General features: G+C 37.9%; 1 protein-coding gene across 1 annotated transcript; it reads right to left on the bottom strand.

Moving 5' to 3' along the window:
• Positions 1–2,705: 2,705 nt before the first annotated feature.
• cpeb2 (cytoplasmic polyadenylation element binding protein 2) lies at positions 2,706–21,958 on the bottom strand (the record flags this gene model as incomplete). Its single annotated transcript, XM_083887883.1, has 11 exons — positions 2,706–2,933; positions 4,680–4,861; positions 4,956–5,070; positions 6,324–6,442; positions 6,527–6,616; positions 8,915–9,088; positions 12,133–12,156; positions 14,120–14,210; positions 16,554–16,847; positions 21,359–21,505; positions 21,605–21,958. 11 exons carry the CDS (start codon positions 21,956–21,958, stop codon positions 2,706–2,708), a joined length of 1,818 nt encoding a protein of 605 aa, XP_083744009.1.
• Positions 21,959–63,288: the final 41,330 nt, after the last annotated feature.

Raw genomic sequence — 63,288 nt, 5'->3', positions numbered from 1 at the left:
TAGCTAGTAATGGCTACCGAATATCAGTACCATACGCGCTTCTTTGCGTTTTTTAATCTGGAATAGTACCGAAACAAACTGGCGCTAACCGTTCCATTCTTCGGCACCCTTCCCTTCCCTTTGGGCTACCAGAGTAAAACGGTACGGTATGGTCAGGGCGGAGCTACACCGGGCTCCGCCCCCACGATAATCAGCTGTTTGTGGCGACACTTCACTTCCTTGCGACTGGTGCTTCTTCTTCGGTCTATTCTCGTACAAAGTTTCGGCCACAAACCGATACAGGACAAAAAACGAGCTGCTGGACGTCCTCCTTTGTTGCCCGCTGCGTCGCGTTCGATGTCGTCACGGCGGTAACTTCGTCTTGTTTTCATTTTCCGGTTAAAAACCTTTGGATCGGTACAAAGACGCTGCAGGAGGCCGGACGGCCCGGTCATTTTGAGTTTGTTTTTCTTTTCTTTTTTAACCTTTTCCTCTGCTACAGGAAACTAAACTAGAGCCTCAGTCTACACAAACACCAGTCGCACAAAACAGCAACGACACACACACACACACACACCACTCTGCTTCTCTTTGCCGCGGCATCCACGACTGCAAGTCTACGGTAGAACCAATGTCACGTTTTGTATTTGTTAAGTATGTAAACGGATCGAACCACACACAAACATCAAAGCATGCAAGTTTAAATATGTGTTTGTTTGTTTTTTTTCTCAGTTTCTCTGATTTTTCTTCTTCTTCTTCCCCTCTGTAACAAGGTCAAAGGTCATGCTACCAACTCATGAACTTCATCTCGTCTTCTCTTCGTTTAATTCACGTTTGCCTTCGATCTCTTCTACGATGCTAGCTGTGTAGCTAAAACTATTGTCGTAACATGCACGTTTCCATGGCGCCGAGGGGGGGGGGGGGTGGGGGGGTGGCACGGCCATTTGAGTGTTTGAGTGCTTTTGTTTGACATGATTCCAATTAAATATAACACCTACACATCTATTCATATATATATATATGTGTATATGTATATAGCAGCAATAGCTTCTGAAGTAGCTTGTTAAGGTAAAAACGTTGAATACAGTTCGAAGAAACCAGATTTTCTATTTCGAGGTATCGCTCCACTGGGTGCGTTCACACTGAACACCAAACAACAGAGTCCAATTTGAAATTTTGCTCGAGTTGAAGTTGAGGAAATAACTAGCATGACGCAATGTTGGGGTTAGCTGTAGCATTAGCTCCAGGCAGCTAGCGTAAACATCAGTAAACACAAATGATTCAGCAAACCCCAAACAAACAAACAAACGGTTTGCTAGCATGAATACGTAAAAAAGAAGTGGCTATGTCATTTGCTCGAGCTAAATTGTTTAGATGTGTAGCAACAACAAAGAGGGTGGGGCAGAAAATAAGCTAGGACGCTGTGCAACCCGATAACTCTGGAAAATATGCATCTTTTTCCTCGATTCTAACAGTTTTAGCCTTTTTGTTGTTAGCTGTAGCGTAAGCTCCTTTCAGGTGAGCAGACACATTGGGTTGTGTTTCACTTGCTAACTAGCTAGCGCCAGTAAACACAAGCGCTGTGCGTTTGAAGCAGCGTCGCAAAAAAGATTGCGATTCTTTCAACGCGCTGACCGAGCAAGACCACGTAAAGACAACGAGGGCGGGGCAGAAAGTAAGCTAGGACGCTGTGCAACCCGATGACTGTGGAAAATATGCATCTTTTTCCTCGATTCAAGCAGTTTTAGCCTTGTTGTTGTTAGTTGTAGCATAAGCTCCTTTCAGGTGAGCAGACGCATAGGGTTGTATTTCACTTGCTAACTAGCTAGCGCCAGTAAACACAATGAGCAAGACTAGGTGAAGACAAAGAGGGCCTTGTTGTTGTTAGCTGTAGCATTACCTCCTTCCAGGCGAGCAGACACATGGGTTACACGTTGTACTTGCTGCGCTAGCTAGCGCAACTAGCGCCAGAAAACACAAACGGTGAGCGTTTGAAGCAACGTCGCAAAAGATTACAATTCTCATCACGTCTTGAGCGTACCAGACAAAGAGGGCGGGGCCCAAAGTGAGCTAGCATGATGCGCTAGCTGGTAACTCGTGAATATGTTAGCTTTTGCGCAAGAAACGGCTTCATGTTCAGTGTGAACGCACATTATGAGTTAGCACGAGTGCAGAAAGAACCCTAAACAAACAAAAAATACTTTTGAATGAATAAATAAACTCTGCCGTTGGCACGATTCGTTAAAAAGAGAGCGTTTGTTTTCTTGAAGCTTCCTACAAATGTTGCTACCTTTGGTTCGTGACCCGGGGCGAGCGTCGCGGGTTTTTCCGCACAAACAAGAGTGTGCGCGCGTTGTGGGATAAGCTAGCAGCAGCAAACTGCCCCCATGCAAAAACAACAACACATTCCCCGTATCTACTTTAAATCTCACGTACAAAAATAATAACGATTAAAAAAACCCCCTACAAAAATCAACCTCTTCGTTTCTTCTTCTTCTTTTTTTTTGTTTCGTTTAAATCTGTTAAAAAAGATGAACGTACCACAAAAGAGTGTTGTCCGAGCCTGAGATGCGAGGGGTGAAAACTGAGGCTTGTGGTGGTTTGGCTGCTACAAAAGATAGATATCGATACATAACGTGGTTTGGAGGTACGCGCTCGATCGCGCGGAACGTCTTCGGGAGAACGCGCTGGAACGGCAGAGTTAGCGCGCCGGTTTTTTTTTTCCGCTAGTTCCAGCGGAAGTGGATCTGGCGCGGGCGGTCGGCTCCTTCCTTCACCAGCGGTTTGTGGAACTCTCGGCCGGCGCGCGAGTGGATGTTGGCCCAGCAGAACTCGCAGTAGTACTGCAGGCAGGTGACGTTGGCGCAGAAGAAGGGCGCAAACTTGCCGCCGCAGCGGGCGCCCTGGCACTCGTCGCACAGCTGATCGTCCAGGACGTAGGGCTTCACCTCCACCTGTGCACACACACACACACAGATATGACAACAAAACACACTTCAGTTAGCCTAAGTGACGTCACGCTCCCAAACTGCTGCCTCGTGTGGTCACTTTGTGTCACTGCGGTCAATCAAAATTAAGAATTTTAAAAGCCGAATTTGACAAAATAAGACGTTTAAACTTAGCGATGGAGGCAGCAGTGGATCGACAACTCCGGTGTGCCGTTGTGTTTAAATCTTGTTAAAAATCACCGATTTTCTCTATGGGGTTTGGTGTGGGTTGTTTTGAGTGAAGAAAAACACATGTAAACAAATTTAAAATAAGACTCAGTTCATAAAATCTTAGTCGGTTTAAGTCTACGACGTCTCAAGAACGCGTTTGCGTCTTTATTTCACTGTTAGACGGACTTTAACAACAGGAAACTGACGTTTGTAAACCGCTCACTCTCCCCACACCAAACCCCATAGAGAAAATCAGTGATTTTTAGCTCGCGGTGGAAAACAGGAGCTGCTGATCTACTGCTGCCTCGTGTGGTCACTTTGTGTCACTGAGGTCAATCAAAATTAAGAATTTTAAAAGCCGAATTTGACAAAATAAGACATTTAAACTTAGCGATGGAGGCAGCAGTGGATCGACAACTCCGGTGTGCCGTTATGTTTAAATCTTGTAAAAAATCACCGATTTTCTCTATGGGGTTTGGTGTGGGTTGTTTTGAGTGAAGAAAAACACATGTAAACAAATAAAAAAAAAGTCTCAGTTCATAAAATTTACGTCGGTTTAAGTCTACGACGTCTCAAGAACGCGTTCGCGTCTTTATTTCACTGTGAGACAGACTTTAACAACAGGAAACTGACGTTTGTAAACCGCTCACTCTCCCCACACCAAACCCCATAGAGAAAATCAGTGATTTTTAGCTCGCGGTGGGACACAGGAGCTGCTGGTCTACTGCTGCCTCGTGTGGTCACTTTGTGTCACTGAGGTCAATCAAAATTAAGAATTTTAAAAGCCGAATTTGACAAAATAAGACATTTAAACTTAGCGATGGAGGCAGCAGTGGATCGACAACTCCGGTGTGCCGTTGTGTTTAAATCTTGTTAAAAATCACCGATTTTCTCTATGGGGTTTGGTGTGGGTTGTTTTGAGTGAAGAAAAACACATGTAAACAAATTAAAAAAAAGACTCAGTTCATAAAATCTACGTCGGTTTAAGTCTACGACGTCTCAAGAACGCGTTCGCGTCTTTATTTCACTGTGAGACAGACTTTAACAACAGGAAACTGACGTTTGTAAACCGCTCACTCTCCCCACACCAAACCCCATAGAGAAAATCAGTGATTTTAACATCACAGCGACACAGGAGTTCACAGGAGTTGTTGATCCACTGCTGCCTCCATCACTAAGTTCAAATGTCTTATTTTGTCAATTCGGCTTTAAAAAACCTTTGTTCAGATTGACCTCAGTGACACAAAGTGACCACACGAGGCAGCAGTGGACCAGCAGCTCCTGTGTCCACCGCGAGCTAAAATCACTGATTTTCTCTATGGACTTTGGTGTGGTGTGTTAAAAAAAAAACACATTTTAGCCACTTACGTCAGTTTAAGGCTACAATATCTTTAAGAACACCTCCATCACGTCTTTATCTCAGACTTTTCCAACAGGAAACTAAAGTTCGTAGACCTCAAACTCTCCCGATTGGATCAAACGCTCTCGATCGGCGACAGCAAGCGAAAGTCGCGCCGCGAAAAGGGGGGAGGAGCCACGTACCCGCTTGTCGATGTCACCGTGCTGCAGCTGCACGAATCGGGCGCTGATGGCGGCGATGTAACTCTGCTGATTGGAGAAGGCCACTCGCCCCGCCCCCTTGGGATACTTGAGCTCCGGATCGGTGTCGATCCCGGCGTAACACACTCCGCCGTAGAGACGGTCCATGATCATGGCCAGCTCGACTTGACAGGAAGCGAAGAAAAAAAAAAAATTAAACACTTATTTAGATTTAGACGAAATCCCATAATAACGTCGACGTCAATCGGCGCTTCTTACTCGCTCTCAGGGGACGAGGGACGCCGCCCACGAAGATGGTCTTGCGGGGATCGAGGGGCTGAGATCCGTCCATCACAAAGTCGCTGTCGCTCAGGTTCCACGGACGGATTTGCACCTTAAAGGTTAAAAAACATCAGTGAATTCTAAATTCCAAGTGAACGTTTGTGCCAAATTTGAAAGGATTTCCTCAAGATTTTCTCAAAATATTATGTTTTCTAGGCAAAAATCAGTGAATTCTCAAGTTCAAGTGAACATTTGTGTCTAATTTGAAAATATTTCCTCAAGATGTTCCGGAAATATCACATTTTCCCAGTAAAAATCAGTGAATTCTAAAGTCCAAGTGAACGTTTGTGCCTAATTTGAAAGGATTTCCTCAAGATTTTCTCAAAATATTATATTTTCTACGCAAAAATCAGTGAATTCTAAAGTCCAAGTGAACGTTTGTGCCAAATTTGAAAGGATTTCCTCAAGACGTTCCAGAAATATCAAATTTTCTCAGTAAAAATCAGTGAATTCTAAAGTCCAAGTGAACGTTTGTGTCAAATTTGAAAGGATTTCCTCAGGATTTTCTCAAAATATTATATTTTCTAGGCAAAAATCTATGAATTCTAAAGTCCAAGTGAACGTTTGTGCCTAATTTGAAAATATTTCCTCAAGATGTTCCAGAAATATCACATTTTCCCAGTAAAAATCAGTGAATTCTAAAGTCCAAGTGAACGTTTGTGCCTAATTTGAAAGGATTTCCTCAAGATTTTCTCAAAATATTATATTTTCTACGCAAAAATCAGTGAATTCTAAAGTCCAAGTGAACGTTTGTGCCAAATTTGAAAGGATTTCCTCAAGACGTTCCAGAAATATCAAATTTTCTCAGTAAAAATCAGTGAATTCTAAAGTCCAAGTGAACGTTTGTGTCAAATTTGAAAGGATTTCCTCAGGATTTTCTCAAAATATTATATTTTCTAGGCAAAAATCTATGAATTCTAAAGTCCAAGTGAACGTTTGTGCCTAATTTGAAAATATTTCCTCAAGATGTTCCAGAAATATCACATTTTCCCAGTAAAAATCAGTGAATTCTAAAGTCCAAGTGAACGTTTGTGCCTAATTTGAAAGGATTTCCTCAAGATTTTCTCAAAATATTATATTTTCTACGCAAAAATCAGTGAATTCTAAAGTCCAAGTGAACGTTTGTGACAAATTTGAAAGGATTTCCTCAAGATGTTCTCAAAATATTATGTTTTCTACGCAAAAATCAGTGAACTCTTAAGTCCAAGTGAACGTTTGTGCCTAATTTCTTTTACGACATTCTTGAAATATTCACATTCACAGGCAAAAAGGTATTTTCTGAGACGGATTTGCACCTGAACTCACCGGTTTGTCTTTGATGGTGGGACTGGAGACGCACAGGTAAAGCTTCCCGTCCTCCTCCATACAGGCTTCAATCAGAGCCTGGACCGAGGCCTCCTCCTGGAACAGCAGGAAGGCGTAACCTAGGAAACCACAAACAACCACAAGGTGTCATCACGTGTAGTTGCACACATCGTACGCGCACACATCACGCCTTCTGCACGTACCTTTAGGTGGGAAGTAGGATTTGCTCTCAGCTTTGTGCGGCCAGTCCACCACCAGGTGACCGAAACGACGGAAACTGGACGTGATTTCATCTGTGGGGAAAAGGACAATTCAAAATGATCTCCATCTTTGAACCCCAAGATCTCTGATTTCTAAAGTCCAAGTGAACGATTGTGCCAAATTTGGAAGGATTTCCTCAAGATGTTCTAGAAATATCATATTGTCGAAGAAGAAAATCAGTGAATTCGGGCAAAAAGGTTATTTCTGAGATCAAAATAATCTCGATCTTTGAACCACAAAATCTATTTAGTGAATTCCAAAGTTCAAGCGAACGTTTGTTCCAAATTTGAAAGGATTTCCTCAAGCTGTTCTTGAAGAATCATATTTTCTAAGCAAAAATCAGTGAATTCTAAAGTCCAAGCGAACGTTTGTGCCAAATTTGGACGGATTTCCTCAAGATGTTCTAGAAATATCATATTGTCGAAGAAGAAAATCTGTGAATTCTAAAGTTCAAGTGAACGTTTGTGCCAAATTTGAAAGGATTTCCTCAAGCTGTTCTTGAAGAATCATATTTTCTAAGCAAAAATCAGTGAATTCTAAAGTCCAAGCGAACGTTTGTGCCAAATTTGGACGGATTTCCTCAAGATGTTCTAGAAATATCATATTGTCGAAGAAGAAAATCTGTGAATTCTAAAGTTCAAGTGAACGTTTGTGCCAAATTTGAAAGGATTTCCTCAAGCTGTTCTTGAAGAATCATATTTTCTATGCAAAAATCAGTGAATTCTAAAGTCCAAGCGAACGTTTGTGCCAAATTTGGACGGATTTCCTCAAGATGTTCTAGAAATATCATATTGTCGAAGAAGAAAATCTGTGAATTCTAAAGTTCAAGTGAACGTTTGTGCCAAATTTGAAAGGATTTCCTCAAGATTTTCTCAAAATATTATATAGATGTTCTAGAAATATCATATTGTCGAAGAAGAAAATCAGTGAATTCAGGCAAAAAGGTTATTTCTGAGATCAAAATGATCTCGATCTTTGAACCACACTATCTAATCAGTGAACTCTTAAGTTCAAGTGAACAGTTGTGCCAAATTTGTAAGGATTTCCTCAAGATGTTCTTGAACTATCATGTTATGGAAGCACAATCAGTGAATTCTTAAGTCGAGTGAAAGTTTGTTCCAAATTTGAAAGGATTTCCTCAAGATGTTCCAGAAATATCATATTGTTGAAGAAGAAAATCCGTGAATTCAGGCAAATTCAAGCAAAGGTTATGTCGGAGATCAAAATGATCTCGATCTTTGAACCACAAAATCTAATCAGTGAATTCCAAAGTTCAAGCGAACGTTTGTTCCAAATTTGAAAGGATTTCCTCAAGCTGTTCTTGAAGAATCATATTTTCTAAGCAAAAATCAGTGAATTCTAAAGTTAAAAGGATTTCCTCAAGTTGTTCTAGAAAATATCATATTTTCTAAGCAAAAATCAGTGAATTCTAAAGTCCAAGCGAACGTTTGTGCCAAATTTGGACGGATTTCCTCAAGATGTTCTAGAAATATCATATTGTTGAAGAAGAAAATCCGTGAATTCAGGCAAATTCAAGCAAAGGTTATGTCGGAGATCAAAATGATCTCGATCTTTGAACCACAAAATCTAATCAGTGAATTCTAAAGTTCAAGTGAACATTTGTGCCAAATTTGAAAGAATTCTCTCAAGAAGTTCTTGAAGTATCATATTATGGAGACAAAATCTGTGAATTCTACAGTTAAAAGGATTTCCTCAAGATTTTCTCAAAATATTATATTTTCTAGGCAAAAATCAGTGAATTCTAAAGTCCAAGTGAACGTTTGTGCCCAATTTGGATGGATTTCCTCAAGATTTTCTCAAAATATTATATTTTCTAGGCAAAAATCTGTGAATTCTTAAGTCCAAGTGAACGTTTGTGTCCAATTTGGATGGATTTCCTCAAGATTTTCTCAAAATATTATATTTTCTAGGCAAAAATCTGTGAATTCTTAAGTCCAAGTGAACGTTTGTGCCCAATTTGGATGGATTTCCTAAAGATTTTCTCAAAATATTATATTTTCTAGGCAAAAATCTGTGAATTCTAAAGTCCAAGTGAACGTTTGTGCCCAATTTGGATGGATTTCCTCAAGATTTTCTCAAAATATTATATTTTCTAGGCAAAAATCAGTGAATTCTAAAGTCCAAGTGAACGTTTGTGCCCAATTTGGATGGATTTCCTCAAGATTTTCTCAAAATATTATATTTTCTAGGCAAAAATCTGTGAATTCTAAAGTCCAAGTGAACGTTTGTACCAAATTTGGACGGATTTCCTCAAGATGTTCTAGAAATATCATATATTTTCGAAGAAAAACCGTTTCCCGTGGTCTCACCTTCATCTATATCGGGGGGCAAACCGCCGACAAACACTTTCCGGGAGAAACGCTCGATACGCTCGCCATTTTGGTGAGGGAAACAGCCGGGGGAGCCCAGGACTCCTGGGACTCCCTGGTTACCGTGGCCGTCGTCAAGGAGATTGTCGTCGATCGGGAAGAGGGAGGAGCGACCTGGTGGAAAATGAAAGAATCATTTGAGTAAAGAAAAACCTGAATAGTTGTGAGACAAAGCAGGCGTCTGGAGATACATGTTGTTCAGTCTCTATTTCTAGTTCAAAGAATTCGACTTTATTAGCATCGTTAGCTAGAAAAACACACGTCTGTTAATACATACGTATGCTAACACACGTTATGAAACAACCATGGCCAACAATAAACTATATAAAAATAAGCATTTTTATATTATTTAGCTGTATTTGCATCCTAGCTAGTAGGCTAAGTTAGCTTGGTTTGTTATTAGCAAACGGCAGCGGCTGAAACTAGCTGCTAGTTCTCGTTAACCTTGCATCCTAGCTAGTAGGCCAAGTTAGCTTGGTTTGTTATTAGCAAATGGCAGCGGCTGAAACTAGCTGCTAGTTCTCGTTAACCTTGCATCCTAGCTAGTAGGCCAAGTTAGCTTGGTTTGTTATTAGCAAATGGCAGCGGCTGAAACTAGCTGCTAGTTCTCATTAACCTAAACAGTTAAGTGTTTTCTCTTACTTAAACGTCTTTTTTTAAATGCTTAAGTTTCTGCGGCCGTGTACTTTGTGTTCTTTAGCAGCCTCTTCTGGTTTAATACGGTGTCATTTTAGCAGCATTGTTACTCAAGCTAACATAATCTAACCGGTTAAATTTGCAGTTGAATGTAGCTGGTCGAGATAAAACTTACAGGGTTCAAAGAATTCGACTTTATTAGCATCGTTAGCTAGAAAAACACACGTTTGTTAATACATACGTATGCTAACACACGTTATGAAACAACCATGAACAATAAACTATAGAAAAATAAGCATTTTTATATTATTTAGCTGTATTTGCATCCTAGCTAGTAGGCTAAGTTAGCTTGGTTTGTTATTAGCAAACGGCAGCGGCTGAATCTAGCTGCTAGTTCTCGTTAACCTTGCATCCTAGCTAGTAGGCCAAGTTAGCTTGGTTTGTTATTAGCAAATGGCAGCGGCTGAAACTAGCTGCTAGTTCTCGTTAACCTTGCATCCTAGCTAGTAGGCCAAGTTAGCTTGGTTTGTTATTAGCAAATGGCAGCGGCTGAAACTAGCTGCTAGTTCTCATTAACCTAAACAGTTAAGTGTTTTCTCTTACTTAAACGTCTTTTTTTAAATGCTAAAGTTTCTGCGGCCGTGTACTTTGTGTTCTTTAGCAGCCTCTTCTGGTTTAATACGGTGTCATTTTAGCAGCATTGTTACTCAAGCTAACATAATCTAACCGGTTAAATTTGCAGTTGAATGTAGCTGGTCGAGATAAAACTTACAGGGTTCAAAGAATTCGACTTTATTAGCAACGTTAGCTAGAAAAACACACGTTTGTTAATACATACGTATGCTAACACACGTTATGAAACAACCATGGCCAACAATAAACTATAGAAAAATAAGCATTTTTATATTATTTAGCTGTATTTACAGCCGAGCTTGTAGGCCAAGTTAGCTTGGTTTGTTATTAGCAAACGGCAACGGCTGAAACTAGCTGCTAGTTCTCGTTAACCTTGCATCCTAGCTAGTAGTCCAAGGGTTCAAACAATTACTTTATTAGCAACGTTAGCTAGAAAAACACGTTATTATAGAAAAATAAACATTTTTATGTTATTTAGCTTCTCTAAGCTGCACTTGCATCCCAGCTAGCAGGCTAAGTTAGCTTGGTTTGTTATTAGCAAACGGCAGTGGCTGAAACTAGCTGCTAGCTAGCACGTAACCTTAACAGTTAAGTGCTTTCTCTTACTTATATGTCTTTTTTAAAAATGTATATCCTAAAATGCTAAAGTGTCTGTGGCCGTGTACTTTATGTACCTTAGAAGCCTCTTCTGGTTTAATACGGTGTCATTTTAGCAGCATTGTTACTCAAGCTAACATAAGCTAACCGGTTAAATTTGCAGTTGCATGAAGGTGATTGAGATAAAACTTAAAGGGTTCAAAGAATGAAACTTTATTAGCAACGTTAGCTAGAAAAACACGTTTGTTAACACATATGTTAACACACGTTATTATAGAAAAATATTTTTTTTAATGTTATTTAGCTTCTCTTAGCTGCACTTGCATCTCAACTAGTAACTAAGTTAGCTTGGTTTGTTATTAGCAAACGACAGCTGCTGAAACTAGCTGCTAGTTCTGGTTAACCTTAACAGTTGGTTAGTGCTTTTTCTTGTACGTCTTTTTAAAAAAATTTTTTTTAATGTAAAAGCTAAAGTGTCTGTGGCTGTGTACTTTAGTAGCCTCTTCTGGTTTCATACGGTGTCATTTTAGCAGCATTATTACTCAAGCTAACATAAGCTAACCAGTTAAATTTGCAGTTGAATGGAGTAGCTACAAAAACATGTGTTGGTTAACATGTATGTTAACACAGGTTATTATAGAAAAATAGGCATTTTTATTTTATGTAGCTTCTCTTAGCTGCACTTGCATCCTAGCTAGCAGGCTAAGTTAGCTTGGTTTGTTATTAGCAAAATCCAGCGGCTGAAACTAGCTGCTAGTTCTGGTTAACCTTAACAGTTGTTAAGTGCTTTTTCTTACTCTTACTTATGTTTCTTTAAATATAAAAGCTAAAGTGTCTCTGGCCATGTACTTTATGTACTTTAGGTACTTTATGTACTTTAGTAGTAGCCTCTTCTGGTTTAATACGGTGCCATTTAAGGAGCATTGCTACTTAAGCTAACCTAAGCTAACCGGTTAGATTTGCAGTTGCTAAATAGAAGCAGGGGTTGGATTGGAGAAGTGAAAACAGTGATTTAATAAAAAAATATGTATTTATATATTTTATTTACACAAATTATTCTTGTGATTATTGACAGTAATGTCTTTATTACTTACTGAAATATATTTACTGAATTTTGGAGCTCTGCAACACTTTTGTTGTTGTTGTTTTAGCATCTATTTTCCAGGCGTTGTTTTTAGTCTCTCCAGATTAAACGGCCTCAGCCAAAAACAACAACAACAACAACAACAACAACAACAACAACAACAACAACAACAACAACAACAACAACAACAACAAGCTGTAGAATTTACCTCGACGTCTGCCAAAGCTCCTGGCTGCGTGTAGAAAAGTGTAAACAGAGTGCAAGTTTAAGCTGTGCAGGTGTTTGGTGACCTCGAGATAACTTTAATCTGATTATCTGATCCATTAATCCCACTTTTCCAACAGGAAACTGAAGTTTGTAAACCACTCACTCTCCCACACCAAAGCCCATAGAGAAAACCAGTGATTTTAACATCACAGCACACAGGAGTTGTTGATCCACTGCTGCCTCCAACACTAATTTCAAATGCTTTATTTTGTATTATTCGGCTTTTGAAAATCTTTCTTTAGATTTACTGCAGTGACACAAAGTGACCACACGAGGCAGCAGTAGACCAGCAGCTCCTGTGTCCCCGTGATGTTAAAATCACCGGTTTTCTCTATGGGCTTTGGTGTGGGAGAGTGAGTGAGTGAGTTTACAAACGTCAGTTTCCTGTTGGAAAAGTATGTCTAACAGTGAAGATAAAGCTGCAGATTATCAAATGAGACTTAGGTTAAACTACTATAGAATCTGCAGGGGGCGCTCACGATGCAGTCAGCACGCTTCAAATAAACCTGAACCCTGTCATACCAGTTCTGAACAGGGTCAGGGAAAGTATCATGAGAACTGGACACAGACACACACACACACACACACACACACACACACACACACACACACACACACACACACACACACACACACACACACACATGGATGAGACACAGAGCAGATGGAGAGGGCAGGGTGAGGCCAGTGTGTGTGTGTGTGTGTGTGTGTGTGTGTGTGTGTGTGTGTGTGTGTGTGTGTGTGTGTGTGTGTGTGTGTGTGTGTGTGTGTGCGCGCGCTCCTAGCACAGCTTTACACAATTGTCAATTTTATTTAGGGAAACAATGAAGATTAAATCATGGATTTATTGATCACTGACAACAAAAAGGTTGTGTACAGCTTTGATTTAGCTCAATCCAATAATAATAATCTTTGTTTGTAGTATCTTTGTTTGTAATAATAGTCTATGTTCTCACATAGACCACAAGGTGGCAGCAGTCAGTTAAAAATCTGTTTGTTTTTAGCTTCATTACCATTACACTGAACGTCCATATGTAGTGCTAGAGTGTTGGAGTGTAACTTGTCGAACATTATCGTTATTATTAGAAGCTAGCTATAGCATTAGCCACAACTTGTCGAACATTATCATTAGAAGAAGCAGCTAGCTAGCAACTTTACATTATTATTATTATTAGAAGCTAGCTTTAGCATTTGCCACGACCTGTTGAACATTATTATGATTAGAATAAGAAGCTAGCTATAGCATTAGCCACATACTTGTTGAACATTATCATTAGAAGTTGTTTGCTATAGCATTAGCCACAACCTAATGAACATTGTTATTATTATTATAAGCTAGCTTTAGCATTTGCCACGACCTGTTGAACATCATGATTAGAATAAGAAGCCATCTATAGCATTAGCCACAACTTGTCAAACATTATCATTAGAAGAAGCAGCTAACTATAGCATTAGCCACAACATAGAGAACATTATCATTAGAAGAAGCAGCTAACTATAGCATTAGCCACAACCTAGTGAACATTATTATTATTATTATAAGCTAGCTTTAGCATTTGCCACGACCTGTTGAACATTATTATGATTAGAATAAGAAGCCATCTATAGCATTAGCCACAACTTGTTGAATATTACCATTAGAAGAAGCAGCTAGCTATAGCATTAGCCACAACCTATTCAATATTATCATTATTATTATTATTAGAAGCTAGCTATAGCATTAGCCACAACTTTCAAACGTCATTAGAAAAAGAAGAAGCTAGCTATAGCATGTGTTGTGTTATGAACGCACGTAAACACATGTGATCTAGTAGCACAGTCACGTGACTAACGCAAATGCAAGAATTTAGCTTGAGCATCGATATGTCATGCTTTAAGTGTTTGGAAGTATTATGAGTGTGTGTGTGTGTGTGTGTGTGTGTGTGTACCTTTCATGGGATCCTGCTCCGCTCTCATGATGTCGATCAGCGAGCTCTCCAGTGAGTGCATGTTCAGACTGTCGTACATTCTGGTGCGATCCTACAACAACAAGAACAAGAAGAAGAAGTTAAGACAAAAAAGAATGGTTTTAACATCATCATCATCATCATCATCATCATCACGTTCCAAACACACTTTTGTGACCCGGCTCACAGACGCTAAATCCTCGTGGGCCACGTCGCCGCGTGTTTGGCTCCACATGTGAGAGAATTAAGAGTTTGTGTGAGCGGCTTAACATTCTTTCCATATTTATTCACGTCAGGAGCGAGAGACGCTGGATTCTCCACGTTCCCAGAGGCCGAGGGCGGAAACAACACACACCAGGACCAGGACCAGGACCAGGACCAGGGCCAGGACCAGGACCAGGACCAGGACCAGGACCAGGCATCAGCTGCTGTGGAGGTCATGAGCTCACACTGACTATAGCGTTAGCCACAACCTATTGAACATTATTACTAGAAGTAGCTAACCATAGCACACATAGTTGAACATTATCATTCGAAGAAGCGGCTAGCTATAGCATTAGCCACAACTTGTCGAACATTATCATTAGAAGAATAGGCTAGTTATAGCATTAGCCACAACCTATTGGATGTTATTATTAGAAGTATCTAGCTATAGCATTTGTCCATCCATCCATCCATCCATTATCTACCAATTTATCCTCTACTGGAGGGTCGCAGGTATAGCATTTGTCAAACTTTATTATCATTTGAAGAAGCTAGCTATAGCATTAGCCACAACCTATTGAACGTTATTATTATTTGAAGAAGCTAGCTATAGCTATAGCCACAACCTATTGAACATTATTATTATTATTAGAAGCTAGCTATAGCATTAGCCACAACTTATTGAACATTATCTTTAGACAAATAAGCTAGCTATAGCATTAGCCACAACCTATTCAACATTATTATTATTATTAGAAGCTAGCTATAGCATTAGCAACAACTAGTTGAACATTATCATTAGACAAATAAGCTAGATATAGCATTAGCCACAACCTATTGAACTTTATTATCATTATTGGAAGAAGCTAGCTATAGCATTAGGCAAAAACTATTGAACATTATTATTATTAGAAGAAGAAGCTAGCTATAGCATTAGCCACAACCTATTGAACTTTACTATTATTAGCAGAAGCTAGCTATAGCATTAGCCACAACCTATTGAACTTTACTATTATTAGAATTAGCTAGCTATAGCAGTAGCCACAACCTATTGACCTGTATTATTATTAGAGGAAGCTAGCTATAGCATTAGGCACAACCTATTGAACATTATTATTAGACATATCTTGCTACAGCATTTGTCAATCTTTATTATTATTATTTGAAGAAGCTAGCTATAGCATTAGCCACAACCCTTTTAACTTTATTATTTGAAGAAGAAGCTAGCTATAGCATTAGCCACAATATATTGAACATTGTTATTATTATTAGAAGAAGAAGCTAGCGATAGCATTCACCACAACCTATTGAACTTTATTATTATTAGCAGAAGCTAGCTATAGCATTAGCCACAACCTATTGAACTATATTATTAGAAGATTTCGAGTTCCCACTAAAAATGAAAAATGAAACCCATCACAGTCTGTGTCTGTGTGATGTCAAAAACACGACAGCAGCAGTGATATCATATATAAACGCGAGCGAGGGCCAGGCTTTAAACACACAGGGAGGAAGGAAAAGGACTTGGAATGTGAAAAAAATTCCTGCTGTGACACTGTTTATGGAAATGAACGGGCGCCGTTTCCTGGAGAAGGAAGCCCGTGTTCTTCTTGGCTCCGACACCATTAATAATTTGAGCTCGTAGCAACAGTGGAACATACTTGGCGACGCGGTGATTGAGGTGATATCATCGCTTTAGTTTGAAGGAGTCACACTCGCACTAATAGTCGGCATCGCTCTGAACAAGGATCTGTTGAAAATATTTGCAAATCTCTTAAGGAATAATTTTAATGAGTTTTTGAAATTAAGGAAATTATCCATTTGCCCTGATGCACTTTGACAGTGAGCTGACTTTTGTCTCAAAAACAAAAAGTATCTCGGAATGACTCTCATGTCTCAACTTGGAAATTTCCGACTTCCAAGTACAACTGGAACGCACAATAATGGCAAAAAAAATAAAAATAATAATAATATATATCGTATAACTTGCCGGAATTTATTATTATTATAATTATTTAGTGCTGGGCACGTTAACGGCGTCAATGTTAACGCACATTAGCTGACAACTGACAGGAAAAAGACGCGCGTTTAATAAACAGACCGCTCCAGTTTGACTGTAGGGTCGCTAATGGTGCTAAAGGAGCTAATGCAGCTAATGGAGCTAACTAGTAAACGGTGCCACACACACACACACACACACACACACACGTACCTGCAGAGGCAACAAAGTGTTGCTGTTGCCGTCCGTGCGAAACACGTTTTCCTCGATCCAGGACTTGGGTCCCAGTGATCCGGCGGAGCGCGGGAACTTGGGAGGAGCGATGACGTTGCTGGAGAACGGCTTCTTCATCGGCGAGATGTGAGCCACGGAGCCGGGCACGCCCATGCCACCGCCGCCGCCGCCGCCGCCGCCGCCGCCCCTGCGGAGGTCACGACCCCAGGACATCCCACCTGAGCCCCAGCCGTTCCCCTGGTGACTGCTCCACGGAGACTGCTTCATCATGGGCTGTGATCACAGAGGAGGAGGAGAGGAGAGGTTAGAGAGCTTTTCATTGTCATTCTACTTAAAGTTCCAAAATCTAGTTAAAGTTCCAAAAATCTACTTAAAGTTCCAAATTCTACTTAAAGTTCCAAAAATCTACTTAAAATTCCAAAAATCTACTAAAAATTCCAAAAGTCTACTTAAAGTTCCAAAATCTACTAAAAATTCCAAAAATCTACTTAAAATTCCAAAATTCTACTTAAAGTTCCAAAATCTACTTTAAGTTCCAAAAATCTACTTAAAGTTCCAAAAATCTACTTAAAGTTCCAAATTCTACTTAAAGTTCCAAAAATCTACTTAAAATTCCAAAAATCTACTTAAAATTCCAAAAATCTACTAAAAATTCCAAAAATCTACTTAAAGTTCCAAAATCTACTAAAAATTCCAAAAATCTACTTAAAATTCCAAAATTCTACTTGAAGTTCCAAAATCTACTTAAAGTTCTAAAATCTACTTAAAGTTCCAAAACCTACCTATAGTTCTAAAATCAACTTAAGGTTCCAAAATCTACCTATAGTTCCAAAATCTACCTATAGTTCCAAAATCTACTTAAAGTTCCAAAATCTACTTAAAGTTCCAAAAATCTACTTGTAGTTCCAAAATCTACTTAAAGTTCCAGGATCTTCTTAAAGTTCTAAAATCTACTTAAAGTTCCAAAATCTACTTAAAGTTCCAAAAATCTACTTGTAGTTCCAAAATCTACTTAAAGTTTCAAAATCTACTTAAAGTTCCCAAAATCTACTTAAAGTTCCAAAAAATCTACTTGTAGTTCCAAAATCTACTTAAAGTTCCAAAACCTCTATAAAGAACTACTGGGTGCAGTACCATAAAATGTCTGCAGGTGGAGCCCCAGAGCAAAAAGGTCTGTAAAACGGGTTTTTGTACCAAATTAAAGTATAGCATGTTATAGCAACCTGAGGAAGTGATTTAAATGAAAACAAAGTGAGGACCGGGCAAAAATGTCCTCACTTGGTAAAAATGACCTCACTTTGTTGTTTAAAAACCCCTCAATGGTCCTCAGTATGCTGCAAGTACAAGAACACAAACACACACACACACTAAGAAGACACCACATGTCTTGGTTTGACCCACTGAGGACATCAAACCCTTTGTCTTCACACAGACTGAACCACAAGACGGGGGACGGTCCACGGTCATGTGACCTCGTCCCACTGACAGACAACAACAGACGGATTCACTGATGCTGCCTTGTTTCCTTCCCTTCCTTCCTTCCCTTCTTCCCTCCCTTCCTTGTCGCCTGAAGCCGTGTAAAGAGTGACTTCAGTTGTTGACACACACACACACACACACACACAAGTACGATATTGTACTGATAAATAAACAAGGTTGCGATATCAGCACATAATAAAGTAATTCTGATCAAAATATCAATATGATTTCAGTATCGATAGATAATCAAGTTATTAAGGCTGTGATATTGGTTCTGATAGATAAAGTCGTGATATTGGTATATATCGGCAGATAATCAAGGTACTCTGGTAGAAATACCAGAATCGACAGATAATCCAAATAGTGATATCAGTATCGACAGATAAAAGAAAAAGGTATTATGGTTGTGATATATGTACGATATTGTACTGATAAATAAACATGGTCGTGATTTAAATATCAGCAGAAAATCAGGTTATTCTGCCTATAATATCAGTATTTTAGTATCGATAGATAATCAAGATATTAAGACGGTGATATTGGTAAAAATATAGGTATGATACTGGTATATATATATTATATATTGATATCAGCAGATATTCAAGGTATCAAGATTGTCATATTGGTATCAGTAGATCGTCAAGGTTGTCATATTGGCAGGAAAATTAATGATATCGGGGGTCAGTATCGGCAGAAAATCGTGAAATTAAGGTTGTGATATCGGTACGTAATCATGGTATCAAGGCTGTGATATGGTACCGATAGATAAAGTGATATTGTATTGGTAGAAAATCAAGGTGTTCTGGTTACAGTATCGGCATGATTTCGGCATTGATAAATAAACAAGGTTGTGATATCCGTATCAGAAGGATATTCTGGTGTAATATAGGTATGATATTGGTATTTAGAGATAACGAAGATTACAATATATTGATTTTGGCAGATATCCAAGGTCTTCCTCAAGGTTGTGATATTGATATAGCAGATAATCAAAATTATAGGTATGATATTGGTATTGATAGATAATGAAGATTGCAGTATCGATATTGGCAGATATCCAAGGTATCATGGTTGCGATATTGGTATCAGTATCAGCAAATCGTCAAGATCGGCAGAAAATCATGAAATGAAGGTGATATTGGTCTGTTATCCGTCTCAATGGATAATCAAAGTTGTGATATCGGCACAAAATCAAGGTATTCTGGTCATATTTTCGGCATGGTTTTGATATCAATGAACAATCAAGGTTGTGATATCGGTACCAGCAGGATATCAAAATTGTGATATCAATAATGGGCAGATAATCGACATATTCTGGTGTAATATAGATGTGATATCGGTATCGATAAATAACAAAGATTGCGATACATCAGATATCAAAGGTCTTCTGGTTATATTATCGGCATGATTTTGATATTAATGGATAAACAAGATTGTAATATCGAAATCAGCGGATATTAACAATTATAGATAAAAATATAGGTATGAAATTGATATAAATAGATAACGGAGATTGTGATATCGATAGTAGCAGATACTCAAGGTATCGTGGTAGTGATATTGGCAGGAAAATTAATGATAACCGGGTCGGTATCAGCAGAATATTATAAAATGAGGGCGACATTGGTCTGTTATCCGTATCGATGGGTAATCAAGGTTGTGATATCGGTATAGATATTCAAGATATCATGGTTGTGATATCGGTATCAGCAGGATATCAAAATTGTGATATCGATATTTGTAATATAGATATGATATTGGTATCGATAAATAACTTAGATTGCGATATATATCAGATATCCAAGGTCTTCTGGTTATATTATCGGCATGATTTTGATATTAATGGATAAACAAGATTGTAATTTCGATATCAGCGGATATTAAAAATCAGAGGTATAAATATAGGTATGATATTGATATCGATAGATAACAGAGATTATGATATTGATAGTAGCAGATACTCAAGGTATCGTGGTAGTCATATTGGCAGGAAAATTTCTGCTAACGGGGTCGGTATCAGCAGAATATTATAAAATCAGGGCGATATTGGTCTGTTATCCGTATCGATGGGTAATCAAGGTTGTGATATCGATATATAATCAAGATATTATGTTTGTGATATCGGTATCAGCAGGATATCAAAATTGTGATATCGATATTTGTAATATAGATATGATATTGGTATCGATAAATAACAAAGATTGCGATATATCAGATATCCAAGGTCTTCTGGTTATATTATCGGCATGATTTTGATATTAATGGATAAACAAGATTGTAATATCGATATCAGCGGATATTAAAAATTAGAGGTAAAAATATAGGTATGATATTGGTATCGATAGATAACGTAGATTGTGATATCGATAGTAGCAGATACTCAAGGTATCGTGGTAGTGATATTGGCAGGAAAATTAATGATAACCGGGTCGGTATCAGCAGAATATTATGAAATGAGGGCGACATTGGTCTGTTATCCATATCGATGGGTAATCAAGGTTGTGATATCAGTATAGATATTTAAGATATCATGTTTGTGATATCGGTATCAGCAGGATATCAAAATTGTGATATCGATATTTGTAATATAGATATGATATTGGTATCGATAAATAACGAAGATTGCGATACATCAGATATCAAAGGTCTTCTGGTTATATTATCGGCATGATTTTGATATTAATGGATAAACAAGACTGTAATATTGATATCAGCGGATATTAAAAATTAGAGGTAAAAATGTAGGTATGATATTGATATCAATAGATAACGGAGATTGTGATATCGATAGTAGCAGATACTCAAGGTATCGTGGCAGTCATATTGGGAAAATATGTAATATATATCTATATATATAGATATCTATATATATAGATATATATATCAGGAAAACTAATGATAATGGGGTCGGTATCAGCAGAATATTATGAAATTAAGGCAATATTGGTCTGTTATCCGTATCAATGGGTAATCAAGGTTGTGATATCGGTATATATTTAAGATATCATGGTTGTGATATCGGTATATATTTAAGATATCATGGTTGTGATATCGGTATCAGCAGATCGTCAAGGTTGTGATATTGGCAGGAAAATGAATGATATCGGGGTTGAAAACCACAGAATTTATATTATATTGCGAGATCGGTATCGATGGACAACTCGATATCGGTCGGTTTATCGGTTACACATTGGACTTTTCTCGTTTCAGCCAGGACTACATTTCCTCAGGGTATGATGATAATAACAGGTAATAACAGGTATAATAGCGGGTAATAACCGGGTAACAAGAGCAGGTGTTCTCACCTGGTGTTGGTTGTAGTTGTTCCTCTGCTGCAGAAACGCGCCCTGATGCTGCGGGTGAATCTGCGGACTGACCGGAGACCTGCGGTTCTGCTGCTGCTGAGGAGGAGGGACGTTTATCTGAGGAGAGAAAGATCCACTGAAGCTCTGCTGATGCTGCTGATGATGATGCTGCTGCTGCTGATGATGATGATGATGCTGCTGCTGCTGATGATGATGATGATGCTGCTGCTGCTGCTGCTGCTGCACCACGTTAATCCCGGCGCAGGGATTAGCAGACACCGCGGAGAAGCTGTGGAAGAAGGCCGGGTTGATGGAGGAGGAGGACGGGAGGCCTGGTGGGTAGAAGCCGCCGTCGGAGTCCGTGGTGACGGGCATGTGGTGGTTGATGGCGTGGATGGCGGAGGTGGGTGCGGGCGGCGGGGGAGAGGAGCTGGTCTGCACCGACCACGGTGCGCCGAAGTCGGAGAGGGAGGGAGAGGTGGAGCCGCCGCCGCCGCCGCCGCCGGCGCTCTGGAGCTCCGGGGCGGGGAGGTTCGGGAACAACATGGTGCCGGTGCCGCCGCTGCTGCCGTTGATGTGGTGCGCGATGGGGGAGTCCATCATCTGGAGCTCGGGTGGGTTTCACGGGAGTGGGTGATGTGATGGCGACGCTGCAGCATCGGCTTCAGCCCGGTCCAGAGGAGAACCGCGAGGGTGGGTGGGGGGGTGGGGGCGCGGGTCTGGTTCGGACCTGGAGCGCTCAAGTGCCGGTAGCGTTCTGCGGCTGAAGGTCACAGATGGACCGGGTCGAGCCAGAACAGTCTGTGGGGGGGGGGGATGGATGGATGGAAACCGGATTATCCGCCGCGCTGAGCCGGTGCCGGTGCCGGTTGCGGTGCGTCTCCTCTCGGTGTCGTGCGCTGCAGTTTTGCGTGTGTCGTGTCGTCAGCCCCGCACAGTCATCGTGCGTGTTTTGCGGCAGCTGACAAGTCAGGACGCAGCTGAAGGGCGAATTTAAAAAGAAAAAACGTCCAAAGTGTCCGCAGGAAAAACTGGCGTCGTATCCTCGCGCACAGGAAATTACGCTCTTTTTTTTTTTTTCTTTTTGTTATAAACAAAGCAGATTTGAGAGCATGAGTGAGGCGCGTGCGTCAGAGAGAGGAGGGGGTCTGGTCTGGTCTGGTCTGGTCTGGTTTGGTCTGGGTTGTGACCCGGTTCTGGGGACCCTGCTCCGGGGCCTGTAGCAGCACAGTTAGCCTGTAGCCTGTGCGCTCCGCTCCGCTCCTGTCAGACCGTCCGTGCTCCCCCCTCCTCCGGTGACCGGCTGCGCTGCTGCGGCACTGGATTAAAGATCCCCCGACCGGCGTCTACGTCACGGCCGCGTCACGCCTCGCTGCGCCCGCCTCGCGCTGCAGAGAGGACCGCATTGTTGACGTCATCGTTACATTATTCATAAAGTGCAGCAAGGAATCCGCCCTCAGTGTCGCGCGCGCGCGCACACGCACGCGCAACGACACCGTTTCTTGTATGTGTAAACATAATGAGTCAGATCACGTGTGACGTAATTACATATATTTATATATGTTTGTTATGGATGTCATTTTCTATACATATGACACAAACTATGCTATATATATATACATATATGTATACATATATACGTATATATACACACATATGTATACATATATGTATGTATATATACATACATATATATATACACATATATGTATGTATATATATACATATATGTACATATATACATACATATACGTACATATATACATACATATACATATATATACATACATATATACATATACATATATACATATATGTATATACATATACATATACATATATATACATATATGTATATACATACATATACATATATATATATATACATACATATACATATATACATACATACATATACATATATACATACATATACATTTATATATAAATATACATACATATACACACATATATACATATATATATACACATATATACACATATATACACATACATACACACAAATATATATACATATATACACATACATACATATATACATATTATATATACATAAATATATATATATATACACACACATATATACATACATATTATATATACATACATAAATATATATATACACATATATACATACATAAATATATATATACACATATATACATATATACACATATACATAAATATACACATATATATACATATGTATGTATATATATATATATATACATAAATACATACATGTATGTATATATACATACATGTATGTATGTATGTGTATATATATATACACATACATACATACATGCATACATATAACATATAACAATATAACATAAACATACATGTATATATATGTAAACTAGTCTTTTGTGTTTTAAACTATATAACATACATACATGTGGTTTATATATACAATATATTATCTATATTATATTATGTCATATGTGTGTATGTATGTTTACAACAAATACATTCATACAAAAGATAAACAGAAGTTTTAGAATATATAACATAGTACATACAGTGTATGTATATATACGTATATATATACACACATGTTCATATACAGTATATGTGTACATATATACATATATAGAAATCATTAGATATGTTGTATACATTTCATATATATACACACACACAGACATAAAAACAAATATAAATATAGGATGTTTCATATTTTATACACGTCATAGAAATAAAATATTAACAGTAGATATGTTATTTATACACACATCACATAAAATATAAACATATGGTAATACATGTACTAAATTGGTGAATCACATTTATTTTTTTAATCAGACATTGAATTATAGAATTATTGTCACACATAATATTGTAAACCCCGCCCCCTACCATCAGCCAGCCCTCAGCTCTAAACTCCGCCCCCAAACTACTGGAGGTTGTCATTAGTCATACATTTTTCTTTTTAAACATAAATTATATTTGTTAGATGATTAATAATCATTTTCACAATCACACAGTGATTAACAACCACCTGGATTAGGATTATGAAGACATAATCTGACAGATTCAGAGATTCTGACCTAAAAAAGACACACAGTGTGTGTGTGTGTGTGTGTGTGTGTGTGTGTGTGTGTGTGTGTGTGTGTGTGTGTGTGTGGCGTCACCTTACGCAGGAGAGACAGCAGCTAAAAATAGTTTTGTACGTCAGCGTTTGTCAGAACAGAGAGAGAAGAATTCACAGCCACACAATCTGAAGCAGGACTGTAATCACTCACTGTGGATTCACTCAATTCATCTACGACACATGGAATCATTGATTTATCAGTTAATCTTTATCTTAAATGTGAATATTTTCACGTTTCTGTCATTTTTCAGCTTCTTAAATGTGAATATTTTCACGTTTTTGTCATTTTTCAGCTTCTTAAATGTGAATATTTCATGTTTTTGTCATTTTTCAGCTTCTTAAATGTGAATATTTTCGCGTTTCTGTCATTTTTCAGCTTCTTAAACGTGAATATTTTCATGTTTCTGTCATTTTTCAGCTTCTTAAATGTGAATATTTTCGCGTTTCTGTCATTTTTCAGCTTCTTAAATGTGAATATTTTCATGTTTCTGTCATTTTTCAGCTTCTTAAATGTGAATATTTTCATGTTTCTGTCATTTTTCAGCTCCTTAAATGTGAATATTTTCATGTTTCTGTCATTTTTCAGCTTCTTAAATGTGAATATTTTCATGTTTGTCATTTTTCAGCTTCTTAAATGTGAATATTTTCACGTTTCTGTGATTTTTCAGCTTCTTAAAAGTGAATATTTTCACGTTTCTGTCATTTTTCAGCTTCTTAAATGTGAATATTTTCACGTTTCTGTCATTTTTCAGCTTCTTTAATGTGAATATTTTCACGTTTCTGTCATTTTTCAGCTTCTTAAATGTGAATATTTTCACGTTTCTGTCATTTTTCAGCTTCTTAAATGTGAATATTTTCACGTTTTTGTCATTTTTCAGCTTCTTAAATGTGAATATTTTCACGTTTCTGTCATTTTTCAGCTTCTTAAATGTGAATATTTTCACGTTTCTGTCATTTTTCAGCTTCTTAAATGTGAATATTTTCACGTTTCTGTCATTTTTCAGCTTCTTAAATGTGAATATTTTCTACTTTCTGTCATTTTTCAGCTCCTTAAATGTGAATATTTTCTACTTTCTGTCATTTTTCAGCTTCTTAAATGTGAATATTTTCACGTTTCTGTCATTTTTCAGCTTCTTAAATGTGAATATTTTCACGTTTCTGTCATTTTTCAGCTTCTTAAATGTGAATATTTTCATGTTTCTGTCATTTTTCAGCTTCTTAAATGTGAATATTTTCATGTTTCTGTCATTTTTCAGCTTCTTAAATGTGAATATTTTCACGTTTCTGTCATTTTTCAGCTTCTTAAATGTGAATATTTTCACGTTTCTGTCATTTTTCAGCTTCTTAAATGTGAATATTTTCACGTTTCTGTCATTTTTCAGCTTCTTTAATGTGAATATTTTCACGTTTCTGTCATTTTTCAGCTTCTTTAATGTGAATATTTTCACGTTTCTGTCATTTTTCAGCTTCTTTAATGTGAATATTTTCACGTTTCTGTCATTTTTCAGCTTCTTAAATGTGAATATTTTCACGTTTCTGTCATTTTTCAGCTTCTTAAATGTGAATATTTTCACGTTTCTGTCATTTTTCAGCTTCTTAAATGTGAATATTTTCTACTTTCTGTCATTTTTCAGCTCCTTAAATGTGAATATTTTCAAGTTTCTGTCATTTTTCAGCTCCTTAAATGTGAATATTTTCATGTTTCTGTTATTTTTCAGCTTCTTAAATGTGAATATTTTCACGTTTCTGTCATTTTTCAGCTTCTTAAATGTGAATATTTTCACGTTTCTGTCATTTTTCAGCTTCTTAAATGTGAATATTTTCACGTTTCTGTCATTTTTCAGCTTCTTAAATGTGAATATTTTCACGTTTCTGTCATTTTTCAGCTTCTTAAATGTGAATATTTTCACGTTTCTGTCATTTTTCAGCTTCTTAAATGTGAATATTTTCACGTTTCTGTCATTTTTCAGCTTCTTAAATGTGAATATTTTCACGTTTCTGTCATTTTTCAGCTTCTTAAATGTGAATATTTTCACGTTTCTGTCATTTTTCAGCTTCTTAAATGTGAATATTTTCACGTTTCTGTCATTTTTCAGCTTCTTAAATGTGAATATTTTCACGTTTCTGTCATTTTTCAGCTTCTTAAATGTGAATATTTTCACGTTTCTGTCATTTTTCAGCTTCTTAAATGTGAATATTTTCACGTTTCTGTCATTTTTCAGCTTCTTAAATGTGAATATTTTCACGTTTCTGTCATTTTTCAGCTTCTTAAATGTGAATATTTTCACGTTTCTGTCATTTTTCAGCTTCTTTAATGTGAATATTTTCACGTTTCTGTCATTTTTCAGCTTCTTAAATGTGAATATTTTCACGTTTCTGTCATTTTTCAGCTTCTTAAATGTGAATATTTTCACGTTTCTGTCATTTTTCAGCTTCTTTAATGTGAATATTTTCACGTTTCTGTCATTTTTCAGCTTCTTAAATGTGAATATTTTCACGTTTCTGTCATTTTTCAGCTTCTTAAATGTGAATATTTTCACGTTTTTGTCATTTTTCAGCTTCTTAAATGTGAATATTTTCACGTTTCTGTCATTTTTCAGCTTCTTAAATGTGAATATTTTCACGTTTCTGTCATTTTTCAGCTCCTTAAATGTGAATATTTTCACGTTTCTGTCATTTTTCAGCTTCTTAAATGTGAATATTTTCACATTTCTGTCATTTTTCAGCTTCTTAAATGTGAATATTTTCACATTTCTGTCATTTTTCAGCTTCTTAAATGTGAATATTTTCACGTTTCTGTCATTTTTCAGCTTCTTAAATGTGAATATTTTCATGTTTGGAAAATACTGAAGAAAATTTCTCAAATTTTTTTTGCACCAAATCGATGAATTAGGGATGAGCCGATACGATGCTCTGTATCAGTCCGATACTGGTCAATGTATAATCTGATATAATCCAGCAATTCTGCGTGTCACCTGCCTTGCTATGTGCAGGCTGTATTTTCGCCGAGTCATGTTGTGGTCTGAGAATTCTGTCTTTGAAATGACTCGGCACAAATGTGTCGTTAACTGCTTCATAAATGACGATATCGTAGTGATATCGGTATCGGCAGATGCTCCACACTGTGTGAACACGATCACACCCGGGAAACGGTGCTATTGTGTGTCGTAAAACACCGGCGTGCTCGAGATACGTTTGTGTGTCCCCCATCACAAGGTTCCAGATGGGACAGTCCTACCGGTGATGGGGGAGGAGGAAGAGGAAGGGGGGGGGGGGGGGGGGGCGGGGGTAGGGCAGGTGTGGTGGTACTAACCGAGCACCAGTGATTAGTCAGGTCCTAGTTAAGAGCTGGAGGAGGTAAATGCTGCAGGCTGCCAGCTGCTGGTGTCTGATGATGATGATGGTGGGGGTGGTTTTAGTACCACACACACACACACACACACACACACACACACACACACACACACACACACACACACACACACACACAGTGGGGGGGGGGGTCACTCTCTGACTCCCATCTGCCTCACCACCACCTACACAACATGACACATCAGTAAATAACCTGAGCACATTTCTGCATGTTCACACTTTATCCTCTGTCCATAAACAAACACAAACACTGTAAATAAAACTCTTACTGAGACATCGTCGTCTTCATTATTATTACTTTTATTTTGCCTAAAAATAAAAATAAATCTTGTTTGGCAAATTCACTAGAGAAATTACAGCTTACTTTAAGCTTTATCTACCAGGAAAATAGCTCAAACAACGGGTTTCTAGCTATATCTTGTTACCCACCCATTTAGCTAGTTAACTATCGAAATATCGTGCTATCTACCCATTTAGCTATCACTGTATCTTTTTATCCACCCATCTATCTTGTTGACTATTGATACATCTTGTTACCCACCCATTTAGCTACTTAGCAATCGGTATATATCATTTAACCTACCCATCTATGTAGTCAACTATCGGTACATGCGTTACCCACCCATTTAGCTAGTTCACTATATCTTGTTAACCACCCATTTAGCTAGTTAGCTATCGATATATATTGTAACACACTCATTCAGCCAGTTAGATAATGATATATATCTTGTTACCCACCCATTTAGCTAGTTAACTATCGAAATATCGTGCTATCTACCCATTTAGCTATCACTGTATCTTTTTATCCACCCATCTATCTTGTTGACTATTGATACATCTTGTTACCCACCCATTTAGCTACTTAGCAATCGGTATATATCATTTAACCCACCCATCTATGTAGTCAACTATCGATACATCTCGTTACCCACCCATTTAGCTAGTTAGCTATCGCTACATCTTCCTACCTATCCATTTAACTGGTTAGACATCGATGTATCTTGTTACCCACCCATTTTGCTAGTTAGCTATTGTTATATCTTGTTACCTACCCATCTGTTTTGTTGACTATTGATACATCTTGTTATTTACCCATTTAGCTAGTTAGCTATCGATATATTTTGTTACCCACAAATTTAGCTAGTTAACTATTGATATTTATCCAGCTACCTATCCATCTAGCTAGTTACCCGCCAATTTAGCTAGCTAGCTGTAGCTCTATCATGTTATCTATCAAAGTAGCTAGTTAACTACCTTTATACCTCGTCATCTATCCATCCATGTAGTTAACTATTGATACATCTTCTTACCTACCCATCCATCTACAGTAAACCCTGCATCTATCACCCTTTGCATTTATTTATCCACCTCTTTATTTCTCTTATAACTCCATATGGGTCTGTGTTAGCATCTATAGCATCCCTGTTGTTTGTGTTGTTTGGACAAAGACACACCTGGCCACTAATCAATATCAAATGTCTAAAAAGAAGCTTCCTCCATTCAAAAGTGCAGCTGCCGTCGCCATAGCGACGCATTTATCTGCATGTTGTTCGCCTTTGTGAGGCTGACGACGCTCTGTCATTGATCAGCTCGTCTGCTGCCACACATCCATCAACTCTGTGATCGCTCTGTTCTGTGCTGCAGCTCCTGTAATCCTACAGGAAGTCTGTGTGTGTGTGTGTGTGTGTGTGTGTGTGTGTGTGTGTGTGTGTGTGTGTGTGTGGGGGGTCAGGTTTCAAACATACGTCATCAGACTGAGCTGCCACCAACACTCTGTTCTCCCTGATGATGATGATAAAATCAATTAAAGTAGAGTTCACCCAAATTGCAGAACACTTTCTGGGCTCATTTAGATGTTCAAATTAAGTCATTGATTAATTCAAATGTCTGCGTCCAAGTCTGAGAAACAGTGACATCATCAGGATGTGATTTTTCAGCTTCTTAAATGTGAATATTTTCATGTTTCTGTCATTTTTCAGCTTCTTAAATGTGAATATTTTCATGTTTCTGTCATTTTTCAGCTTCTTAAATGTGAATATTTTCACGTTTCTGTCATTTTTCAGCTTCTTAAATGTGAATATTTTCGCGTTTCTGTCATTTTTCAGCTTCTTAAATGTGAATATTTTTGCGTTTCTGTCATTTTTCAGCTTCTTAAATGTGAATATTTTCGCGTTTCTGTCATTTTTCAGCTTCTTAAATGTGAATATTTTCACGTTTCTGTCATTTTTCAGCTTCTTAAATGTGAATATTTTCTACTTTCTGTCATTTTTCAGCTTCTTAAATGTGAATATTTTCGCGTTTCTGTCATTTTTCAGCTTCTTAAATGTGAATATTTTTCAGTTTCTGTCATTTTTCAGCTTCTTAAATGTGAATATTTTCATGTTTCTGTCATTTTTCAGCTTCTTAAATGTGAATATTTTCGCGTTTCTGTCATTTTTCAGCTTCTTAAATGTGAATATTTTTCAGTTTCTGTCATTTTTCAGCTTCTTAAATGTGAATATTTTCACGTTTCTGTCATTTTTCAGCTTCTTAAATGTGAATATTTTTCGCGTTTCTGTCATTTTTCAGCTTCTTAAATGTGAATATTTTCACGTTTCTGTCATTTTTCAGCTTCTTAAATGTGAATATTTTCACGTTTCTGTCATTTTTCAGCTTCTTCAATGTGATACGAGGCTGAGAAACAGTGAAAACACCAGCATATAGACTTAATAAACACACATTGTTTATAAGACATTTAGCCGCGCCTCATTGTAGACTTGCGAGTCTTTTGTTTTCGTGGCTAAAATCTGTTTTGATGTGATGTGATGGTCTGATGTCTCCAGGTCATCATGGGTTAGGTTGTGATTTCCACCCAGTGAGGCCTCCAGCTCCTGAGCTGCCTTTGTTGCCCTAAACTGTCCCTTTGTTTCGTCTCTGTGGGCAATGAATGGCTCTTTGTGTCGACCACTGATAAAGCTTCTGCAAACACACACACACACACACACACACACACACACACACACACAGGTGACAGTTACGTCCACGCACGTCAGATCTCGCAGATTAACACACTCACACACACACACACACTGTGAGCGTAGATGTACTTTTAACTCGTGACCTCTCGCCTTGTTCTGAATCGGCAGCAGTGGCTGACATTAGCGTTTTGCGGCCCCCGGTGCAGCAGAGGGCGTGCGGGGCAGATTAGGGTTAGGGTTTGGTTTCCACAAACATCCGCCATTGTCACTGTAAAAGCTTCTTTCACACTGAAATTAGCAGCTTGTACCTGGGATTTGTGAAGCGGCAGAAATAACGAGATTAGCATCATCCCTATTGTCAGCGGTTTTTTTCAGCCCCCCCGAGGTGGTGCTGGCTTCTTTTATGTGACGTCCGGAAGTCAGAAGAAGATCAACGTGGAAGTCCAGTTTAATCAAGCTAAGGCCTTAGTCTGACTAAGGCAAACAAAAGGATAACTTGCCGTGTACGTCCGACTCAAGGGAGGACATTTTGGTGCATGTGCGGAATGACAAGTCCGACTCCAGTCCGACTAAGCGTATACATGCAGGAGTAATCAGACTATGAATCACATTAGCCAGGTTTATTAGTCTGACTAAGACTAGCTTGATTTTATTCAGACTAACATGTTTACACGAGATTAATAAATCTGAATTATTGTCTTAGTCTGACTAAGACTAGCTCAATTAGTCAGACTAACGTGTTTACATGACATTAATAAATCTGAATTAATGTCTTAGTCTGACTATAATCGAGCTTGTCTCAGTAAGACTTACATGTTTACATGACATTAATAAATCTGAATTATTGTCTTAGTCTGACTAAGACTAGCGCGATTTTAGTCTGACTACACGTTTACTCGAGATTAAGAAAACTAAATTATTGTCTAAATCTGACTAAGACTAGCTCGTTTATAATCAGACAAACGTGTTTACATGACATTAATAAATCGGAATTATTGTCTTAGTCTGACTAGGACTATCTCTATTAGTCAGACTAACGCGTTTACATGACATTAATAAATCTGAATTATTGTCTTAGTCTGACTAAGACTAGCACGATTTAAGTCTGACTAACGCATTTACTCGAGATTAAGAAAACTGAATTATTGTCTTAGTCTGACTAAGACTAACTCGATTATAGTCCGACTAACGTGTCTGCACGAGATCATGCAAACCCAATTATTGTCTTAGTCTAAGTCTAGCTCGATTTTAGGCATTTAGAAAACTAGCAGTTGAAGAAATTAGCATGTTAGCATAGCACGTTCGCTCAGGAAACAAAAGAGCCGACCTGGAAGTAAATGCTAACATTGACTGTGAAAACAGACGGCTTGAAAACAGGAGTTCATTTTGCACATTGAATATTTTTTTTGTCGTACAGTCGATGTTTTAAACCTGGGATTAAACAGTTTTTTTCCCTGTGGTGCAGATTTGGAAAACGCCTCTTCAGAATAATCCCTCAGCAGCGTCGTCGTCGTCGTTAGCTCAAAACCTATTTCATGATTAATCAATTTATCCCTTTGTTTTCCTCCTGAGCGGCACTAAAGTTGCTGTAATCCTATTCCCAGAATTCCCACGAGTGCCCTCCACACACACACACACACACACACACACACTAAGTTCAAATGTCTTATTTTGTCAATTCTGCTTTTAAAATACTTAATTTAGACTTAACTCAGTGACACAAAGTGACCACACGAGGCAGCAGTAGACCAGCAGCTCCTGTGTCCCTGTGAGCTAAAATCACTGGTTTTCTCTATGGGCTTTGGTGTGGGAGAGTGAGTGGTTTACAAAGATAAAGACATGAAGAAAGATATTGTAGATTTAAACACTTTATTTTCTTATTTGGGTATTTTATTTTTTACTTCACTTTTTTACTTCACTCTAATATATATATCACACACACACACACGCACGCGCACGCACGCACACTCACACACACACACACACAGACACACAATCTATGGCTGCACCTGCCTGTTGGTGTATTGGATTATTGCAGGTAATGTAATTAGGTGTGTGTCTGTGTGTCTGTGTGTGTGTGTGTGTGTGTGTGTTGTCCATACATTGTCAGGATCATCTCGAGTGTCTCCAGAGCAGCAGAAGGTCAGAGGTCAACAGTGGCAGGTGTCTCTGTGTGTCCAGATGCCCAGTTGTTTGTTGGTAGGAGGAGGAAGAGGAAGAGGAAGAGGAAGATAATTAGATGCACTGTTACTATAATGTTGATTATTATTATTATTGTTTTTTTTTTAAAAAACATTCAAAGTTCTTCTTCTCCTCAGAGTTGATAAGAACGAATGTTTCCCATCGAAACCACACTGAACAATAGCTTTGGCTCAGTGGTACCTGAGCGCCCTCTGCTGGTACTTGAGGGAACATGTGATCAGAGTGGATAGAAAACGAAACAAAAAATGATTAAATAATATTTAATTCATGTTATTTCAATTTTTACAGCTAAAAAGAACCATGTGAGGTATAATCTGCCAAATTTAACCCTCATTAATGAAAATAAGTGACGTAGAGGTAGAAAAAACTTGGTCAAAAGGTCGAAAATCACTATTTGGCAAGTGAAAAATAGCATTTTCTGGATTTACTAGCGCTTTAAGGCTAATTTAACAGATAAAAAGAACTAGGTGAAGTATAATCTGTCAAATTTCACCATCGTGAATGAAAAGTGATTATGAGGCAGAAAAAAGTAGGTCAAAAGGTCAAAAATCACTATTTGGCAAGGGTAAAGAGCATTTTCTGGGTTTTACTAGCGCTTTAAGGCTAATTTAACAGATAAAAAGAATTAGGTGAAGTATAATCTGTCAAATTTTACACTCATGAGTGAAAATAAGTGACAGAGAGTCAGAAAAAACTAGGTCAAAAGGTCAAAAATCACTATTTGGCAAGTGTAAAGAGCATTTTCTGGGTTTTACTGGCCCTTTAACTGTATTTTAACAGGTAAAAAGAACTAGGTGAAGTATAATCTGTCAAATTTCACCATCATGAATGAAAAGTGATTATGAGGCAGAAAAAAGTAGGTCAAAAGGTCAAAAATCACTATTTGGCAAGTGTAAAGAGCATTTTCTGGGTTGTACTGGCCCTTTAACAGTATTTTAACAGGTAAAAAGAACTAGGTTAAATATAATCTGCCAAGTTTTACCCTAATGAACAAAAATAAGTGATTATGAGGCAGAAAAAACTAGGTTAAAAGGTAAAAAATCACTATTTGGCAAGTGTAAAGAGCATTTTATGGGTTGCACTGGCCCTTTAACAGTATTTTAATAGGTAAAAGAACTAGGTGAGGTGTAATCTGCCAAATTTTACCCTCATTATTGAAAATAAGTGACGTAGAGGTAGAAAAAACTAGGTCAAAAGGTCAAAAATCACTATATGGCAAGTGAAAAATAGCATTTTCTGGGTTGTACTGGCCCTTTAACAGTATTTTAACAGGTAAAAAGAACTAGGTGAGGTATAATCTGCCAAGTTTTACCCTCATGAGTGAAAATAAGTGACAGAGGCAGAAAAAACTAGGTCAAAAGGTCAAAAATCACTATTTGGCAAGTGTAAAGAGCATTTTCTGGGTCGTACTGGCCCTTTAAAAAAGACTGAGTGACAAATATTAGCGTGAGAAAAACCACAGGGTTTTTAACATAAAACAACAACAACACAATATTCATGAATATATTCTGTATATTCGTTTAAACCCCGCTCAGAGTGAAGCATCTCACCACACCAACGATCTCTGCGAGCGTTTTTAAACACAGTGAACTCTTGTTAAACAAATACGATCTTTGATCAGAGACACACTCGCCTGTTAGCAGGTTAGCATGTTAGCCTGTTAGCTGTCAGTCAGTCGTGTTCACGCTGACTTCACCTGTGCCTGACGACACCCGATGACGTCACGGGCTTTGATTTAAAACTTTATTAGACGGAGTGGCGCGAGTTTCCCGTTGTTTGAATCCCATAGGCTGAAGGAGGAGCATGTGACTGCGGGGCGGGGGGGCGGGGCTCAGAGCCGGAAGTGAAGTTTTGTTTCGAAATTTATAAATAAAAGTCCAAATAAACGATAAAAATATAAAAATATATTATATTATTTTAAATTATATGTACAAATATAAAAAGGAGAATATTATTAATAATATTATTGTTATTATTATTATAATAATTGGTGAATGTAAATAACTATATACATTATTTTATTATTATTATTGTGTTTGTGTTTAAGTCTCTTTAACGTTTGTCTATTTTTATTTTATCAAACACATCCTCAATAATATTGTAATATTAAGATTTAATAAAACTTTTTTTATTTTTCCAAATAAAAGAAATAAAAGTGAGTCTTCCTCTCTGAGCTGAACGACTTGTTGGGTGTGGAAAAGTTAGACTGTACTGCCACCCAGTGGTGAGCGCTGGAACTACAGCTCAGTTTACGCTCATTTTCACAGCAGCGGTGACGTTTCTGATGGACAGGTGAAAGAGAGGGGGCGCTACAGAGCTGAGAGTAATCTGACTGTAGTGTAAAGATAGACAAAAAAGAATTTAACCTTAAAAAAGATGATGAAAATTTATTAATCACATGAAAAATAAAGAACTGGTGGTTTTCTCTCTCTCTCTCTGACTGTAGTTGCCTCTTTGACCAGAAGGGGGCAGCGTTTCCTTTCATTAATCATCACACGTGGGAGAAAAACATATTGACATGATATTAGGAGACATTATTTACATACATGTGGTTATTTTGAGTTTATTGTTGTACTTGACAGGGATTATATTGTGCTATTTATTGCTCCATAGCAAAACGAACGCTTTTATTTTGAAAGGACGTGAATTATTGTCATAAATGTTATTTTTTTATGCCTTTTCCCTCAAAAGTTGACCCCACATTGAGACCCCTGGTTAGGGCTTCGAGCTCGAGACCGGAAGGTAGCCGGTTCAATCCCCGACCAGTCCGCAGCTGAAGTGCTGTTGAGCAAGGCACCTAACCCCCTCACTGCTCCCCGAGCGCCGCTCACTGGCATGGCAGCTCACTGCGCTGGGTTACATGTTCTACACCTCACTGTGTGCTGTGTGTGTTCACTAACTCACTGCAGAATTGAATTTCCCCTTGCGGGACTTAAAGGGTTCTTAATCTTAAAACCATTTATATCCATAAAGTGCTGGCTGCTGCCCCCTGGTGGACCGTGTATTTACTGCAGCGTGGCCTTTAAAAAAGGATCTTTAAAAAAATATATGCAATTTGTAAATATTTTAATATGTAAAATATTTTAATATTTTAAAATAGAAAATAGAAAATATTCCCATTTTTCTTGCACAAAATCCTAGTGTTTTCTTGCTCTCAGATTTTAGCCACTTAATTAAAGACTTCAGCTCAAGTCTACAACATCAGAAGAATATATTCACTGCTTTATCGCTAGCTAGCTAACGAGTTATTGATCCATCACTGCATCTTGCTAGCTAACTAGCATCTATCTATGGGACCTATCAAGCAGTGTAGTCATGCTCGCAAGCTAGGTAACTATCAATCAATCAATCTATGCGAGCAAGCTAGCTAGTTAACTATCAAGCAATGTATTCATGCTATCAAGCCAGCTATATTCACTGCTTTATCGCTAGCTAGCTAACGAGTTATTGATCCATCACTGCATCTTGCTAGCTAACTAGCATCTATCTATGGGACCTATCAAGCAGTGTAGTCATGCTAGCAAGCTATCTATCTATCAATCAATCAATCTATGCGAGCAAGCTAGCTAGTTAACTATCAAGCAATGTATTCATGCTATCAAGCCAGCTATATTCACTGCTTTATCGCTAGCTAGCTAACGAGTTATTGATCCATCACTGCATCTTGCTAGCTAACTAGCATCTATCTATGGGCGCTATCAAGCAGTGTAGTCATGCTAGCAAGCTCGCTAACTATCAATCAATCAATCTATGCGAGCAAGCTAGCTAGTTTACTATCAAGCAATGTATTCATGCTATCAAGCCAGCTATATTCACGGCTTTATCGCTAGCTAGCTAACGAGTTATTGATCCATCACTGCATCTTGCTAGCTAACTAGCATCTATCTATGGGACCTATCAAGCAGTGTAGTCATGCTAGCAAGCTCGCTAACTATCAATCAATCAATCTATGCGAGCAAGCTAGCTAGTTTACTATCAAGCAATGTATTCATGCTATCAAGCCAGCTATATTCACTGCTTTATCGCTAGCTAGCTAACGAGTTATTGATCCATCACTGCATCTTGCTAGCTAACTAGCATCTATCTATGGGACCTATCAAGCAGTGTAGTCATGCTAGCAAGCTCGCTAACTATCAATCAATCAATCTATGCGAGCAAGCTAGCTAGTTTACTATCAAGCAATGTATTCATGCTATCAAGCCAGCTATATTCACTGCTTTATCGCTAGCTAGCTAACGAGTTATTGATCCATCACTGCATCTTGCTAGCTAACTAGCATCTATCTATGGGACCTATCAAGCAGTGTAGTCATGCTAGCAAGCTAGCTAACTATCAATCAATCAATCTATGCGAGCAAGCTAGCTAGTTTACTATCAAGCAATGTATTCATGCTATCAAGCCAGCTATATTCACTGCTTTATCGCTAGCTAGCTAACGAGTTATTGATCCATCACTGCATCTTGCTAGCTAACTAGCATCTATCTATGGGACCTATCAAGCAGTGTAGTCATGCTAGCAAGCTAGCTAACTATCAATCAATCAATCTATGCGAGCAAGCTAGCTAGTTAACTATCAAGCAATGTATTCATGCTATCAAGCCAGCTATATTCACGGCTTTATCGCTAGCTAGCTAACGAGTTATTGATCCATCACTGCATCTTGCTAGCTAACTAGCATCTATCTATGGGCGCTATCAAGCAGTGTAGTCATGCTAGCAAGCTAGCTTACTATCAATCAATCAATCTATGCGAGCAAGCTAGCTAGTTAACTATCAAGCAATGTATTCATGCTATCAAGCCAGCTAGCTATCAAAATATCGATCTTTGCTATTAGGCCAGTTAACGAACAAACAAATTATTTATCAATGCGAGCAAGCTCGCTAACTATGAATCAATCAATGCTAGCAAGCTAGCTTGCTATCAATCATTGAATCGATAGCGAGCTAGCTAACTAACTATCTATCTGTGTAACTTTTAAAATATCTATCTTTGTTATCAGGCCCGCTAGCTAGCTAACTAACTACCAATCTATCTATCTATGCTAGTAAAATCTATCTATGCTAGTTAGTGTGTGTGTGTGTGTGTGTGTGTAAATGTCAGACATGATGTCATTCCTCTCCTCCGTCTTGTTGTTTGTCCTCTGGACTCTGAGACAGAGTGAGTCGTCCTCCACTTGTCTCCTCCTGTGTTTACAATCCACGTTCCATGATAACCAGGGAAAACCAGGGAAAACCAGGAAAACCAGGAAAACCGAGCCTGGAGCTGCAGCGCTCTAGAGTTTCACTGTGTGTGTGTGTGTGTGTGCACGCTTTGTTTACGTCTCTCTGAGGTCAGACGCTCTCAGCTCCTGCTCTTATTGGATAATGACAGGAAGTCGGACGCTGACACGACATCCACCGTTCACTCGTGTCCTTTTTCATCTGGTTTCCATTGTGGCTTCTTCTGTGTGTGTGTGTGTGTGTGTGTGTGTGAAGAGAGACAGGGAGGACGAGCGAGAACAGCCTATAGACTAATTACAGACACGTCCTGTGTGTTTATCTGTATTTATCTCTGCAGCAAACACGAAAAACCTTCCCGCTGTCACAAACAAACGTCTCATCTCGTCCCTCAGGTCCAGGTGGAGACGCGATGGACGTCCTCAACACTCGACTCGTTCCCCGTCTCCGTCCGTCTCCTCCCTCGTTCTTTACCTTGACCTCTGACCTCCTGTCTCTGCTCCCACTTCATCTCGTCCTCCTCTGCAGTGGAAATGGAAAACAATCGTCTTTGAAGCGTCGCAGACTGATTTAAAGCCGCAGTATGTAACTCTGTTTGATTTGTTGACGTTATCATTTTGCCGCGGTGAACAGAAACAATGTTACGACGGGAGTCAAATACATGGTGACGTGTTGGTTTACAATTCACCGTTTGTACACTGGGGGGCGCTGTGATAGGGATTTTAGCCACTTAATTAAAGACGTCAGCTCAAGTCTACAGCATCATAGGAATATATTCACTGCTTTATCGCTAGCTAGCTAGCAAATTATTGATCCATCGCTGTATCTTGCTAGCTAACTAACATCTATCTATGGGAGCTATCAAGCAATGTAGTCATGCTAGCAAGCTAGCTAATTGCCAATCAATCAATGCGAGCAAGCTGGCTAATTAACTATCAAGCAATGTATTCATGCTATCAAGCCAGCTAGCTATCAAAATATCGATCTTTGCTATCAGGACAGCGAGCTAACTTTCAATGAATCAATCTATGCTATCACGACAGGTAACTAACGAACTATTTATCAAAGTGACCAAGCTAGCTAACTATAAATCAATCAATGCTAGCAAGCTAGCTTACTATCAATGAATCAACCAATGCTATCGCGCCAGTTAACTATCAAAATATCTTTCTTTGCTATTGGGCCAGCAAGCTAACTATCTATCTATGCTAGCAAACTATTGATCAATTGATCTATCTATACGAACAAACTAACTATCAAGCTATCGAGCCAGCTAGCTATCTATGCTAGCGAGCTAACTATCAATGAATCAATCTATGCTATCATGCCAGTTAACTAACGAACTGACTATCTATGCGTGCAAGCTAGCTAACTATAAATCAATCAATGATAGCAAGGGAGCTTACTATCAATGAATCAAACAATGCTATCAAGCCAGCTAGCTATCAAAATATCTATCTATGCTATCAAGCGAAATAGCTATTTATTCTAGCCAGTCAGCTAACTAACTAACAAACTATTTATCTATGCGAGCAAAATCAAATGATAGCAAGCTAACTTACTATTAATCAATGAATCAATGCTATCAAGCAGCTAACTTTCAAAATATCTATCTTTGCTATCAGGCCAGCTAGCAAACTAGCTAACTAACTATCAATCTATCTATCTATGCTAGCAAACTATCGATCAATCGATCTATGCAAACAAACTATCAAGCTATTGAGCTAACTATCAATGAATCAATCTATGCTATCATACCAGTTAACTAACAAAATAACTATCCATGCGAGCAAGCTAGCTAGCTAGCTAACTATAAATCAATCAATGCTATCAAGCCAGCGAACTAACTATCACACTATTTATCTATGTGAGCAAAATCAAATGATAGCTAGCTTACTATAAATCCATGAATCATTGAATCAACCAATCAATGCTATGAAACAACTTACTCTCAAAATATCTATCTTTGCTATCAGGCCAGCTAGCAAGCTAGCTAACCAACTATCAATCTATCTATGCTAGCAAACTATCGATCAATCTATCTATGCGAACACACTATCAAGCTATCTAGCCAGCTAGCTATCTATGCTAGTGAGCTAACTATCAATGAATCAATCTATGCTATCACCCCAGTCAACTAACGAACTGACTATCTATGCGAGCAAGCTAGCTAGCTAACTATAAATCAATCAATCCTAGCAAGCTAGCTTACTATCAATGAATCAAACAATGCTATCAAGCAGCTAACTTTCAAAATATATATCTTTGCTATCAGGCCAGCTAGCAAGCTAGCTAACTAACTATCAATCTATCTATCTATGCTAGCAAACTATCGATCAATCGATCTATGCAAACAAATTAACTATCAAGCTATCTAGACAGCTAGCTATCTATGTTAGCGAGCGAGCTAACTGTATCTGTGTAACTATGGAGGTTAAAAACCTGCACAGGACAGAAAAAACACAGAGAAAGAGAAGAAACAGTCAGTGTCAGGCTGCACATTTTTGGACTGGTTTATCTTTCGTATAAAAGTCAGCGGCTCCTCAGTGAGGTCAAAGGTCACATGCTCCTCCTCCTCTTCCTGTGTCTCACAGACTAATGTTTACAGAACTCTCAGCTCTGCTGAGTTAATGATGAACTCCCTTTGACTGCGACTGAGACAAAAGTGTCCTTCAAACATGTGTTAAATGTGCAGCTAATGTGAAGTTAGCCGTTAGCTAAAGTCTACGATGTCTTTAGAACACGTTCACGCCTTTATTTCACTGTGAAACGGACTTTAACCACTCACTCTCCCACACCAAAGCCCATAGAGAAAACCAGTGATTTTAGCCCACAGGGACACCAATGGACTTTGGTGCAGGGAGAGTGAGTGGTTTACAAACGTCAGTTTCCTGTGAGAAAACTGCGTCTGTGGATGAAATAAAGCAGTGAACTCGTCCTAAAGACATCAAAGACTTCAGAGCCTCAATCTGTTTCTCCATGTTTTCACTTTAGAACGTGTAAAGGTTTCTCAGCAGCAGGAGGCGCTCACACTCACTTTGTGTCACGCAAACACACACTTTAACCACACGTCGCTCTGAAGCCAGTGTGTGTGTGTCTGTGTGTGAGTGTCTGTGTGTGTGTCTGTGTGTGTCTGTCTCTGTGTGTCTGTGTGTGAGTGTCTGTGTTTGTGTCTGTGTGTGTCTGAGCGTGTGTGTGTCTCTGTGTGTATTTGTGTGTGTATCTGTGTGTCTGTGTGTGTGTTTGTGTGTGTCTGTCTCTGTGTGTGTGTGTGTCTGTGTGTGTGTATCTGTGTGTGTGTCTGTCTGTGTGTGTGTGTGTGTGGTGTGTAGCTGTTTGTGTGTGTGTCTGTCTCTGTGTGTGTGTGTCTGTGTGTGTGGAGTCATTGATAGTTAGCTTGATAGCTTGATAGTTAGTTTGTTTGCATAGATAGATTGATAGATAGTTAGCTAGCTTGCTAGCTGGCCTGATAGCAAAGATAGATATTTTGAAAGTTAGCTGCTTGATAGCATTGATTCGTTGATTCATTGATTGATAGTAAGCTAGCTTGCTTTCATTTGATTTTGCTTGCATAAAGAAATAGTTTGTTAGTTAGTTAGCTGGCTTGCTAGCATAATAACTCCATCACGGGGAGATCAGCTCTTCTCTGTTCTTCATCCTCCACAGCGGCGATGGTGTCACTCTTCTTAAAGATGGATATGTCGTCGTCTGCACTTTTAGCGCAGCCGTAGACGGCATATTTATCCTGAAGAGAGAAGAGAGAAGAAGAAAAAGCTGTGGTGACAAGACGAGATTCTTCCTCCTCACATCAGCTCAAACATCACAAAGAGTCTTGTATAAAGGACCTTAAAGTACGGTGGCCCTGAGGCGCAAAACACAAACGCAAATCACAGAACGCAACTCGAATCGAAAACACAAACGCAAATAAAAAAAAACGCAAATCACACAACACAAATCGCACAACACAAATGCAAATCACAAAACACAAATGTAGAAAACAAAAAAACAACTCAAAACAGAAACACAAATCACACAACACAAACACAAAAGCAGAGACACAAAAACATCAATTCAAAACGGAAACGCAAATCACACAACGCAAACACAAAAGGAGAAAACACGAAAAACATTAACTCGCAAACGCAAACACAAATCACACAACGCAAACACAAATCGCACAACGCAAACACAAATCAAACAACACAAACACAAAAGCAGAAAACACAAAAACATTAACTCACAAACGCAAACACAAATCACACAACGCAAACACAAATCACACAACGCAAACACAAAAGCAGAAAACAAAAACATTAACTCACAAACGCAAACACAAATCACACAACGCAAACACAAATCGCACAACGCAAACACAAATCACACAACACAAACACAAAAGCAGAAAACACAAAAACATTAACTCACAAACGCAAACACAAATCACACAACGCAAACACAAATCACACAACGCAAACACAAATCACACAACACAAACACAAATCACACAACACAAACACAAATCACACAACACAAACACAAATCACACAACACAAACACAAACACAAATCACAAAACACAAAAGCAGAAAACACAAAAACATTAACCCACAAACGCAAACACAAATCACACAACGCAAACACAAATCGCACAACGCAAACACAAATCACACAACACAAACACAAAAGCAGAAAACACAAAAACATTAACTCACAAACGCAAACACAAATCACACAACGCAAACACAAATCACACAACGCAAACACAAAAGCAGAAAACAAAAACATTAACTCACAAACACAAATCACACAACGCAAACACAAATCACACAACACAAATCACACAACACAAACACAAATCACACAACACAAACACAAACACAAATCACACAACACAAACACAAAAGCAGAAAACACAAAAACATTAACTCACAAACGCAAACACAAATCACACAACGCAAACACAAATCACACAACGCAAACACAAAAGCAGAAAACAAAAACATTAACTCACAAACACAAATCACACAACGCAAACACAAATCACACAACACAAATCACACAAACACAAACACAAATCACACAACGCAAACACAAAAGCAGAAAACAAAAACATTAACTCACAAACGCAAACACAAATCACACAACACAAACACAAATCACGCGACACAAATCGCACAACACAAACGCAGAAAACACAAAAACATTAACTCACAAATGCAATATAATGTATATAAACAGAATATAGTGTATATAACACTTAACATAGTGTATATAACCAGAATATAATGTATATAAACAGAAAATAGTGTATATAACACATAATATTGTGGAAATAATAGTGTATATAAACACAATGGTGTATATAAACAGAATATAGTGTATATAACATAGGATACAGTGTATATAACCAGAATTGAGGTTTATAAACAGAAAATTGTGTATATAACACATAATATAGTGTAAATAGTAGTGTATATAAACACAGAATATATACAACAGAATATTGTGTCGATAAACAGAATATCGTGTATATAACCAGAATATAGTGTATAATAACACAGTATTGTGTATATAAACACAGATAATCAGCAGTTGACAGCAGGTGTCGTCTGTTTCTTTGACCTTTGAAGAGCAGGATGTTTCAGTCACACACACACACACACACACACACACACACACACACACACACACACACACACACACACACACACACACACACACACACACACACACACACACACACACACACACACACACAACTCCTGTGAACTCCTGTGTCTCTGTGATGTTAAAATCACTGGTTTTCTCTATGGACTTTGGTGCAGGGAGAGTGAGTGGTTTACAAACCTGTTGTTAAAGTGAAAATAAGACGTGAACGTGTTTTTGTCTGTGTTTGTGTAAACTGAGGCAACATTGTGAATACTTCTGTGTTCATCCAGCAGGGGGCACTGTTTCAAAAGGCATCAGCTGGACTGTGTTTGTGTCGTCAGTATTTAAAGCCTGAATGACAAACATATATATAATACATCATTTATATTGTTTTTAGTGCAATTTACAATAAATAACACATGAAATTTTACTTTTTTTAAACTTAAAAATGGCAAAAATACCTGTGTTAAAGCTGCGTTTTGAAGCTGGAGAGGTTGAAAATAACATTTTAAATCAATAAAGTTAAGACCAAGAACAATCTTCAGTAAGGATTAATTTATTATATATTATTATTATTATTATTATTATAATAATAATATACTTTCACATTTTCTTCCTTCAGTGTTTTAAAGGATTTGTTTCTTGTTTCAGTTCAAACTGTGGTTTCAGCAGCAGAAAGTCATCATCAGTGCAGGTGGTGGAGACAGCAGCCTCCAGTAGGTGGCAGTAGAGGGAAACTTACCATCAGGCTGTTTGGTTTTATTTGATATTTTTGGTTATTATTATTTTTTAAATAGTAAATATTGAATATAACACGATTTAAACGTTCCTGAAGCACTGAGACTTCTGCTCATGTCTGATACAGATGCCGATATAATATCTACCATATATAATAATATCTATACCAATATCTTACATGCAATACTATGAATATCGACCGATACCAACATACCTATTGACTTATACTAATATATTATCCTTCAGTATCGACTGATACCAATATGTTAGTCTTGGTTATTGACTGATACTGATACTGATATCTTGGCCCTGAGTATCGACCGATACCGATATATTATCCTTCAGTATCGACTGATACCGATATGTTAGACTTGGGTATTGACTGATACTGATACTGATATCTTGGCCCTGAGTATCGACCGATACAGATATCTTAGCCTTGAGAATCAATAGATACCAATATCTTAACTTTAAGTATTGACTTACAGTATACCGATATATTATCCTTCAGTATCGACTGACACCGATATCTTAGCCTTGAATATCAACCGATACAGATATCTTACCCTTGGATATTGACTGATACTAATACCAATATCTTAGCCTTGAGAATCAATAGATACCAATATCTTAAGTATTGACTTACAGTATACCAATATATTATCCTTCAGCATCGACTGATACCGATATGTTAGACTTGAGTATCAACTGATACCAATATCTTAAACCTCAAGTATTGACTTATACCGATATATTATCCTTCAGTATCAACTGACACCGATATCTTAGCCTTGAATATCAACCGATACAGATATCTTACCCTTGGGTATTGACTGATACTAATACCAACATCTTAGCCATGACAATCGATTGATACCAATATATTATCCTTCAGTCTGGCCTGATACCGATATCTAAGCTATCAACTGATACTAATACTGATATCTTAGCCTTGGGAATTGACTGATACTGATACCTTAGCCTTGATTATCAACTGATACTAATACAAACATCTTAGCCTTGGGTATTGACTGAAACTAATACCGATATCTCAGCCTTGAGAATCGATAGATACCAATATCTTAACTTCAAGTATTGACACCAATATATTATCCTTGGGTATGGACTGATACCGATATCTTAGCCTAGGGTATTGACTGATACTTATACCAATAAATCTTAGACTTCAGTATCGACCGATACCGATGTCTTAGCCTTAGGTACAGACTGATACTAATACTGATATCTTCGACTTGAATTTCTACCGATACCATAGCCTTAGGTATACACTGATACTAATACCGATATCTTAGACTTGAGTATCTACCGATATTTTAGCCTTAGGTAAAGACTGATACTAATACTGATATCTTAGCCTTGGGTATTGACTGATACCAATACTGATATCTTAGACTTGAGTATTTAATGATACCAATAACTCAACATGGAATATTTACTGATACTGATATCTTAAATCTTGGGCATTGACTGATACTAATACCGATATCTTAGCCTTGAGAATCGATAGATACCGATATCTTAACTTTAAGTATTGACTTACACCAACATATTATCCTTCGGTATGGACTGATACCAATATCTTAGCCTTGGGTATTGACTGATACTAATACCAATAAATCTTAGACTTCAGTATCGACCGATACCGATGTCTTAGCCTTAGGTATAGACTGATACTAATACCGATCTCTTCAAGTTGAGTATTGACTGATACAATATTTTAGCCTTGGGTATAGACTGATACTAATACCGATACCTTAGACTTGAGCATCGACCGATACCGATATCTTAGCCCTCGGTATAGACTGATACTAATACCGATATCTTAGACTTGAGTTTCGAACGATACCGATATCTTAGCCTTAGGTATAGACTGATACTAATATCGATATCTTCACCTTGAGTATCGACCGATACGACATCTTAGCCTTGAATATCAACCAATACCAATATCTTAACCTTAACTAGTCACATAAACCAATATATTATCCATCAGTATAGACTGATACTGATATCTTAAGTCTTGGGCATTGACTGATACTAATACCGATATCTTAGCCTTGAGTATTTAATGATACCAATAACTCAACGTGGAATATCTACCGATACTGAAGCCGATATCTCGTCTTTAAGTATCTGCTAACACGGATTTCAGTCTGACGAGACTTATTTTGAGTTGTTTACGTCCGTCTTGGTGTTTTTTGACCGATATCGGAGCGATACCGAACGTCTGTATATCACCTCTATAAAGACTAAACCGTGTGTCCAGGCTTTCTTTGATTTAGCTTATTTAAAGCAGCTCTTCCTGCGGCTGTTATTAAAAAAACTCGCCTATTAAACTTTTTTTATTTCCTAAACATCTGTTCAATAAACCCGCGTTTGCGTTTCGTAGAGATTTAACCTCCGTCGCTAAACACGCCGAGCGTTAGCGACGATGGCGTCGGACGCGTTAACGCTCCCGTTAGCTTTGTCTTTACAGAGAATCGGAGGAAACGCGGCGCGTCGACGCTAACGCTAACGCTAACGCCCGTGAAGAATCCACTTTCCTGTGTTTTTGCTCACGGAGGAAATCGTTCAAATGGTGAACTGATAAAAACATTTGGTGTGTGTGTGCGTTCACAGGTGAGCGCGCGCACACACAGACACACACACACACACACACACACACACACACACACACACACACACACACACACACACACACACACACACACACACACACACACACTGTTCTTAAATATCAAACATCATAGTATTTCTCTGTGCTCTTTAGCCTCCAGCGTGGTTTTATTCCTCCATAAAAACTCCTCTGACTTTATTTGACCTCTTCAAAAGATTCTTCCTCAACAATAAAAACAATAAAACAAGTATTTTATATCGAAGAGTTTTATCAGCACAATGTGGTTCAGAATATTTGGAAGCAGCTGTTTACAGTGAAACAAGCTCACAGTGTTTTTAGTCTCTTTATTCTTTCATTTAGTTAGTGATTATTATTAGTTTAATTTAGTTTAATACTTTTTATTCTCTCTGCACTCTGACATAACACAATTTATTACCATGTTATCAACGTCTTAGTTTAGTAATAAACTTGTTAAATTAGTTATAAACATGTTATAAACGTGTTTATTTAGTAATAAACTTGTTAGTTTAGTTATAAACTTGTTAGTTTAGTTATAAACTTGTTAATTTAGTTATAAACATGTTATAAAGTTGTTAATTTAGTTATAAACATGTTATAAAGTTGTTAATTTAGTTATAAACATGTTATAAACTTGTTAATTTAGTTATAAACATAAACTTGTTAATTTAGTGATAAACTTGTTAGTTTAGTTATAAACTTGTTAGTTTAGTTATAAAGTTGTTAATTTAGTTATAAACTTGTTAGTTTAGTTATAAACATGTTATAAACTTGTTTATTTAGTTATAAACATGTTATACACTTTGTTAGTTTAGTTATAAACTTGTTAAATTAGTTATAAACATGTTATAAACGTGTTAGTTTAGTTATAAACTTGTTAATTTAGTTATAAACATGTTATAAACTTGTTTATTTAGTTATCAACATGTTATACACTTGTTAGTTTAGTTATAAACTTGTTAAATTAGTTATAAACATGTTATAAACGTGTAAGCTTAGTTATAAACATGTTATAAACATGTTAGTTTAGTTATAAACTTGTTAATTTAGTTATAAAGATGTTATAAACTTGTTAATTTAGTTATAAACATGTTATAAACTTGTTAATTTAGTTATAAAGATGTTATAAACTTGTTAATTTAATTATAAACATGTTATAAACTTGTTAGTTTAGTAATAAACGTGTTAATTTAGTTATAAACTTGTTCATTTAGTTATAAACGTGTTATAAACATGTTATAAACTTCTTAGTTTAGTTATAAACTTCTTAGTTTAGTTATAGACTTGTTAATTGAGTTATAAACATGTTATAAACTTGTTAATTTAGTTATAAACTTGTTAATTTAGTTATAAACCTGTTTATTGTAAAGTTTAAAATCTGTGTAACTCTTACTCTATCTGTGTAAAATTATGTTATATATTTTTATCATTATTTATATAAAATAAAATTATTACTATTTTATTTTACTATTATAAATAAATAATGCTTCCTCCCACTGCTCGTGTGTGCGCGTGTGTGTGTGTGTGTGTGTGTGTGTGTGTGTGCACACTGGCTCATTAAACACACATCATCTCATCACTAATAACAGACGACAATCAAAGGCGACGACAGGCAACAAAGTGTTCAACACCGTGTTTGAACTCTGAGACGCAGGCGAGAAATCACCGAAAAATCATGCGATTATGAGGACGACCTTTGACCCCGAGAGGATCCTGAGGTCACAGGTCACGCACGACATTAGCGGCCTCATCGTGACAGGGGAGAAATAAAGTTTAATAAACAACTTTATTTCACAGAGAAAAAGCACAAATGTGATACTTTTACTGTTTTCACTGACAAACAGACGCATTTATGTAAATAAACATGTAAATAAAAATTTGACCCAAAATTTGAAAAAAAAACGTCATACTATACTAGTCGTCCAAAATTTGAAAAAATCTTTGACAAAAAAATGTTGGTCCAAAATTTGACCAAAAAAAATTGATCCAAATTTTCGACAAAAATGTCATACTATACTATGTCGTCCAAAATTAAAAAAAACATTTGACAAAAAAAATTTGACCCAAAATTTGACAAAAACGTCATACTATACTATGTCGTCCAAAATTTGAAAAAAAAATTGAAAAAAAAAATTTGGTCCAAAATTATACAGAAAAATTTTTACAAAAAAATTTGATTTTTTTTTTTACCCAAAACTTTTTTTTTACCCAAAATTTGACAAAAACGTCATACTATACTATGTCGTCCAAAATTTGAAAAAAACTTTGAAAAAAAAAATTTGGTCCAAAATTATACAGAAAAATTTTTACAAAAAAATTTGATTTTTTTTTTTTACCCAAAATTTTTTTTTACCCAAAATTTGACAAAAACGTCATACTATACTATGTCGTCCAAATTTAAAAAAAAACATTTGACAAAAAAAATTTGACCCAAAATTTGACAAAAACGTCATACTATACTATGCCGTCCAAAATTTGAAAAAAAATTTGAAAAAAAAAATTTGGTCCAAAATTATACAGAAAAATTTTTACAAAAAAATTTGATTTTTTTTTTTACCCAAAACTTTTTTTTTACCCAAAATTTGACAAAAACGTCATACTATACTATGTCGTCCAAAATTTGAAAAAAACTTTGAAAAAAAAAATTTGGTCCAAAATTATACAGAAAAAATTTTACAAAAAAATTTGATTTTTTTTTTTTACCCAAAATTTTTTTTTACCCAAAATTTGACAAAAACGTCATACTATACTATGTCGTCGGTTAAAAACCCTCACAGGTCCTCAGTATGCCACAAGTAAAAGAACACACACACACACACACACGCCTGAGATTGAGGATAATCCAGCAGATGAGATGTTTGCTGATCTTCCCTGAGCTCGATCTCAGACGCGTCGCGCCGAACGAAAACGCGGCGGTTTTGAGTTACTTCCTGTCGGCCCATGACGCCGTGGTGATCATGTGACCCCTCTGATAACCCGACCCGGAGTTTGTTTATTCAGTGTCCGGTGACTCTGCTGTGGATTTGGATGTGGATTAAGAACGCGGATCGGCTCTGGTTCATATTCACGAGCACGGAGGAAATGAAATTCCACTTCATTTGTCCGCTTTAGATTTTCACTCTCCCACACCAAAGCCCATAGAGAGATTTTAACATCACAGCACACAGGAGTTGTCGATCCACTGCTGCCTCAATCACTAAGTTAGCTCACGTTAATGTTGATTTTAGTAAATGTTAATGCTAGCTAGTGTTAATGTTGATTTTAGCAAATGTTAGTTAATGTTAGCTCATGTTGTCATTTTAGCAAATGTCAATGATTTTGTTGGCAAATGTTATTTATATTGTTGATGACTGTTAATGTTAATTTTAGCTAATATTAATGATTATGTTGGCAAACGTTATTTAATGTCAGCTTATGTTAGCTTATGTTGTCATTTTAGCAAATGTTGGCTAATGTTAATGATTATGTTGGCAAACGTTATTTAATGTTAGCTAATGTGAGCTAATGTTGTCATTTTAGCAAATGTTAGTTAATGTTAGCTAATGTTGTCATTTTAGCAAATGTTAGTTAGTGTTAGCTAATGTTAATGATTATGTTGGAAAACCTTATTTAATGTTAGCTAATGTTGTCATTTTAGCAAATGTTAATGATTATGTTGGCAAACGTTATTTAATGTAAGCTAATGTTGTCATTTTAGCAAATGTTAGCTAATGTTAATGATTATGTTGGCAAACGTTATTTAATGTTAGCTAATGTTAGGTAATGTTGTCATTTTGGCAAATGTTAGGTAATGTTGTCATTTTAGCAAATGTTAGTTAATGTTTGCTAATGTTGTCATTTTAGCAAATGTTAGTTAGTGTTAGCTAATGTTAATGATTATGTTGGCAAACCTTATTTAATGTTAGCTAATGTTGTCATTTTAGCAAATGTTAGCTAATGTTAATGATTATGTTGGCATACGTTATTTAATGTTAGCTAATGTGAGCTAATGTTGTCATTTTAGCAAATGTTAGTTAATGTTAGCTAATGTTGTCATTTTAGCAAATGTTAGCTAGTGTTAGCTAATGTTAATGATTATGTTGGCAAACCTTATTTAATGTTAGCTAATGTTGTCATTTTAGCAAATGTTAGCTAATGTTAATGATTATGTTGGCAAACGTTATTTAATGTAAGCTAATGTTGTAATTTTAGCAAATGTTAGCTAATGTAGTCATTTTAGCTAATGTTAATGATTATGTTGGCAAACGTTATTTAATGTCATCTTATAACTAACTGACAACCTAACAACTTGACCGACAAACGGATCGTAATAAATAATCCTGACGTAAATATGTGTTCTTCTTCTTCTTCTTTTTTGGAATTGACAGTCTGGACGCAGCTTTGGCGTTATTCTGCCCCCTGCAGTCTGAAGACGTATCTGCATTTAAGGGGTGTCCCATTTCTAAGTGACAAAATAACCCTCAACACTAACTCTGTGTGTCGTCGTCCTCTCAGAGACACAAAGGCTTTGTGACTGTGATGACTGCTCCTGTGCTCAGTGTGTCACAGTCGATAAAGCCACATTAGAGGAGGCAGGAGGTGAAGGGTGACGGGGGAATAGAAAAGCCTCACACACTGTGTGTGTGTGTGTGTGTGTGTGTGTGTGTGTGTGTGTGTGTGTGTGTGTGTGTGTGCATGTGTGTGTGGACGCCGAGCCGTCACTGCGCTCCATTGTGAGGCCGGTGACTCATTCTTAGTCACGGAGCGAGCTCAGGAAAAGTCGCAGTGCGAGGGATTAGCGTGCGAGTGCACGGAGTTTTAACACGCGAACACGCAACAAACGCTGGGTTTTAGGGCGCGGTTTTTTCGGGCTACGGTTGGTTTCGAAATGGTTTTTGCGATTCACGACGATTTGACGCCGTGTCTTTTTCAGATTCGTTAAGTTTGAAACATTTATCCGCGCGAAGTAACCGTTGCATAGAAGCAACAGGCCTCTCTGTTATCGTCGTTAGCGCGCCAACGTTAGCGCACATTAACGCACGGCGCGTTTTTCCATGACGACTGAGCGGGAAAAAGTTGTTTACGTGCTGCGGCGCCGGAGTCCAGGCACCGTTTACCAGTTAGCTCCTTTAGCGTCGTTAGCACGGCTAATTTGAATGCGAAAAGCACAACGTGGAACTTGTGCATTTTTGATAAGTCGTCAACTTGATTTGCTCGTCTCGCGTGTGGTTTAACACTCTCCACGAGTGACTTTTGTCTCATTCCCGGGGGCAAAAGACGTTGTGATAGCCGTTTAAATTCAGCGGAACTTACAAATACTAGGCACGTTAACGACGGTCAACGGCGTCAACGATAACGATGCGTTTCCATGACGACTGAGCGGAAAAAGACAAAATGTGTCATGTTTATGTGACTCCAGATTTGTTAAAATGAACGACGCTAAGAAAACGTCTGGTTTAGTGCACTAACGGAGCTAACGCAGCTAACAGAGCTAACTGGTAAACGGTGTTTACATGTTTACATGCCCGGTTACGGTTAGCTCACCAGACGCCGCTAACGTCTCACCAGACGCCGCTAACGTCTCATCAGATGCCGCTAACCTCTCATCAGACGCCGCTAACGTCTCACCAGACGTCGCTAACGCCGCTAACGTATCATCAGACGCCGCTAACGCCGCTAACGTCTCATCAGACGCCGCTAACATCTCACCAGACGCCGCTAACGTCTCATCAGACGCCGCTAACGCCGCTAACGTCTCATCAGACGCAGCTAACGTCTCAGTCTCACCAGACGCCGCTGACGTCTCACCAGACGCCGCTAACGTCTCACCAGACGCCGCTAACGTCTCACCAGACGCCGCTAACGTCTCATCAGACGCCGCTAACGTCTCACCAGACGCCGCTAACGTCTCATCAGACGCCGCTAACGCCGCTAACGTCTCATCAGACGCAGCTAATGTCTCACCAGACGCCGCTGACGTCTCACCAGACACCGCTAACGTCTCACCAGACGCCGCTAACGTCTCACCAGACGCCGCTAACGTCTCATCAGACGCCGCTAACGTCTCACCAGACGTCGCTAACGCTGCTAACGTATCATCAGACGCCGCTAACGTCTCATCAGACGCCGCTAACGTCTCACCGGACGCCGCTAACGTCTCATCAGACGCCGCTAACGCAGCTAACGTCTCATCAGACGCAGCTAACGTCTCACCAGACGCCGCTAACGCAGCTAACGTCTCATCAGACGCAGCTAACGTCTCACCAGACGCCGCTGACGTCTCATCAGACGCCGCTAACGTCTCATCAGACGCCGCTAACGCAGCTAACGTCTCATCAGACGCAGCTAACGTCTCACCAGACGCCGCTAACGTCTCATCAGACGCCGCTAACGTCTCACGGACCATAATCTGCCGGCGTAATCTGTGCAAAAACAACACGCTGGACTCTCGGCTTAATTTGCCTCATGTGTTTCACTCAAAGAGCTCTTACACGCGCGGCTGCGGCGCTAACGCGGCTTCAAATAGCCGCTGTCAGCGACCACGACCTGCGATGGTGACTGTGATAACCTCTGATAACTAGAGGACCACCAGGAAACTGACCCCCCCACTGTGACCTCACAGTGACCTCACAGTGACCCTGCTGCACCTCAGTGTGGTGAACTCTGCCCACACACACACACACACACACACACACACACACACACACACACACTGTGTGACGTCATGCCAGGTCAACAGGGGGCGACGTAGCCGCACCTAACGTGTATACGAAACAACTCGACGTGCAGAAAAAGCAACGTTTTTTTTTCAGAAAATACACAAAACTCAGACTCCGTTTTTCGTTAACTATGAGTGGATACTTTGTTTTCAGAGTAAAACAATTAAAAACCGACAAAAAAAACACACGACAAAACAGGCAAAAAATTTAAATGTCTTATTTTTGTGAATTCGGCTTTGATAATCCGTCGTTCAGTGACACAAAGTGACCACAGGAGGCAGCAGAGGACCAGCAGCTCCTGTGTCCCCCCCGTGAGCTAAAATCACTGTTTTTTTGAATGGAGTTTGGTGTGGGTCGTTTTGAGTAAAGCAAAACTGATTTTAGCCACTTAACAAAAGGATTCACCCAATAAAATCGACGTAAGTTCAAGTCTGCGACGTCTTAAGAACACGTTCACGTCTTTATTTCACTGTTAGACGGACTTTACCAACAGGAAACTGAAGTTTATAAACCACTTAATCTCCCACACCAAACCCCATAGAGAAAACCAGTGATTTTTATAAGATTTTAACATCACAGCACACAGGAGTTGTTGATCCACTGCTGCCTCCATCACTGAGTTCAAATGTCTTATTTTAGTCAATTCGGCTTTTAAAATAATTCATTTAGACATTCCTCAGTGACACAAAGTGACCACATGAGGCAGCAGTAGACCAGCAACTCCTGTGTCCCCCGTGAGCTAAAATCACTGTTTTTCTCTATGGGGTTTGGTGTGGGAGAGTGAGTGGTTTACAAACTTCAGTTTCCTGTTGGAAAAGTCTGTCTAACAGTGAAATAAAGACGTTATTAAAAATAACACGTTGGCGAAAGATTGATTGATTGACTGAATATTGGCAGAAAGGAAAAGTAAAATAAAAATAATAAAGTCAACTGGACACAGAGACGTTTGTTTATCCTCCATCAGTTTCTCAGTTTCCTGCGTTTTTTAGAAACACGAGTCACGAGAGGTTCATGAACAAACTGTTCACTGCATATAAATCACACACACACGCACGCACACACACACACACACACACACACACACACACACACACACACACACACACACACACACACACACGCACACACACGCACACACACAGTGTGAAGGTCACTCGTCTCGTTATGGTTTAAAAACATTAAAAACAGAACCGTGACTCATCAAACTAAACTTGATGCGTTAGCTTAACGCTAATAGCTGAGTTTAAGGTTTCACACTCTCAGTCCCAGGTCCAGGTCCAGGTCCAGGTCTTGTGTGGTCCTTTCTAACGTGTAAATTCTTAATATCAGTGTAATCGAGTAAAGAAAGACTTAGTTCAGTAAACGCTTCTCATGTGAGAGAATTTCTGCAAAATTTTCTTAATTTTTTGGACATTTTTGTCTGTTTTTCCACATAAAGCGGCTACATTTACAGGCTAGTTTTAAATATTTACTCTTATTGGCAGATTAGTTTTCTTCAAACAAGAACATTTAAATCTATTTAAGAATATTTGATTTATGACTTATTTCTACGAGGGTTGTTTTTACAGTGCAGATGTGAGAGAATTTCTGGACATTTTTTTAAATTTTGGACACTTTTATCAAATTTTTGTCTGGTTTTTCTGCAGATTTATTGGCTATAGTTTGATGTTTTCTGTGTGACTGCTCGCAGATTATTTTTCTAAAACACAAAAACAAGATTATTTAAATCCATTTAATTCGATTTATGACTTATTTCTACGAGGGCTGTTTTTACAGTGCAGATGTAGACTTCGCCATCACAGATTGGCATTTGTGTGAGAATTCCTGGACAATTTTCCACAAAAAAAGGGAACATTTAAATCCATTTAATTTTATTTATGACTTATTTCTACTAGGGCTGTTTTTACAGTGCAGAAGTGAGAGAATTTCTGGATACTTTTCTTAAATTTTGGACACTTTTATCAAATTTTTGTCTGTTTTTTCTGCAGATTTATTGGCTATAGTTTGATGTTTTCTAACTGTCTGACTTTGCTCGCAGATTATTTTTTATAAAATTCAAATCAAGAAAATTTAAATCCATTTAATTTGATTAAAGACTTATTTCTACTAGGGCTGTTTTTACAGTGCAGAAGTAGACTTCACCATCACAGATTGGCATGTGTGTGAGAAGTCCTGGACAATTTTCCACAAAAAAAAGAAAATATTTAAATCCATTTAATTTGATTTATGACTTATTTCTACGAGGGCTGTTTTTACAGTGCAGATGTGAGAGATTTTTCTTAAATTTTGGACACTTTTATCTCATTTTTGTCTGGTTTTTCTGCAGATTTATTGGCTATAGTTTGATGTTTTCTAACTGTCTGACTTTGCTCACAGATTATTTTTCTTAAACACAAAAACAAGAAAATTTAAATCCATTTAATTTGATTTAAGACTTATTTCTACGAGGCCTGTTTTTACAGTGCAGATGTAGAATTCACCAGCACAGATCGGTGTCTGTGTAAATATAAGAAATTCTAATGCATAAATTCTTAAATTCAGCTCAGTCAAGTTAGACATTTCTTACACGAGATAATTTCTTGAGAATTTTATTACATTTTTGACACTTCTGTCTCATTTTTGTCTGTTTTTCCTAGTTTCCATGAACATTACAGTCATAAAGTGGCTAAATTTACAGGCTAGTTTTAAATATTTACCCTAATTGGCAGATTAGTTTACTTAAAACAAGAACATTTAAATCCATTTAAGAATATTTGATTTATGACTTATTTCTACGAGGGCTGTTTTTACAGTGCAGATGTGAGAGAATTTAAATTTTGGACACTTTTTTCATCTAATTTTTGTCTGTTTTTTCTGCAGATTTGTTGGCTATAGTTTGATGTTTTCTAACTGTCTGACTTTGCTCGCAGATTATTTTTCTAAAACACAAAAACAAGAACATTTAAATCCATTTAATTCGATTTATGACTTATTTCTACGAGGGCTGTTTTTACAGTGCAGATGTAGACTTCGGCATCACAGATTGGCATGTGTGTGAGAATTCCTGGACAATTTTCCACAAAAAAAGGGAACATTTAAATCCATTTAATTTTATTTATGACTTATTTCTACAAGGGCTGTTTTTACAGTGCAGAAGTGAGAGAATTTCTGGATAATTTTCTTATATTTTGGACACTTTTATCAAATTTTTGTCTGGTTTTTCTGCAGATTTATTGGCTATAGTTTGATGTTTTCTAACTGTCTGACTTTGCTCACAGATTTTTTTTCTAAAACACAAAAACAAGAACATTTAAATCCATTTAATTTGATTTATGACTTAATTCTACGAGGGCTGTTTTTACAGTGCAGAAGTGAGAGAATTTCTGGATAATTTTCTTAAATTTTGGAAACACAAAAACAAGAAAATTCAAATCCATTTAAGAATATTTGATTTATGACTTATTTCTACGAGGGCTGTTTTTTACAGTGCAGAAGTGAGAATTTCTGGACAATTTTGTTAAATTTTGGACACTTTTATAAAATTTTTGTCTGGTTTTTCTGCAGATTTATTGCCTATAGTTTGATGTTTTCTAACTGTCTGACTTTGCTCACAGATTTTTTTTCTAAAACACAAAAACAAGAACATTTAAATCCATTTAATTTGATATATGACTTATTTCTACGAGGGCTGTTTTTACAGTGCAGAAGTAGAATTCACCATCACCGATTGGCATGTGTGTAAGAATTCCTGGACAATTTTCCACAAAAACAAGAAATTTAAATCCATTTAATTTGATTTATGACTTAATTCTACGAGGGCTGTTTTTACAGTGCAGAAGTGAGAGAATTTCTGGATAATTTTCTTAAATTTTGGAAACACAAAAACAAGAAAATTCAAATCCATTTAAGAATATTTGATTTATGACTTATTTCTACGAGGGCTGTTTTTTACAGTGCAGAAGTGAGAATTTCTGGACAATTTTGTTAAATTTTGGACACTTTTATAAAATTTTTGTCTGGTTTTTCTGCAGATTTATTGCCTATAGTTTGATGTTTTCTAACTGTCTGACTTTGCTCGCAGATAATTTTTCTAAAACACAAAAACAAGAACATTTAAATCCATTTAATTTGATTTATGACTTATTTCTACTAGGGCTGTTTTTACAGTGCAGAAGTAGAATTCACCATCACCGATTGGCATGTGTGTAAGAATTCCTGGACAATTTTCCACAAAAACAAGAAATTTAAATCCATTTAATTTGATTTATGACTTAATTCTACAAGGGCTGTTTTTACAGTGCAGATGTGAGCGAATTTCTGGATAATTTTCTTAAATTTTGGACACTTATCTAATTTTTGTCTGTTTTTTCTGCAGATTTAATGCCTATAGTTTGATGTTTTCCAGATGTTTGACCTTGCGCGCAGATTATTTTTACAAAATTCAAATCAAGACAATTTAAATCCATTTAATTTGATTTATGACTTATTTCTACGAGGGCTGTTTTTACAGTGCAGATGTGAGAGAATTTTCTTAAATTTTGGACACTTTTATCTCATTTTTGTCTGGTTTTTCTGCAGATTTATTGGCTATAGTTTGATGTTTTGTAACTGTCTGACTTTGCTTGCAGATTATTTTTTATAAAATTCAAATCAAGAACATTTAAATCCATTTAATTTGATTAAAGACTTATTTCTACTAGGGCTGTTTTTACAGTGCAGAAGTAGACTTCACCATCACAGATTGGCATGTGTGTGAGAATTCCTGGACAATTTTCCACAAAAAAAAGATAATATTTAAATCCATTTAATTTGATTTATGACATATTTCTACGAGGGCTGTTTTTACAGTGCAATGTGAGAGATTTTTCTTAAATTTTGGACACTTTTATCTCATTTTTGTCTGGTTTTTCTGCAGATTTATTGGCTATAGTTTGATGTTTTGTAACTGTCTGACTTTGCTTGCAGATTATTTTTTATAAAATTCAAATCAAGAACATTTAAATCCATTTAATTTGATTAAAGACTTATTTCTACTAGGGCTGTTTTTACAGTGCAGAAGTAGACTTCACCATCACAGATTGGCATGTGTGTGAGAATTCCTGGACAATTTTCCACAAAAAAAAGATAATATTTAAATCCATTTAATTTGATTTATGACATATTTCTACGAGGGCTGTTTTTACAGTGCAATGTGAGAGATTTTTCTTAAATTTTGGACACTTTTATCTCATTTTTGTCTGGTTTTTCTGCAGATTTATTGGCTATAGTTTGATGTTTTCTAACTGTCTGACTTTGCTCACAGATTATTTTTCTTAAACACAAAAACAAGAACATTTAAATCCATTTAATTTGATTTAAGACTTATTTCTACGAGGCCTGTTTTTACAGTGCAGATGTAGAATTCACCATCACAGATCGGTGTCTGTGTAAATATAATAAATTATAATGCATAAATTCTTAAATTCAGCTCAGTCAAGTCAGACATTTCTTACACGAGATAATTTCTGGAGAATTTTCTTACATTTTTGACACTTCTGTCTCATTTTTGTCTGTTTTTCCTAGTTTCCATGAACATTACAGTCATAAAGTGGCTAAATTTACAGGCTAGTTTTAAATATTTACCCTAATTGGCAGATTAGTTTACTTAAAACAAGAACATTTAAATCCATTTAAGAATATTTGATTTATGACTTATTTCTACGAGGGCTGTTTTTACAGTGCAGATGTGAGAGAATTTAAATTTTGGACACTTTTTTCATCTAATTTTTGTCTGTTTTTTCTGCAGATTTGTTGGCTATAGTTTGATGTTTTCTAACTGTCTGACTTTGCTCGCAGATTATTTTTCTAAAACACAAAAACAAGAACATTTAAATCCATTTAATTTGATTTATGACTTATTTCTACGAGGGCTGTTTTTACAGTGCAGAAGTAGAATTCACCATCACCGATTGGCATGTGTGTAAGAATTCCTGGACAATTTTCCACAAAAACAAGAAATTTAAATCCATTTAATTTTATTTATGACTTAATTCTACGAGGGCTGTTTTTACAGTGCAGAAGTGAGAGAATTTCTGGATAATTTTCTTAAATTTTGGAAACACAAAAACAAGAAAATTCAAATCCATTTAAGAATATTTGATTTATGACTTATTTCTACGAGGGCTGTTTTTTACAGTGCAGAAGTGAGAATTTCTGGACAATTTTGTTAAATTTTGGACACTTTTATAACATTTTTGTCTGGTTTTTCTGCAGATTTATTGCCTATAGTTTGATGTTTTCTAACTGTCTGACTTTGCTCACAGATTTTTTTGTTTAAAACACAAAAACAAGAACATACAAATTTAAGAATAAATGGCGTGTTTTTTGTTTGTTTTTGCAGTGAAGCCAAACAATCAAGACGAATCAAAAGCGCTGCGTCTGAATTGTGAGATGAATTATTATCATAATCTGCAGCGTCTGAGCCAAACGCTTTATTATATCAGCTGAAATAAAGGTCTTTGGCCTGAGAATCTGTCTTTTCTCTGCTTCTTTTTTTAAAACGGTAACTAACTGAGAGGAGAAAGCCGAGTCGCTGAAATCTATTCTGTCCGTAAAGAAAAGTCTTTGGGTGAAGAATTCCCAGCGGAATTCCACACACGAGGAAAACTAAAGAGCGACGGAACTCGTTTTTTTTTTTTTTTTCTAAATGGAAAATTTGACTGAAAATCGGCCACAAAGATCGCAAATAAACGACAAAAGGGGAGGGTCAAAGGTTTCTTTGTGTTTGGGGGGGCGGAGCCTGTGAGGGCATTTAAAGGAGCCAACAAAGCTGTGTGCATTTAAATAAACAGGGTTCTCCTCCTCCTCCTCCTCCTCCTCCTGCTTCTTCTTCTGTGGAGTCCAATGAAGTCCATCAAAGAACATGGTAATGCTCCCCTCACCCCCCCCCCCCCCCCACCCACTTCGTGTGAAAGAATGTGACATAATAAAAACAGCAGAAACACACGGGGTAAATATTTGCTTCCCCGGCGACAACTTTTTTTTTTTTACATCATTAGCGAGCGTTGCCATGCGGGTCACCGTGCGGCCAGCAGGGGTCAGCGTTTGTGACCTCGAGGGATCAATGATCTGCGCTTTAGGACGCAAACATTCCAGGTCAACTCTGCTGCTGTCGATAAAGTTTTCCGGCTCAACGCGTCGATCGGTCATTTAACACAAATAATTGTTATTATATCAAACGTGTTCTGCTTTGTGTTAGCGTTAGCATTTATTAGCTCGGCGGAGGGAGGCCACTTCGCCTTTAATGTCGTTTGTCTGTTTGTTTAAATACAACAAGCAACTTAAACGACTTTATCTCATTGGAAACGGGAGGTTTTTTGCAAGTTTCACTCTCCCTGCACCAAAGCCCATAGAGAAAACCAGTGATTTAAACATTTAACAGCACGCAGGAGTTCACAGGAGTTGTCGATCCACTGCCGCCTCCATCACTAAGTTGCAATGTCTTATTTTGAACAATTCGGCTTTTAAAATAATTCATTTAGATGTTCCTCAGTGACCACACGAGGCAGCAGTAGACCCCGTGAGCTAAAATCAGTGATTTTCTCTATGGGCTTTGGTGTGAGTTGATTTGAGAGAAGAGAAACTGATTTTAGCCGCTTAACAAAAGACTCGTCTAATAAAATCTGAGTCAGTTTAAGTCTACGACGTCTTAAGAACACGTTCACGTCTTTATTTCACTGTTAGACACAGTTTTCCAACAGGAAAGTGACGTTTGTAAACCGCTCACTCTCCCTGCACCAAACCCCATAGAGAAAACCAGTGATTTTTACAATATTTTAACATCACAGCACACAGGAGTTGTTGATCCACTGCTGCCTCCATCACTGAGTTCAAATGTCTCATTTTGCAAAATTCGGCTTTTGAAAACCTTAGTTAAAATTAACCTCAGTGACACAAAGTGACCACACGAGGCAGCAGTTAGACCAGCAGCTCCTGTGTCCCTGTGAGCTAAAATCACTGATTTTCTCTATGGGGTTTGGTGTGTGTGTGTGTGTGTGCGATGTGTGTGTGTGTGCGATGTGTGTGTGCGATGTGTGTGTGTGTGTGTGTGTGGGGGTGTGTGTGTGTGTGTGTGTGTGTGTGTGCGATGTGTGTGTGTGTGTGTGTGTGCGATGTGTGTGTGTGTGTGTGTGTGTGCGATGTGTGTGTGTGTGTGTGCGATGTGTGTGTGTGTGTGTGCGTGTGTGTGGGTGTGTGCGTGTGTGTGTGTGTGTGCGATGTGTGTGTGTGTGTGTGTGCGATGTGTGTGTGCGATGTGTGTGTGGGTGTGTGTGTGTGTGTGTGCGATGTGTGTGTGGGTGTGTGTGTGTGTGTGTGCATGTGTGCGATGTGTGTGGGGGTGTGTGTGTGAAGGTGTGTGTGTGATGTGTGTGCGATGTGTGTGCGATGTGTGTGTGTGTGTGTGCGATGTGTGTGTGTGTGTGTGCGTGTGTCTGTGCAGGTGTGTGTGTGTGTGTGCGATGTGTGTGTGTGTGCGATGTGTGTGTGTGTGGGTGTGTGTGTGTGTGTGGGTGTGTGTGTGTGTGCGTGTGTCTGTGCGATGTGTGTGTGCGATGTGTGTGTGTGTGCGATGTGTGTGTGTGTGTGTGTGTGGGTGTGTGTGTGTGTGTGTGTGTGTGTGTGGGTGTGTGTGTGTGTGTGGGTGTGTGTGTGTGTGCGTGTGTCTGTGCGATGTGTGTGTGCGATGTGTGTGTGTGTGCGATGTGTGTGTGTGTGTGTGTGTGGGTGTGTGTGTGTGTGTGTGTGTGTGTGCGATGTGTGTGTGTGTGTGTGGGTGTGTGTGTGTGTGTGTGCGATGTGTATGTGTGTGTGTGCGATGTGTGTGTGGGTGTGTGTGTGTGTGTGTGCGCGATGTGTGTGTGTGTGTGTGTGTGTGTGTGTGTGTGGGGGTTAGTCCTTGCTGCTGCTGAAAATGACGAATCGTTCGCACAGAAAAAACATTTGCTTAAGTTAATCCCGTTCTCTGAAAGGAGCCAAAAATCAGGCGCGAGAAGATTTTTTATGACCTCGAACAGATGTTATTTCCCCTTGCTTATCTAATTCTACACACACACACACACACACACACACACACACACACACACACACACACACACACACATGGTCAGACAGGTGTTCGCAGCTCTTTTTTAGCTTCACATTCCTGCGACTTTTTTAATTTTTTCACTAGCGTCCTGGGGGCCACTCAAGACGCTCTGGATCTGGATCTGGATCTGGATCAGTGCTGGACGCCGTCCACGGGGCCCCGAGGCTCACACACACACACACACACACATTACCCTGTGTAAATAGTGAAGGCTGATCCAGGG

This window comes from Microchirus variegatus (genome assembly GCF_963457635.1).
Source record: "Microchirus variegatus genome assembly, chromosome: 4".
Classification (NCBI taxonomy): Eukaryota; Metazoa; Chordata; class Actinopteri; order Pleuronectiformes; family Soleidae; genus Microchirus; species Microchirus variegatus.
This window is presented reverse-complemented; position numbering and strand designations above follow the sequence as displayed.